We start from the raw sequence: 72,089 nt of genomic DNA on the forward strand, positions 1-72,089 counted from the left end.
CACTCCTCATACCCTACAAAAAAGACCTGTCTGTTGCATTCATCCCCTTGTCCATCTCTCACCTTAGGCTTTTAGCATCTCCAAGCTCTGACCTGCTGCCTGCCTACCACATGGTCTCTCCCTGATGTTCTATAGTAAACATTAAGTGATTATCATCTCATGATTTGAGACAACAAGGAAGTAAAGACCCTGACCCCATTACCCTTTTGATCTCTCATATTCTCACCAAATAGGCTTAGGAGACATGCCTCTCAGAAAGAAAGAATAGCAAGGCAGTTAGTTGTTGCTCAAAGCCTTGGAGGAGAAATGTGGTGCAGAATTCACTGCCTCTTCACCTGGGCCCCAAATGCACAGTGTGCCAAATGCCAAGAGATAAGAACAAAGGCATTAAACAACAAAAACTCAGTCTTACTGTCCTATCCAGTTCCCATTTTTAAAAGCAGGGAGCAGAAACATGGCTGGAGTTTTCTAGCTATTTGAAGAGCACAGGCTTTACCTGCCTCTAAATCATGTCTGGCTGTAACATATCTAGCATTCATGGTGCTGCTATGGACACAGCAAGAAGCACTATTGCCCATGTGGACACCCATCCCAGCTACAAGGGTTTAAGCAGACGCTCTAGAGCAGGGGTTGGTGAACTATGTCCCATGGGTCAAATCTGGCCCATGACCTGTTTTTTTATAGCTTACCAGTTAGGAATACCTTTTACCTTTTCAAAGAGGTATTATAAATATGTATACCACATATATCATAAACATAAGAATATATATCATATGCACAGTATATATTCACCCAGAGACCTTACATAACCTAAAATATTTACTATCAGGATTTTTATAGAAAAGTTTAAAGACAGACAGCCATGAATTTGAATACTATTCCTGCCTTTCAATAACTGTGAAGCCATAAAAAACTACTGAACTTCTTGTAGTCTCAGCTTTCACTTTTGTATACATCGGTGAAATAACTACATTTAGGATGTTGTTAATTAACAGAACAAATGTTTGCAATTTACTTAGTATACTTCTTGATACATAAGTACAATACGATTGTTACTTATAATTCTAATAGAGAAAATAATTATTACTTGAAACAATCACACTTGCCTTTTAAGAAGACATAATACATATGAAAGAGGATAGAAATCTCTATATGGCTCCATTCCCCTGGCTGAGATTAATGGGAGCGGATGAAGGAAGAAATGGAAATTTCAAAGCTTCTGCCAATTATTCCAGGCTGCCAAAGAGAGGAATTGAAATATGTAATCTACTATTTAGCAGAGCACATCAATGAGTCTTTGCATATATAAACAGGGGCTCAGAGCCGAGTGAGTGAAGTCAGGGGCGGGGGGTAAGTTGATCTACATGATGAAGAAAAGAGAACTGAGTTTGATAGAGGGAATCAGGCTTTCAGCCCATTCATGATGGCAGATTGAGCACATGATAAGATATTCCTCTTTCCTGAATTCATAGAAATACTAGAAAACGCAAAAAATAGTAGAAAATTAAACACATGCAAACTCATGTTTAAAGGAACAGAATGCTAAGTAGAAAATGAAAAGACACCCTAAAAGGAAGCAGAAAAGTTTAATCCATGCACCATGTAGGGAAATTAGGGTGGCCTTTCTAGTGTTCCTACCAATCAGCTATTAGAACATCATAACTATAGATACTAATGTGGATCAATGATCAGATCACAAAACCATGAGCCCAATCTCTCACTGTTCTGTCCAAATCCTGCACATCTTATTGGCTGAAAAAACCAAGTCTGAAGTAGGTGGCCATCCAGGATCTTTCACTGAGCAAAATACAACACAGAGAGAAGGACAGGGAGCTAAGAAGGGGCACAATCCCCTCTTGAAGGATCACTACACATTTTAGCAACACTAACTGCCTAGGGGTGGTAGTCTAGGTAGAAAGTCCACCGAACACCCCTCCTTCATGCTCAGGGTTGGATAGAAGCATCAGGGATATGTGGGGTACCAGGGTGTAAAATGCTAGATCCCTAATGGCATGGGAGTGGGGTGGGGGGTGCTTCCACCTTAATAAACAAACCAACAAACAAATGGGAAAGTGATATCAGTCTTAGAGTAAGAACAGAATTTTTTTGGTCTGACAAAAATAGTCCCGTAGAGTCAAAAGGGCCTTACACTTAGCTGATAGTCACATAAAAGAAACTCTCAAAGAGTTTACATTGCTTGCAGATATTACAAAAAAGAAAAGAAGAAAAGGAGGAGGAGGACGATGATTTGGCATAATAGAAAAAGGAAGGAGAAGGGAATTCCTAGCAATTATTACCATTGCCTATGTGTTCTAGAGAGACAAGGGTCAGGATTAAAGGTAAGACCACTTGAGCTATTACATCCATGTTAATGGCAAGAGGAGAGGAGACTTTGGTGAACAGCTTCATAATAGATGTAGTAGCTGATCACTGAGAACACCAGTGAATGAACCCATTATCCATAATCCAGATGTCATTTATCAGGAGATGGAGGAGGAGATAAGCAGGCAATCCTGTTAATGACCTCATAAGGGGCTGCCAGCCCATCTCACTAGAAAGAGGCACCAGAACCCTTCTAGTCAGGCCTTCAACTCATTGGATGAGCTTCACCCACATGGGAGAGGGCAAGCTGCTTCACTCAGTGTACCAACTTGAATGTTAGTATCATTCAGAAACAACCTCACAGAAACACCCAGACATATCTGGACACGGCTTAGCCCAGTCAAGTCAACACATAAAAATGACCATCATATTTAGGAAAAGCAGCATCAATTAGCCAACCACAGTAAAAAAGGAAGCTCCAAAAGCTACCATTCTTTTTAATTAGCCATACCAGGAATTGAAGGGTAAAAAAATGGTCAAGACTTCAAATGATTCTCCTCTGCAAAGACTCATTCCACTTCTCGTGCAAAAGAAGTCATGAAAAAGTAAAAATTTAATTTTATACATTTCCCAATCTAGTGGCCCTCAGTCCAAAGGAGGAGCCCTGTTAGCCAAGACCTAAGGAAATGCTATGCACTGACATGGGACAAACTGGAACAGCCATAGGATAGTTTGCTCAGTTATAAACAATCCTGGAAGCACTTAGCAAAGCAAGGCACAATTGCTGTGACTGGTCATCAAACATCTGTATCAGGAAACATTGCTTTTCTTGGCAAAGGTTACCAGCAGAAGCTCATAGACAAATCAGGCGTGAATTAACAGTGATCTTTCTGCCTGCCCTCCAAAAGGAGACATCACTGATTAGAAGCAAACATAACAACCATAAATGGAGCAAAACAGAGAAAAAAGCAGAACATCATAACCTAGGTGGCGAAAACCACCACCACAAGTGGTCAGAATTTATGAGGATGGGAGATTGGAAGATAAAGTTCTAGTGCTTGCCTGGATGTCAGAGGCACTGGGGGGCTTGAGATAAGGACTTCTAAGTGCTATGCAGTCATACTTCTCATGCCCAGGGAATGAATGCAGCTTCCAAAGAAACCAGCCACCAAGAGGAAGCCACGTGAGAGCTAAAGAACACTGTCCTCTGATAGCACTGCTAGACTAGGGCTCCTCCTGCATCCCCTAGGGTGGCTCTGTGAGGGCCTTACACACACTGTGCCTACTGAGCAACCCACTTCAGTGATGACCACGTGGTGACAATGATGATGGCTGATATGATTGCTTTTGTTGTTCTAATAGCTATCATTTATTATTTGGAAAATTCCAGAACTGAGAGCAAGAGATGGGGCCAGCCTCCCAAGCACACATCTTGGGGAAGTGAAAAGTTTTGGAAGTAGATACTACCTACTAGCTATAGGACTGTAATATAAGTTTACCATATTATTTGAGAATAGTCAGTTTTATTATAGAATCACAGAATAAAACTGAATGGATGAAACTCCTAAGAAGACCATATGAAATAACAATGCAGAAATGATAGCACATAACTTCCCAGGCTAGGTCTTAAAAGACGGTGCACTCTCTTGAAGTCCTTGATAGGAAGATAGCCGCTATGTCATGAGGACACTGGAGCAGCTGAAGAAACCCAGGGCTCCTGCCATCCACTGGCACCAACTTGCCAGCCATGTCAATAACACCTTGGAAATGGATCCTCCAGTCCCAGCAATGCTTTCAGATGACTGTAGCTCTCGGTGACATCATGACTATCACCTCATGAGGAACCCTGAGCCAGAATCACCCAGCCCAGCTGTTCCCAAATTCCCATAACCACAGAAACTGTGAGAGAGGGGGGAAAATTGTGAATTGTTATTTTAAGCTGCAAAGTTTTAGGGTAATTTGCTACACAGCGATGGATAACCAAAGCTAACGGAGACAGAACGCAAGTAGCTTATGAGCAAAACACATAAGATGTGTGAAATATAGATGATGAGTAAGCAAGTAGCTTGTGAGACACAGGAAGAATTTGCAAGAAATGCTAAGTATAGATAGTAAGCTGGTGACCTATAAGACATGCTAAAGAGATGTAGAACAAATGGAATGTAAGACGAAAGAAGCAAGTCTGTTAGTTACAGAGAGAAAGTTATGGAGTGAATGAGTCATGGGCATGATACCTCTGGGCTGGAAGATTTGTCACCCTTAAATCAGCTACCCATTGCTTGACACTCATATTGTCTCATTTTGGCCCTTAGTGCTTTCTATGTGAGAGATACAAGTAACAATCTTGGCTGGTAGGCAGGAAAATTGGCAAGCTATAGCCGTGGCCACCATGCTTGTTCTTGCCCCTGTGTTCCTGCTATTGGAGAGCAAATGTACCATGTTGGCCTGAGAGACCTTCTGAGTACTAGGCCTTTGTGCCCAAATCTCAAGTTCCTCATCAGCTGGGAGGAATGGATGGTGCTGCAGAGGGGAGGGGACACAGGAACCTAGTACAACCTGGGATTCAAGAGGATGATCCTTCCACCTGTGCACTCTTCTTACATGAGTTCACCCACTTTGTTTCTCTCCCATGGATTTAGCAAACTAAATTACAAGTACTTCAATTTGATCTGTGAGCCATTTTGTTCTGAAACCTTGGAAAGAACAATAGAATACTTATAGGCTGCCATCACACATGACAAAGACCTTTGGGAAGTCACTTCACTGCCGAGACTCAGCCTTCTCATTTAACATAAACTAGAGCTAAGGCTACACACTCACACTTGGCCATCATATAGAATAAACCCAAACCGTGAGGAGGGAGGGCAGTGTGTCAGGCACAAGGTGGTGCTTCCGCCAGAGTTGTTCCTTCTGCCTTCATGTGACTGGCCCTATCTCTGACCTCAGCCACACCGTCAGTTAAAGGGTCTTGTGATACTCACCTTCCAGAGTTCCTATGAGCATTACCTACAGTCACATTTCTGAATGCACCTAGCATAGGTTAATGCCAGACAATGATCAATTCATTTAAAGTTTGTCTTCTTTCCCCTACAAATAATAATTTAAAAAACATAGCAGCTACCTTGGTAGTCTAATTTTTAAAAATGTGGGAAATCCCTCCATCTACCCCACCTCCACCCTCAGGTCAGCTCCCACCCACTCCCCAGCCTCCCAACCCTTTGAAGGTTCAGTGCTTTGTTCTTTAAAGGAGAATTACAACTCATCCTAGAGGGAAAAAACCCTGATGACTTAAATTCACCCTAAGACACAAATGACTAACAATAGATCCTTGCTCAGAGAGAAAGATTTTATAGGGAGAGGGCGGAGAGAGTGAGAAGGCAAAGTTCAGAGCAAGGGCACTGGAGGTGAGAGAGGAGAAAGATGGCCAGGAGGAAGGCCTTTCCAAAGGCCATAACCCAGACCTGAGCCCTTTGGATCTGTCCAGAACAGCTGGAGGGCCCCTCCCTCAGAAATCCAGCCTCTTTGGAAGACATGCAGCCCTCCAGAATGCAGGGGCCAACCGGAGTAAATGGCGCACGCACCCTAGGAAAGGGAGCTCGATGAGGAGGAATCACCTCTGGAAGGAAGGGTCGTCCCCTCCTACTCCCTTAGGGCTTCTCCTTGGCTCTCAGGACTAGAGAAGAGGCTTGTGGGACCAAAAGTGGCCCTCCAGAGTGGGCTTCAAGGCAGTGGAGGGACGTGGCACAACACAGGAGGATGCATATCAGAGAGAGTCAAAGGTTTGGATTTCACACTTTGGCTTATTGGGCTGTCCCTGCACAAATCACGTAATGTCTCCATCAGTCACTGGGGCCACAACCTGCAAAGCAGATTTACCTAGAAACTGGCAAAGATCAAGCCTTCCTACCCCTCCACCCCATGGTCCTGAGTACTGGGAGACCCATTGAGGGTGCTCTGGGGGGAGACAGAAGCATCCCTGTACAAGCATTGCTAGTTAACTGCCTAAACAAGTCTCAGGAGAGAGAGACCTGGCTTCCCAAGGTTGCAGTCATTCTGTAAGTATGTGATTCATTTTGTATCATTCTCAGTATTTGCTTTCATATCTAAGATCATGTTTGTAATTTTGTTTCCATTTTATTACAGCCCTCTCTTCTCACTTGTACTAGCTTCAGACCCCATCAAGCTTGGATCCACCCTAAAGAACCTCAGAGGGTGGCTACATGGATTAAAAGAAGTAGCCACAAAAATTAAAATAAAATAAGCCATTCACTCCCAGGAATCTAGAAACACATGCTTATTACGTCTGATGGGTGTCCCTGCAGCACCTGCCTACCCACGTGAGGTGGGGCTGGAGGGGAAAGACAGACCAGGAAGCCTCCCCACCACCCAGACACAGACTGCAGAGCTGGCAGGCAGCCTTGTGCTCTCCAGCCAGGGCCCCCTGGTCAGACAGGGCCGGATGATGTAGTGACTTCATTCCATGGATAAACACCCAATTCAACTTGCCGGAGGCCCCCAGCCTCGGATTACTGTTGACACAAAGCAGATTCCCTTTCTCCAAACCACTGTTTATATTTTGGCCAAGTGTCCTACATAAATCTCAGATCCAACCACCAGACTCCCTGGCTGCTACAAAAATGACCAAGACCAACTAGAAAAATAGCCTAATAAGGAGTTTACAGCAAGAGTTGGGGTATCTCCATCTGAAAGGCCACCTTGAGGGCATAGCCCAGGACAACCCTATCCTGAGGCTCTCCAAAGCTGAAGGCCAGAACAGGGCTGGAAGCTGCTTCAGCTAGAATGAAGGTTGTTTTAAGGAACCACGTCTCAACCTGGAGACCAGAACTGTAACAAACAGATTCAATTTAAGCAAGGTCCAGAGAACATTCTCAATTCCCAGTTCAATAGTCCTAGGAAATATGAAGACTTGGTTCCAGTTCAGACTCGCTCTTTGATAGGGGTTTTTTCAAAAGAAAAATAGATGACAAACTTTGTAATAGCTATGTGGTTCCATAAATTAATATCAGGGTTTGGTTCCAAGCTCAGCGCAATTGTGTGGTAAATTGTGGTTTGGGGTTCATGGTCTGGCTGAGTTCCCTGGTTTGGAGGCCTCAGAGCCTGCAGAGCTGTGGCTTGACAGGGCCAAGAAGAAATCTCTTCCTTGCAGCAGGAGCTAACTTAACCCCTGAATCCATTCATCTTGACTATGCAAGGGGCTATGCAGACACACCCTAGCTATAGCTTTGATACATGGGCCTGTATTTCTTTTCTGCCATTGTCCTGCATAGCCTTGTCCAGAGTAGCTGTTCTTTTTTTTAAAAAAATAATAATAATTAAAAAGAGTGAGAGTGATTTGAGGGGAATGAAGGAGGGGAGAAAGCATCTTTATGTTTAGATATTCTGGACTTGATTATAAATCCTAGAGCTTGTCTGCTCTGCAGGGACTTGTTTCTCTAGGCTCCCCTTTCTGCAGGATTAACTGACTACTGCCATCTAGTGGATTTGGAGGCCTTTGATCATCTAACTCCAAAGATACTGGGCGTTGATCTCAGGAAAAGATATACTTAATCAGGACAGCAGATCTTTGGGTGGCCTGTAGGTAGGATTATAGATCAATCACCCTGGGATATCTCCCTGAGCAAGTTCTCTTCTTTGACATAGATTCAAAGCGAAGAGAGAAAAAAATTTCAGTGCCTATGGGTCATCGACTTTCTGGAGCTTATTTGGCAATTGACTCAAAACTGCCAGTCTTACAAAAACTAGTGAGAAAGCTGTGAAAGCATCTTCATGGCTCTATTTCAGCTGTTCATGCAGGCTGATGCAGCGGCCAGTCTGGACCTGGGGTGTGACTGGGGAGAATGAAAGAAGCCCTCAGCTCGAAGCAGTAATCCCTCTCCCCCCTTAGCCATCCTCAAACAGACCCTGCCATTCTGTCCAGGTAGCCCCCAGGGGTCAGCCCCAGGCAATGGGTACAAACAGTCCTTCCCTGGAAGAGGGATGGGGACTGGACCCCAGAAATTCTGCTCTGGGGGAGTTTCTGATTGCCTGGTAGTTGTTTTAAAGACAGACGCATAAATGTTTGGGGATAGAGCATGTCAGAGAATTACAGATCTATAGTTTTCCGGGAGCTTAAGAAACAAATGAGATTAACTCTAAAAGGAATTAGCAAGTGTGCCTAAGTTAGTTTTTAAGATGGATAGGAAACTTGGTATGATCCAAAATATTTAAGTTGACAACTTCAAAAGAACACACACCAATTACCCAAGTTATTTTCATGAAGTCTGAAAAAAAAAATCTCTTTTTCAGTTAGTTGTTAGAGTTTCATCTTCTCCCAGATCACAGCCCAAACCCTTCCCCTGCTCATGAGGCCATGAGGCTTTATCCAAAGCTAGGAATGGACCCAAATCATGGCTCTCCCTACCCACCACTGCCTGAGGCTTCAGTTTCCCTGGAAAATGAAGGTGTGGGGTTAATGACCCCTCAGAGCTCTTCCAGCTGAATTTGAATTTTTCAAGTTTATGAATTTTTATTTATGAGGTCTACTCAAGTTTTAGCTAAAGTGTGCTCCAAGTTGGGGGGCACCAAGCACAGAATCTTTAACCATCACCCAAAGGAGCATCTCATCCTGAAAGGGAGGCTGTTCCACTTGCATACCAACTCCAGCAACCACCAGGTGAGGCGTGTTACAGCGATTTTTGTAGAGTGGGCCTCATGTTAAGACAGCCTACCTAGGCCTCAGCCTGCCTGGGATTCATTTTGTGACCTTAGTGAGTCATCCATTCACTCAGACTGGCTTTCCATACCTAAAAAAAAAATCACAATAACACCCCTATCCTATCTCCCTCTTAAGGTAGTTGGGAGGGGAAAATAGTATAAACACAGGCAAGAAATACTTTCTTTAAAAGTTCGGTATGAATTTACCATACTGTTTTTGTGTTTAGGTTAGGTTAAATCTATTTAATATTATAAATCTCTTCCAGATGACACCCATCAAACAAACATCCAAACAGCCCTTGTCTGAAGGACTACAGACTTTGCTTTTGGAGGGAGGGGAGAAGCTTGGCCATGGCTGCGATAAATCAGTCCCTCTAAACAACAGGGAGTCCCTGGACCTTCTTTGGTCTGTTTCTCCCAGTCCTTGGAGGCTGGTTGGCTGCAACTGGAGCTGGGAGGTACAGGTGGAAGACGGCCGAGGAGCCAGGAGCACAGTTGCTTTCAGTGGGTGGTAATGAGAAAAGACGGACCTCACATTTTCTCCTGAAAGATCTGATACTGCTTCTCCTCCTTCACCATAAACCTCCCATGAAAGTGCAGAGGACAGAAAAGCCTGAGACGTGATTCATAATTGTCAATAACATTTGTGTCGTTTTGATGCTCTAACTCTATTACGTTAATTGCTTTCCTCTCTACACTTTATTTTAAGGTGAACATTAATTGATTCCCAACTGTAATCACAATTATGGTGAGTTATCCTGATTAATGGAAGATGTGATTAATAGGTAGAAGGTGCAACTGTTTCTTCTTACCCAGGAAAAGATGATATATGTTATTATGGCTTCACTGTAGGCTATATTTTCCTCAGGAATTCAGAGCTAATGCACAGCTATCGATCACCAAATTCCATGTTTTTTTCTCTCCAGTTGGCTGGATGCAACTCCCATTTGGCCTCGACTGTTTCTCCTTGTCCATTGATGTACAGGTTTGCTTAAGGAATTCCTGTTCCAGAACCCCAGGGTTCCAGAGAGAAAAAAAAAAAGAGTTGCTAGCCTCTTAGCTCTCAGTTCTGAACTCTGACTCCTGAATCCTAGTGCAGTTAAGATGTAAGGCACCAGACCCACTCACTTAGGGCTAGCCCCAGAAAGGGCATTGAAGTAGGCAAAGGAGGAAAATGTTAATCATTTGTGTACTGGAGTACCTGGCTTCATACCTGACACATGGTAGATATTCACCACACGTATCTGAAAGGGAGAGTGGGTAAATGAAGTTGATCTTCTTTTCCTGTTAGGAGCCTTAATAATCCCAGGGTTCTGGGTCCTAATTGCCCTATTGTATTCTGGATTCCCCTTTGGCCCCAGCCTGGTTTTGAAGAGGATTCCCTTCTCCAAATCTCTTTCCTTATATCTGAGCTCCCCTGTCCGTCATCTGGCTCTCTTAGTGCCTTGATGCGGGGGAGGGGAGCTCAGAGATGCACCCACTGGCATGACAGCTGATGCAGAGGAATGAACTCTCCCCAGGAACCTTGCAACTGGAACCTTGCCTTCTCCTTTTTATCACTCCAAAAGAAGGCACTCCAGTCAAAAAATTCTTCCCAGCCTCATCTCCAGCGTCACCTCCTGCCAGCCTCTATCCCTTTTCAACACCAGTCACAAACATCCTATAAACTATGAGGCCAGGGGCATCTTCTGTACAAGACAAGTTTCAGCTGTTGGAAGGGACTAGAAGACTTGCCTTGAAGCAGCAATGCATGCCTAACACAGAGGTTGTTCTAATAGTATTTATTTAGGGTGGCTGAGGGCCTCCCATGGAGAAGTTCTGTGGCATATTTCCAGTTTGTGGCACTATCAGCTATTGGTAGTGTCCTAACTCCATACTCATGTTTGTTTTCCATAGTTTCTGTCATCCTCCTGGGGAGAGTCTGTTCTTCCATCAGAATTCCATTTATTATCAGGTCTTTCCATCTTGGTGCCCTCCGTCCAGGAGGAATGTACTTCCCCACCCCAGGCCTGGGAGGACACCCAGCCACATCTCTATGTGACTCCACACTGCTCAGTAGCATCACAACTTTGTAGCCCTGACATTGGCTGTCCCCTGCAATGCCAGTCACACCCTAATGCACCTACCAAAGACAGCCAGCAGAGGAGAAGTGAGGGCTGAAGTCCAGTCCTACTCTGTATACCCAAGCCAATATTTCTGGCCTGGGATTAGATCCACCTGAAGGAAGGGAGCCTTTTTCTTCCCACAACAGCTCTTCCCTTAGCTGACCAAACCCGGCACTAGTTGAGTCAGACCAGAGGTGCATGGCTTCCTGTAGAACCCAAAGACACTGATGTGTGCTCAGAGCAACCTGTTATGATATGACAGGCATGGTTCTGTTGGTACAACCGTCTGGCCTGATCTTGGCTACCTTACATTTTTGTAAATAATCTGTCGCACTTAGAATTTTTGGAAAATTTGTTTGTAGACCTTAATGAAAATGTCATGGGGAAGAAGACAAAAAGTTTTGCATCTCACACACAGTCAGAAACAACCTCACTGATCTACATAGCCCACTGTATCCTCCCCAAGGTCTACTCCTGTGAGGGGCAACCAGGTCCTTGCCTCCTGGCCCAGCCCCTAGCAGCAGCACCTCCTGGCCCTTGTCCAATCTTCTTCTTCCTAGCCCCCCCCCCATAAAGACCCCTCCTCCCTATACCCATCTTTCAATCCAAGTCCACATCACCTCCTACCTCAAACTTGCCAACTCTTCCATCATGGCTTGGCAAACAAGCTTTGGCCACTGGGGTCTCCCCTGGTTCCCCACTTAACTATTTATCTCCCCATGTACCACCCCTGGACTAACAATTACAAGTCAAAAAAATACCCTTCTGTTAAAATTATGAGTTATTCTACCTACCAAAATGTGGATTGCATGAGGGCATGGGTTGTGCATCATTTAGCCTTTGTCTGCCTTGTCTGTCCCAGCTTCAAATGCCACATGTTGGCCATGTGACTTGGGTCACTTCACTTCTCAGAACATCAGTTTCTTCATCCATCAAATAGAGGCAATCATCATGTCCACTTCAAGAGTGATTGCAAGGACTGGATGAGATGATGCATGTAAGCATTAGATGTTAGGTTGTATTATTATTGGATTATTATAGGTGTTAGTATCATGACCATTAAATTGGACTGTACTCCCCCCACAGCTGGCAGTTGTCTTCACACATGGGGTGGTATTAAGTTCATCCCTATCTTCCAACCACAATTAACCCACCAAAAGTATTCAAATGCCTTCTTGTGGAAAAAAAAATCATGCCAGATATGCACATATACATTAGACACAGGAACTGCTTTATCCAAATCCAGATCCCATATCTTGCCCACATGTGTCAATTTAGTCCCAGGCTTGTACATTCTAAGGATCTATGGTTGCTGGGTCTTTCTTCAGCCTCAGGGCCTTGCTGCTCTTAATTGGTTCAGTTTCAAAATAGCTCAGGCCTTCCAGGCAGAGGAAGCTGGAGGCTAGGATCTGATGGACACCTAATAGATGTGTGTGGGCATGTGTGTATGTAAATATTTAACCACCTCAGAAAGAACTGAGACTCCGAGAGATGTACATGTGCTGGAAAGATTATGTTACAAGTCGGGGCCTTCAGCAACAGCCTTGCTCTGAAGCTGCCTCAGAGACAGGAGGCACATTTTCAATTTGGTTCAGTTCAACAGACTTTTATTCAGCCTCTACTAAGTGTCCAGCATGGTGGCCTACAGTTCAATGGATACAAAATGTGTAGCCTGTCTTGTTACAATAATGCTGCATAACAAACGCCCATAGCACCTGAGATTTCTTCCTCAGCTATCTGGAGTCAGCCGGGCCCTATGCTCTGGGTGTTTCTTATCCTCTGCAGACAGATCGATTCCTCCAGGAAGGTTCTTTATTTGGGTCATGGCAGAGAGGACAGCCCAAGCCTAGTCTCACAAGCCTCTGCTTCACCCTGTCTTCTGAGTTCCTCTGGCCAAACCAGGTACATGGTCAAGCCCCAAGTTAAAGGTCAAGAAGATCTACTCCACTGACCTGAAAGCTAGAACACAGTCAAGGTCAACAGCTAAGGGCAGGAGTTGGGGGGATGTATGTCACTGGTGAGGTGCTCATGGAGAGTGAATGTTTCTGCACAGTAATCCAATCTCCCAGGAGCTCTAATCATGATTCAGTGTAACTAGAACTTCAACTGAAACCTGAAAGTGAGATGAGGCTTTGCCTAAAAGAAGTGATTGAGCACAAATGTGATTGTCCTTGCTGTTGTGCGGGTTGCCTTTGGAGCAGGCAGGATGGGGAGGAAGCAGGAGGAGCACTCAGAGCTGGTGTTTTGATCCTTTTCAGGATCTCTAAGATGTGTCAACAGCAGACTCTGGTTACACCTCCAAGTTCTCAGGCAATGAGGTCGCTCTTTGAAGCTTTAGTTCTCATTGAAAGTGTTTGTCTTATCCTTTCCAATTGTAAAATAATTCTCTTTGATGGTCTTAATGGAGAATTTGTGGCCTGGGGTTCCTGAAAGTAAGTGGAAAGCGGAATAGAAGGTCTGTGGGGGTTTCATTAGGTTGTTAAAGGGCCAGTCACCAAAATGGGAAAGTTGTTCCAGCTTCCACCAAAAGGGCAAAGAGGAGTTCCAGAAACAAAAGCTCCATGTTGAATCTCAGAAAAAGGCCAGATGAGATCATTAACAAGATAGTTTCTGAATCCTTATAGAATAAAGTAGTGATGCCATTTGCTATGGCCATTTTCCACTTGAAATGTCTAAGCCAAATTATCCTATTTTCTTTTGGAAAGTCTGTAGATTTCAGCATGAAATGTGACAATGACTCCCTGAATACTCTTATAGCCAAGCTAAAAATATAGGTAATATAAAAATAGGGTCAGGTCTAATAATCAGTTATTTAGAAAATATCAGTTAACACCCCTCTGAAGGCCTGCCTCTGGTAATGTGTGTGTGTGTGTGTGTGTGTGTGTGTGTGTACGCTATCCTTGGCCCTCCCCACTCGATAGTTTTATCAGTTATTTGAATAAAAATAAAAATGAGAAAGCATACTAATCAAGTTTTGGGGTGATACTATACTGAGAGGATCATCTAAAATATCATGCATAAAACCCACACTCAGGGTTAAAAGTGATAGATGGAATTTAACAGAGTCACAAATCCCCCAAATTTAGGCCCTGAAATAGTGCAGTTTATGCAAGTCATCTGTCTTGACAACAGTTCAAGTGGAAAACACCTGGGGACCTCAGAAGGGCCTCAAGGTCAATATGACAGAAGGGTAATACAGCTGCCCAGGGAGCTGGCAAACCACAGAGGCTACATTCAGAGACTGTGGGCTGCAGGCCAGAGAGAGTCAAAGTCCCACTGGGCCTAGCATTGTTCCAGGCACTTCTGTCGACCCAGCAATGACTAGGGAGGACATGACTTTCTGCCCAGCTAGAAAGGCATCCTCCTCTTCTGACCTCTTTTCTGATTTTCCCTGATGAAAGTCTACCTTTATGCATAGAAGGCATAACTTTTGACTTAGCAAATAGACACTTTATGCATTCAATAAATATTTAGCTAGTACTTATATACCAGACATCCTGTTGAATGTTGGAGGTGGGTGGGAATCAAGATAAACTCCAGGAGAGCCTGGTAATACACACACACACACACACACACACACACACACACTACAGCGTGAAATTGCTGGAATAACGGTGTTTGCAAAGTGCTGCGTTAACACAGCTTATCCCAGGCAAGAAGTACATTTTTTGAGCCACCAACAGAAGTTTGAGGTTTTAGAGGGAATCCATACTGAGATCATAGTCTGTTCAGAGGAAAAGACCAAAAGGAAGAGAAGTTTAGGAGGCAAGAAAGGTTGAGGGGCTGAGGAGGTGAAAACAATTTAAGAGTTTTCTTCAGCCTTCCTTAGAACCCCAGAAGACTCTGTGGAAGCCTCAAAAGGAAATAGAATCTGAGGAGTTCCATTCCAGCTCTAGTATGGGAGAATAATCTGACAATTACAGCTGCCAAGAATAAAATGAGCCGCCTTATCAAGCAGAGAGAGTCTCCTTCCTCATCACTAGGACTTTTAAACCAAAGTCTGGAGGAACATCCGCCAGGAATGTACATGTAGCCACTTACTCATTCAATGGAATATTTATTGTGTACCTACTATATCCTCTCATCTGGTTCCAGAGAACTTTGGATTACAAAGGAAAAAAAGAAAAGACATGGCCCTGGATCTAAAGCGCTCAACAAAGCAAATGATTTTGTGCATGACTCTGTAAGCTGCTGTGGGAATTCGGAGGATTTTATGGAAGGAATTATACATTGGGGTGGGATACAGGACCAATGACCTCTATGGTCTCTTGTCTTCTATAATTTTTATGATTGTGTATAAACCATAATCTCTTTCTGAAAAAAAAAAGTTCATCTAGTCCAAGATTCTTTTGGAGTTGAACTTTGGAATCCAGGCCTCCCATGCTTTAAGGGTTAGACCCAACAAAAGCCATTATAATGATGCTTTATATTAATAAACACCTCTCTCTTCTAATCTGCTGGAGGAACTTCCCCATCTATCATATCATTTAAACTTCACATCTAACCTGTACACAAGACCATGTTTAAATAGATAAGGACGTGGAAAAGCAGAAACAACAGATGGGACTCGCCTAAATCCCAATCGTTTGCAGCAGAGCTGGGTAGAACTCAGGTCTCCCAAGTCTCATTTACTGTTCCTGCCAACAGACCATAATGCATTTAGCCTTCTCCTTTGGTGGATTTTGTCCCGGAAAGTTTCTCTTTCCCTCTGTTTCCTCCCCTCCCCCCTATTCTGTTATTGCAAGCCCAGAATCTGGCAGATGAATGACCTGGCTGGTCTCCCATGTTTCCCTCTGAAATGTAGAACCCGGCATCCTTTACATTTAGAATTCCAAACACAGTCACTGCTGTGTCAGAAAAATATTAACTGTTTGAGCAGTGGACCTTGCCACCAGCCCAGGAGAATGATAAGCACAGACAGAGAAAGAAAGCATTCCCTGCCTTAGCTCAGCTCTAAGGGAAGATGCATGACTGAGTTCAGGTGGCAATGCTGTTTTCAAAAAATAAATAAAGGAATTCAGAAGCCTGTGCTAAGAGCATTAGCTTTAAGGGGAAACAGCCTTCTCCAAGAGACCAATACATGTGTGCTCTGGCTTATTTATTTGGCTTTCGTTTGAGGTTGCAGTGGTAACCAGTGGGCAGGTCCTGAAGCCAGGGCTTCTGCAAATGCAGGGCCATTTGGGATGCCGGCAGTTCTGTTGTCATTTTATATCCTTTAGAGTGAATCACACTGACAGCCTGACAAGGCTGTTGGGAGATGGCACAAGGCACCTGTTCCGACAGTCATCCCATCAGACTGAGTAGCTTGCTCTCTCTTCACAAAGGGTTAGGCAGGGTAGGGAGGGGAGAGGACAGGGATGTGGGAAGGCGCACAGCTGCACCATCTGCTGAGGGTGTCCCATGGCCAAGCACCCTGTAGTACCTCCTAAGGTGTCCTGAGCTGCTCTCCAGGCTGGTTTGGAAGTCTCAGTCCTGATCAATTGTGTGATTCATGTGATTTACTTCCAGAAACACCAGAGAGATAACACAAGAAAATCTCCAGACTTTCATCCATGAAATTGGGATTTTAAGGAAATCTCATGAAAGGAATTTTCTATTTTGGACCATGGCAGGATCATTGGAAGATAATACATTCTTACACTCACTTCAACCTCACTTACATACACACACACACACACACACACAGAGATACACACACACACACACTCATGTGCGCAAGCACCTCCTAATCCCCTTATCTTGTTTTATTTTACTTAAAATTTTGGAGTCACTTATTCGCACATTATCTGTATCCCTGATAGGGAAAATTAGCTCCCTGAGGTCAAGGACTTTGTCTGTCGTCCATTGCTGCAGCCCGGGTCCATAAAACAATGACAGGCACATAGTTAGTTTTCATTAAATAACTGTTCCTTCACTTGTGACCTGAAGTCCTATTATTGGAGATTTATTAACTTAGTTTTCAAAGACTTCAAAGTTATTAAAATGCAAACATCCCTAGAATAGCACTTTAAGCCTTAATAATAGTTCTTAGCTAATAAATTTTGAGAACAGGAGACTGCCATGACATTATGAATCACAGATAGTTTCTAGAATTATGTTTGAGAGGAAAAGCATTATAAGGGAGGAGGACCTAAAACAAGAGGGTGAGAAACAGGAGCAGACAATGAATAAGGGCTGAGATGAGCCCTCTTGATTATTTGCCCCAGTCGGTCCTGCCTAGGATCATGATTGATTCCCCAGCCTTCCTAAATCCAGCATCATCAAATTCTATGTCAGCTGTGCCAGAGGGACCCTGTCCTCTCCACTCTCACTGCTGATTCCATTGTGGTACAAGACCCCATCACTTGCTTTCCCCATTTTACCCATGTTGCTTGTTCCTTCCAGTCAACTTTCTTAAGTATCACTTTGTTCTTACTACCATGAGATAGTCATAAGGACTGCTTATCAACATTTCTGTTTCCCTCTTTACAGGCATATGATAGCCATGTGTATGTCTAGTTCTGTCCAGTGAATTGTGAGCAGAAGTGAAAGGACATCATTTCTGGGATTGAACATTTTATTGCTGATTCAAGACCTTCTGGAGCTCTTTATGGTGCAGTGATTAGTCTGAGTCTCAGATTAGTCTGAGTCTCTGAGTGACCAAGATGAACAGACACCCCAGTGAACCCACAATGGATACAGAGTAAGATATTAGCCTTTGTTGTTCAAGGCCCTAATAATTGGGAGGTGTTTATTACTGCAGCATAACAGATTATCCTGACTAATGTATCTTGCATATACTAGACTCTACAATGTTTCTCATTACCCATTCTCATATGTTTTATAATACATGGGCTGTGGTTTAACAGGACTGGGTCTTAAGGCTTAGGGCAAGCTATGCAATTGCTTAAGTCTCCTTGTTTGTTAAATTGGAATAATACTTTGGTTGATGAAATGAAATAGCACAGGTATTGTGCCTGGCCTGTAGTAGCCATTCAAAAAATGTGTTCAATATTTGGGTTCCCTCACCTCTTCCTCTTTGTTATACTCACAAACATATATTCCTAACACTGCCCCTCACCTAGCCCACCTGACCCGCCTTCCACTACTCTCCCTCACAACTGATGTCCGATGGTATCAAAAGCAGAGATTCTCGCCAGGTACTGTGGTGCATGCCTGTAATCCCAGCAGCTCTGGAGGTTGAGGCAGGAGGATCGTGAGTTCAAAGCCAGCCTCAGCAACTTATTGAGATCCTAAGCAACTTAGCTAGACCCTGTTTACTGAATAAAATATAAAAAGGGGTGGGGATGTGACTCAGTGGTTAAGCACCCCTGGGTTAAATCCCTGGTACCGAAAAAAAAAAAAAAGCAGAGATTCCCCACCCTGGCTTTATATCTGGAACTCAGTACTTTATTAAGTGCATGTGCCACACCTTCATCTTAGAACAGTTAAATCACTCTGTAGGGCCCAGCTTTGGTTTTTTGAGAAAGCACCTCTGGTGATTTAAATCTGCAGCCAAGATGAAGAACTCTAATCTAGGAGCATAATGCAATGCTATGAGTGTAGATTCTGTAGCCAGTTGCTTCCTGCCCTTCTGAACTATATAGCTGTGAGCTGTTTTCTCTGCCTCCATTTCCCTGTTTGGACATGGGAAGGAGAATAATGAAGCACCTAGCCCACAAAGCCTTCTTGAAGCATAGCAGAAGAGTGGGTAGCATCTGCCATGTCTGGGTCATGGTCAATTCTCAATGCATGGGATTGCTCCTTTCCTCGGACTGTGCTCATCTCTGGCAGGCCCTCCTCCTCCTCGAGCCCTCTCCTTCTCACCACCAGCCCAGAGCTTTCCTCTATAACTCCTTCACAGGTTTCCTTTCTCCTGTTGTACAGGGAGCATGTACCATGATTTGTCCGGGAGGATACAAGGTGCTGCTCTTCAACCTTCTAACCCCATCTCCTGCGGAGGAAGTGGTGCTCTCCCTGTATGCCTTTTCCCCTCTATCCCTTACCGACAGCCCGAACAGGGCTGTGCACAAGCACCATTTGCTAATTGATTGGTGACTATTGGATTCAAAGCACATCAACACCTTTAACACCCAGTCGTGTTCTCAGAACTGGCTCCCTGTCAGGAAACTAGGCAGGGGTTAAATACAACACAGAGGAGAACAGAGGGTAACCCTCCTCTCCTCAAACCCCCCACCCAATCAGAGGAGAGAATCAAAGTTTAATTTGTTCATTCGGACTCATGGTACCGCTCCAAAGAAAGAGTGCTGCTGGGAGGATGTCATTTCTCCTTCTTCCTGATCTCTTGAGGTGAACTGAGGAACATGTCAACCAGTAGTGGACCCTCCTGGCTTTGGCCCAGGTGACCTGAGGTCCACTCTGGAAATCAGAGCCCTACTTGTTCCATCCTGAAGGCCCTTCACATAGGGAAGGAGAGACCATGGAAACATGTAACAATTTTTGAACAATTAGGTTGGGTCTCTGAGCCTACCAAACTAGTATCTGTTTTCACTGCCTCTTTTTCTTCCATAAGAGTGGGGGACAGTGACTAGTGGTTGGGCTATTGAGACCAAGAAAGAAATTTTTGGATTTCTATGATTCCTGCCAGTTACTTACACTCCATCCAGGGTCCTCAATAAATGAGAGGAAGAAGGAGAAAGGGAATTCATCCTCACACTTCCTGTGCCCCAGCTCCAGGCTCTGAGGGCTGTATATAGTTATTCACCTGAATGTATTTGTCACAGTTTTGTGGAGTGGCTAAAACTGTCCCATTCCACAGATGAGGAAGCAGTTCCAGACAGGTGAAATTTGAGTAGCTCAGAACCAAGTCGGGCATTCATGCATGTAGTGAGCTCCTCATCCTCTTGTAACATGTAAAGCTCGTCATGATGATGGCAGGGCTGGAGGGAGAAGGGTGGGACAGGAGAGATTTAGAGCTTACCCAGTGTGAAGGTATTAAAAATACACACAGGGTCTGTTTTAGTCAGGTAGGGTAAGACAGAAGACACGGAAGTGACTGTTGTGGAGAAAGAAGTTCTTTATTATTATTTTAATTGTACACATTTATAGGGCATGGTGTGATAATTCAACATGTGTATACAAGGTGTAATCATCAAATCAAGGTACTTGACATTTTCATCTCCTTAAACGTTTATTTTTTTTAATTTCTGATTAATATATAAAGAAGTTTATTCTCACGGATTGATATAAACAGGAGGCATGACACACCATGCAGTGTCCCTTGGGAAGGACCAGAGATGGTCAGTGGGCAGAAAAGGGAGAGGACAGAGCCCACAGCCGTTATTGAAGTTTTTACGAGAAGGAATGATAAAGGAAGCTGTGCTCACAGGGCGGTCATTTGCTACTTCTAGGGATTAGCTACTCTTAGAGGGTCAGTATCCCTAGGATCAATGTCCCATATTCCAGACCACGAAGAACACAGAAAATAAGATGAACACAGTATATGACAGTGAAATATGTAGGTGAAAACAATTGGAGAAATAAAATGTGATTAAATCCTATGACTCAAACTACAAAGGACGGAGACGTTTGCCTAAAAATCTAAAAACAGCAATAAGGGAGCCCAGAGAGCCAATGTATCCACCAGGGCTGGGCAGCAGAAAGCAAGCAGCATCCTCAGGGAGAAGCCATGCTTTGGTTAAAACCCAAGGACAGAGAGAGGAGTCCTGACATGCAGGAAGTTAGGACTTCGTGATGGCCCCAGAGTGAGCAAGGGAAAGGGTGGGAAAGACCCAGGGTCAGAAGGCAGCGCCCAGAGCCTGGAGAGGAGGCCTGAGGCAGTAGAGGGAGGGTTGCGGGGGCTGAGGAAACAAGGGGTGATGATCAGGGCCAGATGGACCGGCCCTGCACATGGACCCATCTGAGGTTCCAGGTGGTTCCAGAAGCTAGCATCCAGCTGTATCTGTAGTCCATGCTCCTGATTTTTTTCCACATTCTTTATTACAGTTGTGCATTATAGTTGTACATGATGGTGGGATTTGTTGTTACATATTCATACATGCCCACAATACATGCCCATGATGTGGATGCTATGTGGCTTTGAAGTTCTTGTACTTTTTAATGAGAACTCTGACTAAATTAGCTGTTGAATGGATTTTTTTAAAATTTTTTTTTGACTTGTCCCCAAAAGAATTACCAAAGCTCATGGTGCCTTAGAGATTCAAGGCTTTGTCAATATAAATAGAGAAGCCTGGAACCTTTGGGGGGAATTGCCTTTGACTCCTCCCCATATAGAGAAAGCTTGAGCTGACTCCCTGGTGCCTCCTAGTGGAGTCCCCATGCCTATATTTCTCTGGGTGTTTGTTTTCAAATCTGTCATTGTTTTCACAGTTGAGGTGAGCACTCAGGACATCAAGACACAGGAGGCTGAAGAAGTGGACATACAAGGTAATTGATCTGAGATCACTTAAGACATCTAGGTCCAAAACTCAAGGAGGTCTCAGATGGCCACAGCTTAGGAGGGGCTTCCCCCCCACATCTTCTTCTTAGCTGGAGGGACCCAGTCATTGCTCAGTTTTCTCAGTCCTGCCAAGTAAATAAGGATCCTGAAGCTTGGACTCTTCCCAGATTTGGAATCTTTCCTCTCTGAGCTTCTTTCTGTCCATGTTGCATGGCCTCCATGCTAGTGCTGACCTTGACCCTATTTCCCCTCCACACCCCATCCCACACTTCCCACCTCATACTTGCCCCACCTGGCTGCCCCAGAATGTTTTACTCACTCACCCTTAAATGTAGAACACTTCCTATGTACCAGCTGCTGTACTTCACACAGACAGCCCCTGATTTCCTACATGCCAGCCTTCAATCCACCCAGAATCAGGAAGGATCCCAACATGCAAACACAAGGACCAAAGTGGGTGCTGGATGTGTTGCAGGAGAGAAGAGTCCAATTTGATCCCTGGCTGGCCGGAGCTTGCAGGTTGTGGAGCAGATGAGCCTTCGCAAGTCGTCATTCTGCAAGATGAGCTGAGCACTGGAAGGGACACTGCTAGGAGGTGTGTTCAGAAGTGAGAAGAGCGGAGTTAAAAACCCAGACACTGCTGTGTAACACTCTGTCTGGTTTGGGGTAAGTTACTTATTCCTCAGGGAGCTCCAGCTCATCTGACATAAGATGAGAATAATAAACTACGCCTCAATTTTGATGTGGAACCCAAATGAACTATGTCTGTAGCAGTGCTTCATAAACTATAAAGAGGAATGAAAATTGTTAGTTACCAGCAAGTAATAATAACTATGTAATTATCTAGAGATTAAAAGCCAACTATGCCCAAAACCTCACTCCTGAAGGTTTGGCCGTGGTTCCTCATGTTCTCCAAATCTCTGAAACCAAATCTTGTAGCTGCTGAGAACTCTGTACACATGCCTCTGGAGGAGCTGCTCTTAACCACACCCTCTTCCAGTTTCTCCTACACTGGAGTAATTCTCAGACAGCAGGGAGGGCACAGCCACTGGTCTGCTCTCAACAGGGCCTCTCAACCCCACAGTGAGACTTTCAGCAGAGGGCCCCGTCCCAGCCCACAGAGCTGAGTGCCGGTTTGGATAATGACCTGCACAGCTGTGCAGCGGCAGATATTTCCCCAATTATGATGGCATTAGGGAAAGTTATTGGAAGGGACTTTTTTCCCACCATTGGGTAGTAAATGCTTTGCTAATTTGCCTGATGATCCATTTATGATGGTTGCTGGCTGATCCTCTTCCACAATCTACCTTGAATGGCCTGTCTGTTGGAAAGGCCAGTCTTCTCCAATGAACCAACTTTATTTTATTATGGCTTATTATTGTATTTTGCTGAGGGAGTGCCTGCAAATGAGAAAGTGGCCTGCAAAACTCTCTCATCATAGGCATAATCACTGCCAAAGCGCTTGGAAAGAAAGAAAAACAAATAGTAATCTTTGCTAATTGAAACAGTAAAATAGGTGCAGTACAGAATAATTCTATGTAGAATTTTAACACACACATTCACATATACAAAAACACACACATTCACAAAGTACACACACACAAATAGAGTATTGCTCTATGAATCATAAACATGGAGGACATCTCCCCTTTCCCGCTCACTCCTCCGTCTCCCACAGCTCCTTATTTTGTGTGTGTTTGAAGCTTAGTGCTTTGGTATTAATTATTTTTTCAGATTTTTTTTGGCAGGATTATTCTATAATTAAATACATTTCCCTTGGGGGGGAATTTTCTTTACTTGTTTACATTTCGTGTGCTCCCCTCACAGAATGAGATGTGAAAGGAAGGTTTTGTTTGCATTTGGCTCTGCAATTGCTCCCCTCCTTCTTTTTCTACCCACCACCCCTGCTCAGGTTCTCCCAGCCTCTGGCCATAGACATAAAACACAAACAACTCCACAATTCTCAGAATAATTTTGTTCCACATGGAATGAATTAGGGGGAAGAATTGCCGTACACAAGAGAAGCCAACTGGTGAGTAAATGAGCAAATCATTACGTATTTAATCTTTTTTCTCTTGTAAAGATAAACTAACTGCTGGCTTCTGTTGGTTCTACCTTCTTCACCTCATCAGCAATACCATGGGCAAAGATAAAGAAGGCAGATAAAGCTTTATGGAAAGCTTTCTGGCTGATTCAGTGCTCCTAAGAAGCAGAGGTAGTGTGATAAGTAGACAAACATAAACTTGGAGCCAGGCAATTTGGGTTCAAGTCCTATTTTTTTTAATTTTATATTTTTATTTATTTATTACAGACATGACAATAGTGGAATGCATTACATTCATAATTATCCATTCACAGCACAATTTTTCGTAACTCTGTATATAAAGTATGTTCACACTAAATTATGCCGTTATACACGAGCTCTCTTTTTTTTGCATTGTAATTCTTAGTATAACTTTATACCACAATTTATCATATCTCTGTATATATAAAGTATGTTGACGCCAAATTCACATCTTCATACATGTATTTTGTATAATGATGACCATCACTTCCCACCATCCTTGCTATTCCCTTTCGCCCTCCCTTTCCCTCCCACCCCTATTCCCTATCTAGAAGTAATCTTCCTCCCATGCTCTCCCTCCATACCCCAATTTTAGTCACCCTCTTTATATCAGAGAAAACATTTGGCATTTGTTTTGGGGGGATTGGCTAACTTCACTTAGCATAATCTTCTCTAATGCCATCCATTTCCCTGCAAGTGCCATGATCTCATTCCTTTTTAGTGCTGAGTAATATTCCATTGTGTATAAATGCCACATTTTTTAAAATCCATTTATCCATAGTAAGGATTTCCAAGGAAGACTAAGCCCATTCAAACCTCTCTCTCCAATTGATTGTAGCTAAAAGCTCTGGACAAAGCAAAAAAAAAAGAAAAAAGAAAAAAAAAGAAAAAGAACTGAAGGCCCTAAAAATTAACAAAAGCAAGCAGATTGTGAAGATGTGTTAATACCTGGAGCAGCAAGCCACATGGGGATGATTCCTGGGGCTCTCTCCCCATTTTTTTTCTGAAAGCATTGTCCCAAAGGGGGGCCCCACACCTGGACCATAACCATTGGTGGTGCTAAACTTGAATTGACACACCATTTTTTTGCCAGAGGAACTGGTAAAAACAAGTGCTGTAGGCTCTAGGGAGTTGGGGAAATATTGGAGAAGACAGAGTTGGAGAAGAAAATCTCCTAATTTTATGAACAAAACACACAAATCCAAAAGGTCCCCTGAGCTGCTCATGCCTGGAGCAGATCCAAAGCAGGATAGCAAAAGCTTTGAAAACTGAACTACGACATGGATCACTACTCAGAATAGGTAAGACAGAACTTTCAATCTGAATCTACCTGGTTCATACTAAAACAAACCGAAACAAAAATCAGGATTCTCTAGAGGACTCTAACAGAATCCTGTTAAATGGGCACCATAGCATTTGTACTACCCAAAATGCAATCCAAAATTACTTGACACACAAAGAAGGAGGAAAACTTGAGCAAATATCAATAGAAAAGACAATTATAAGATGGTGACTCAGAAATGATCCAGATGTTAGAACTATCAAAGACTTTAACAGCTAATTTTTTAAAAATTTCTTCAGTATATAATTTTTTTATTTTTTATTAGTTCATTAAAATTATACACAATAGTGAAGTTCATTGTTATGTATTTGTACATGAACACAATATCACAATATAATCTGGTCATTTTTATTCCCCACTGGCTCCCTTTTTGCTATCCCCCTCTTTCCCCAGGTCCCCTTCCTCTATTCGATTGGTCTTCTTTCTATTTTTGTGAGATTCCTCCACTTTTTTCCCTTTTTTTCTCTTTAGCTTCCACATATGAGAACACATATGACCCCTGACTTCATGAGTTTGGCTTATTTTGTATAACAATGCTCTCAAATTCCATTTTTCTACAAATGGCATAATTTCATTCCTTTTTATTATGGCTAAACAAAACTCCATTGTGTTATACATTTTAAAAAAAATATTTATTTTTTAGTTTTTTAGATGGACACAATATCTTTATTTTGTTTTTATGTGGTGCTGAGAATCGAACCCAGTGCCTCACGCATACTAGGCGAACGCGTTACCACTTGAGCCACATCCCCAGCCCCACATTTTTTTTTATCCATTCATCCATTGACAGACACCTAGGCTGCTTCCATAATTTTTTTTGTGTGTGTTGTGCTCCTACAAACATGGGTACGAATGTATCACTATAGTATGCTGATTTCAGTTCTTTGGGATAAATACCATGGTGTGGGATAGCTGGATCAAATGGTGGTTCCATTCCTAGTCTTTTGAGGATCCACCATACTGATTTCCATAGTGGTTGTACTAATTTACAGTCTCACCAACAGTATAAATGTGTTCCCTTTTCTCCACATCCTCTCCAGCATTTATTAATCTTTGTATTCTTGATGATTGCCATTGTGACTGGTTGGAGATAAAATTTCAGTGTAGTTTTGATCTGCATTTCCTAATTACTAAGGATGTTGATCATTTTTTCATATATTCATTGTATTCATTTGTATTTCTTTATTTGATAAATGTCTGTTTAGTTCATTTGCCCATTTATTAATGATTGAGTGGTTTTGTTTGTTTGTTTATAAGTTTTGAGTTCTTTATTATTCTGGATATAAATCCTCTGTCAGAAGAGTAGGTAGCAAATATTTTCTACCATTCTGTAGTTTCTCTTTTCAACCTCTTAATTGTTTCTTTTGCTATGCAGAAGCTTTTTAATTTGATGCCTTCTCATTTATTAACTCTTGGTATTAATTCCGAGTTTTAGGAGTCCTGTTGTTGAAGTCATTGCCTGTGCCTATATGCTGAAGCATTGACCCTACATTTTCATCTGTCAAAATTTCTCATTCCTAGGTCTTTGATCCATTTTGAGTTTTGAGTCTTTGATCCACTTTTGTGAATAAGACAAGGGTAAGACAAGGGGAGCTAGTTTCATTCTTCTACATATGGATATCCAGTTTCCAGCACCCTTTGTTATAAAGGCTATCTTTTCCCCAACATATGTTTTTGGCACCTTTGTCAAGGATCAGATGACTGTATCTTTGTGAGTTTGTCTCTTTGTCTTCTATTTGATCCCACTGGTCTATGTGTCTGTTTTTATGCCTGTGCCATGTAGTTTTTGTTACTATATTCTGTAGTACAATTTGAAGTATTTTGATCCTCCAGAATGGCTCCTTTTTGTTCAGATTGCTTTGGCTATTCTGGGTCTTTTATTTTTCCAAATGAGTTTTAGAGCTGTTTTTTTCCTAGTTCTTTGAATAATGTCATTGGTATCTTGATAGAGATTGTATTGAATATGTATATCATAAAGCAACTGTAGTAACTATCTTGTGTGAGGTAAAGGCAAAATAATGGTAAGAAAAAAGTTCTCAGCAGAGAAATAGAAATTATACAAAAATCAAATGGAAATTTTACATTGGAAATTTTAAAAATTACCAGGTAGCCCCAGTAAGGCTTAAAGATAGAGCATCAAAAATATTCTAATATAATGAACAAAAAGAATTTTTTAAACAAACAAAAAAGGATAGAGTATGAGAAGCTGTGAGACAATATGAAATAGACATTTGTGTCCCTTGAGGAAAGGAGAAGAATGTTTGAAGAAATTATGACTGAAAACTCAGTGGATAAACAAAAATGTATAGATTCACAAATCTTAACAAGTCTAAAATAGGATAAACTCAAGGAAAAGCATGCCCAGATACCTGATATTCAAACTATTGAAAACTAAAGATAAAGAAAAAACACTGAAATCAGGTAGAGAAACCACACATTAAATATAGAACAGTGATTTGGAATATTGTAGAATAGCAGCCACCACAGAGGCTAGAAGATAATACAGAAGTGCTTTTAAAACAATAAAAGAAAAGAAATGTCAACCCAGATTTCTATATCCAGCAAAAATATTTTATAAATGAAGGTGAAATCAAGAGATTCTCAGATAAAAGGAAAACAGATAATTTATAACCAGAAGACCTGCTCTAAAAGAAATGTTAAAGGAAGTCTGAAGTGAAAGTACACCAGAGAGAAACTCATATTTTCAGGAAATGGTAACATCTGCATAAATATAAGACTACATTTGTCCTCTTGAGACCTCTAAAACATGGTGCCTATTGAAAGCAAAACTTACAACATCATTTGGTGAAGTTTTCAATGTGTGTGAAGGTGAGATATTCAATGACTAAAGGGAGGATGCTGAGATCAGTGTGTTTCTGAGTTTCTCCATCTTGCTTAAAGTGATAAAATTTTAATTCTAACTAGAATGTAAAAAGTCAGGTGTATATATATATATATATATATATATATATATATATATATATATATAAACTCCTTAGAACAACCATGAAAAATAAACCAAAGAGAAATAGCTCAAAGAGCCATTAGACAAATTAAAACAAAATACAAAAAAAAATTTTTTTCAAATGATCCAAAAAAAGCAACAAAAGAGGTAACAAAAAATAGAAGGGACAAACAAGATAAATAATAAAATGATAGACTTAAATTCTATCATATCAATAATTATATTAATATAAGCAGTTTAAACATACCAATTGAAAGAGATTGTAATATTAGATTGTCTTTTAAAGTCTGCCTTTACTATGTACCTATAAGAAGTTGGAAACTTATTTAATTTTTCTGATCCATACTTTCTTCATCAGTTACAGGAGAATAATAATATCTACCATATGTGGCTGTTATACAGATAAAACTAGGTATTGTCAGTTAAATAACTAATGAATAAATAACAAGTGCTCAATAAATTTTATCAATTATCTATTAATGACTATTAACAGCTACTAAGTTCACTTGCATTAGTTCAGGACCACTATATTTTCAGATCTACATTCTTTTGTTTTGGAGAAAAATATTCATGGGAAGATATAATCACTAAAGAATAAGGCTGTATCTTCCCCAAAAGCTTGGTTTCTATTATGTCACTCAGAATGTGACACAGAATTACTATATATTTTATCTTATTCTATCTCTATTTGTCAGTAATATTTTTAGCATTATGAATTGGTAAATTATATACTTAAGACTTTATTTAATCTGTAGGTCACATTGTCCATCAACTCTAAACATTTATTTGAACCAGCCTCATTGATTCCTGCTTACTGTAATATAGCAATCTGTTTTGCTTCCCATAAACATATTTGAATTTCACAATATTGAATGTCAAAGCAAGGACTCAGACCCCTCAAGATCTGCCCTTGCTGATTTATATAATTAAGGAATCTACTAATGTGCACAGATCCGCCAGCAGAAGGTATAACACTGATTCACTCCCTTTGTGGAGAAGGTAGACTGCTGGGATTCTGGCCAGAGCAGAGACAGAGACATAGAGACTGGCTGTACATTTAAGAAGCAGAATCACCAAAGTGCCAGAGAGGGCATGGACCTTGAGATCCATCAGCCGTTGTCAACTTTCCTCAATGGATATTGTTCCAGGAGTAAAAACTACAGAGAAGTTCATCTTAACAAATATATATTGAGAATTAAGCATGTGCAGAGCACAGAGCGAGGGGCAGGCATAGGGAGGAGAATCAACAGGACCGCCGTCCTCAGATGCCTGAGAGTCCAATGGAAGAGACAGCTGGTCAACACACTTCAAGCTAATGTGGACATTGCTCTATTCATGCCCTCTGGAGACCTTGAAACCCAGGGACCAGATTCCCAAAAAACTCAGAGATCAGGTTTGGAGAATCCCCACTCTAAGAACCTACTCTGATTTTCTTCAGTCAACATCTTACACACAGGGAGGTCTGGGAGTTGATTTTTCCTGGTGTTGTTTGCAGTGTCGCTTACCATTTATGTCGCCTGTCATAGGAGCCATTATAATATTTGCTTAAGTATTTAAATCAAGCCCTTTACTTAAAGCCAGTGGTTGCTGAGCTTTAATTAAAGCATATTTGCATACATTAATATCACCCAGCTTCCCCACATTTTAACTGTATTTTTGCATTCAAAACATGACATTTCAATAACAATAGTTGTCAGTGCCTGGGCTCTTATTTATGCCACAATTACAGGTCCTGTTAATTACAGCCCAGGCTGGTTTTTCTAGTTCCTTCTGACAGAGCTTGTGCACAGCCACTGCTTATAGTCTTTCTGTGTGTGCATTTCAGTCTTTAAGGAGCAGCTCCACCATGCTACAAAGGATTTACAGATGCCCGGCTCCTTTATTTCCAGCCCGGCTGACATTCTGGACATCACAAGCCAATAGGAGCAAATATGGCTTTTATATCAGTCTATTGGGCCTGGCAGCTTCTGGGCTAAAATTCCGAAGCTGAAGGAGGATTTGGGTCGTATAAAGCTGGGGATCAACATGAACTCTGATTCAGGTTGGAATCTTCTCTGAATTGAAGTGATCAAAAGAAAGAAAGTAATTTTAGTAGACTCTGGATGCTGTGAGTTGCAGATGAAGGAATAGTAGGGAAGTTTCCATCTAAGTGTTGCCCAGCGTTACTGGGAGCTGCTGGTTAGTGGATGTCAATAGAGAATTGGAGGCTCAGCACCATGGAGGATTTGGTCACCAGAATTCCTGCTCCTGCTTCAGGTTTGGTCAAGGTCACCTACCCCTAGGCGAGCTGAGTTGCTTACTTTCTCTTCTCTTGTACAAGCTCTGTTAGGACATTAACCACTTGTTATTATTTTCCTCTCTCTCTCTCTCACTTTCAAACTAGATTGTGAATTCCTGAGGGAGAGGAGCATAATTTGTTTATCTCCCCATTGCCTAACACACATGGACCCTCAATAAACATTTCTGGGGAAAAAAATGAGAAACCATAATACACAACATGCAGGGTCTGAACTGGACGCAACAATCAAGCGAGGCCCTGGCTGTGGAGAGGCCAAGACTGAAAGCCATACCACACCTGGCAGAGAGATGCCTGTTCTCTCCAGTGGACTAACCAGGCAGCCAGTGCAGATGTTACAGAGCCCGCAGGGCACACATGACCCTACTCTGCCCCAGCAGCCTCGCCAATCAGACCCTGAACTTGCCCTCCCGGTGACTCCTGTGGAAATGTTCTGAAATCAGAAAAACAAGTGGCTTATGGTGTCCCAAAACTGCAGAGACAGCCAAGACGGGGTGGGGGTGGGGGGTGGTTCTTCCAAAACATCCCTCTGTGGCCACAGTGGATTTCTGAACCCCATGCTGAAGCCAGAGGAGTGAAAACTCTGCCTGAGCCTGACATTTCCAAACGCTGAGGCTGGAACAATAAACAGTGTGCTCAGCAGGCAGAGAAAGCCTGATTTGGGTTTCTCATGTTTCTATCCAAATACACTCTGCAAGCCTAGCCACAGACCTTCTCTAAGGCTGCTACAGAGTGCTGAAGCTGTCCCTGACCTCTGGGAGCCACAGCAAAGATCCCTGGGCCTGACAACAAGGTGACAGTAAATATTCCCTGTGGAACAGAGAACAACAAAAGACACTCTGAGCCAGAAAACCGCTTAGAACCAGATTGGAACGAGCCCCAAGGAGGAGGGATGAGTGGCCAGGTGCTGAGAGAAAGAATGTGGTATTTGAGCTCACAGTGCTGGGAAGGGAGGCTTGGACCAGCCCCATTTTAGCAGCCACTTTTAAGCCCTGTCTGTATACTGTCTTCTTTACAAGCTTTTTCTGTCTCTTTGAATATCAGATCACTTCACCAAAGATATGTTGAACACAGATTATGTGCCAAATACTATGCTGGATTCTGGAGATAGGAAGATGAATTAGACTCATGTTCTGATGTATGAGAGTTTGCCATCCTTCCAGAAGAAGCAAATAGCTAATATTGTCATGGAGTGGTGAGTGATAATTTTAGGCTGTATAAGGTTCTAAAGAAGCAGTGGGGAGGACCACTAGCCTAGCCTGGGCATGCAGGGAAGTCTTCTTGGAGGAGAAGGCATCTCAACAGAGTTTGGAAATAAATGATTCCTATCCAGATGAAGAGAGGTGGACAATGGATTTCAAGCAGCACAACCATCACAAGCAAAGGCCTGAGTGTGTAAGAGCTCTAGGTGTGTGTGAGAAGCTGGAAGTTCAAGGTAACTAGATGTGTTGTACAAGGCAGAATCAGTAGACGTGAGACTGGAGGAACTGGCAGAGGCCAGATTGGGAGGGTCTCATAGAGCCCTTTATGCTGAGAGGAGGAGCTTGGAATTTCTGCTATAGAAAATGAGAAGCTTTTGAACAGGTTTAAGTATGAAAACGCCCTGAGGAGATTGACTGCAGAAAGATCACTGGGTTGCAGCCCAGTAGAGAAGATATGATTAGAAGACACTTCCAGAGGAAAGAGACCAGCTAGGAGGCCATCACTGTGAGCCAGGAGAGAGCTCAACAGGCAGTGAGGGTCTGGAGAGCAGGGAGGACTGGGAGAGATGCTGAGAAGACAGCTTGACCAGACTGGGCTTGAAGGGGAGAAGGAGGAGCTAAGAGCAACCTGGAGATTGCTGATTTGGTGAACTATGGGAAGGGTAATGCACTGACTGAGATAATAATGATGTGTTATGAGCAATATTATATTACTATATGATAATTACCATCACATAATTATTCTATAATAATACCAGACACTATTGTGAGTGCTTTTCATGGGATATTTTATTTAACTTTTACGACAACCCTGTATGATGGGGACTATCGCTTCGTTTTATGAATGAGAAGAATAAGACACGAAGAATGCTAAGTAACTGGCCGAAGGTCACACAACTACTAGATGGTGACCCTGAGCCTCTGAATCCCAGGCAGTCAGGTTCTGGCTGTAACAGAGTGACTATAATCTTGACCACGACGTTGTGAGGCCTCCTAGGACATAGGTGTTGTTAAAGGTAGCCCACATGGTGTCTGGCACAGTCTTGGGAGTCTGTCTTGGTTTGAGTTCCTCCAGAAAATGGTTGATTTGAGAGGTGTTCCCCAAAACATCAGCAGAGGAGAAGAGGAGTGAGATAGGAGATTGAGGGAAATGGAAAAAGAGTGAGGTGATGTACAGGTCACAGCTGTGACAACCGAGACTTAATCCTCCCTGAGAGCTACAGGATCAGCATAGAACATGTGTCTCAGTGTTGTCCTGCCTGGGGGCTGAGGAAGCTGGGGTCCCCATCTGCTCATTCTCCCACATTTCCATCCAGTTGCAATGGCAAACTCAGTGCACTCTGGTGACCAGACAAAGACAACAGTAAAGGTGTCCCAGGAGCTGGCAGAAGCCTCTCTGGAATGCAAGTAAGTACCAGGGGACCTGGGTAGGGATTTAACCTCATCTGAAACAAAAACCCCAGTATCTCTGGAATGTACCTCTCTCTGCTCAGCAGAAAACACAGCTACTTTTATAGATCTAAGCAACAGAGAGCAGAGTGATCATTAAAAATAAAAGAAAAAATTAGCCTCTTGGAATGTCCAGAGCTGCCAACTCTAGATTAAGTTCCTTGTTGTGCTGGTGACCATGGGACATAGAAGAAGGAGAAGGAGAGGGACAAAAGGAAAAGAAGAAAAATGAGAAGAGGAAGGAAGAAGAGGAATAAAAAGGGGGAAAAATGCTTAGAGGATCTTTTCACCTTTCAGTGTTCCAAAAACATGCAGAAGGAAAGCTATCCAACCTGAGTTTTAGAGGGTTCTCTAAATAAGGGCACTGCTGGTGGCCTGTGACCCACTTGAACAAGGTCTACTCTGGGCATGTGGGGAGAGTGGTTGCCTTCTCTATGAATCCACAGCCCACAATTCCATCAGCAAGTTTTCCCACAAAGCCTCACCCTGCACACAACCATGTAGACGTCAGTCAGTATCCCAACTCCAATAACATCCCAATTTCAGTCTGAATTCCCATAAATATCTCTAAAGCCAAAATGCAAGCAGTATTGTAGTCCAAGGTCAAGAAAATGACCATGCTGCCTCCTTCCTGGAGATTGGTGCAGAAACAATGGAGAGACTGCAGTAGAGTCAAATGTTAATTACAGTCTAAAAGGTAATTAAGGCTTAGAGGGATTAGAGGAAGTGCTTTATTACAAGATCTTCCCATTGAAATATAATGTACAGTTCAAAATGTGGACTCTATGTTCAAAACCATACAAAATTATCTGCCAAAGAAATGTAAGGATATTCAAGGTGGACTGATCAGATGCAGAAGAATCAGAGATACCCCTTTAATAGAAGGGTAACTTGTAGATACAGAGGCAGGAGTTAAACTTCATCAAGGCCACTGCCATCACCACCAGGTCATCAGATGAGCTGTTTGCAGGGTTGCTCATTTCAGACACTGAAATTTGGCTGGTATCTCTACCCCAAATTTCCAATAGATTCTCTTATAAACACTAAAAGAAGGTTTATCTGAGAACAACCTAAGCAATACAACAGAATGTATCACACTAGGTTTCTTAAATAATTACTTTTAAGCGTGAATATTTGTATGAGTTCCAGTTAAGTAGTGAAGATGAAGTTTCAAGCCAGGTCTGTTGGACACCCAAGTTCATTGTTTTCACTATACCCTCCCCCTCCCTGAGTTGAGTGAAATGAAAGGACATCTGCTGTCTGAGGGATAACAGATACAAAGGAGATACAAAGAAGTGAGTTGGGGCACAGAGAAGGGAGTTCTAATGCTGCAAGGTGCTAGGGGGTGGGGAGTAAGGACCAGGGAGCCTGGGACAAAATGCCACTCCTTGCTGCCCTCTTCACCCCCACAGATGACTCATTTGGGAGTCTTAGGTTTGACACTACCTCTTATCTTGTGTTTTCCTCCTTGTATGGACTGAATTGTGTCCCTCCACTTTCACAAAGTCATTTGCGAAAGCCCTGATCCTCAATGTGACTATACTAGAGATGGAAGCTAAAGAGGCTAAAGTTAAATGAGGTTTGGATTAGGCCAGGGCTCTTAACCTTATAAGACAAGAGAGACACACCAGGGCTGCAGGTCACTGGACAAAGGCCATGTAAGGGTACAACAAGAGGGAAGCTGTCTGCAGTCCAAGGAGAGGTCTCACCAGAAGCCACACCTGCTGACACTTTGTAGACTTCCAGCCTCCAGAAATATGATAAATAAATTTCTTTGGTTTAAACCACTCAGTGTGTGGACTTTGTTATGGCAGCCTGAGCAAACTAATATGCACTGTCCATATTCCCCCTCGCTATATCCCCCAGTGATGAACTCAGCTGCATCCTATTCCCTCATGTCTAAAATGAAGGGCTGTAGACCCTGTCTAAGTCACTTCTGAGTCTGGCATTCCAGGAACCTGTCATAAATTCTTCCACTTGAGTGGGAGAGAATATCTGGGCACAAACTGAATGGAAAAGGCTGTAACTAGTGGATTCTTCCGAGTATTAAAGCACTGCTTATCATTTCCAGGACTTTATTTTTCATTCACTGCATATTTACTGAGCAGTTATTAAGTGCTGGGAATAGTATTAGGTTGCTAACCCTCTAGTACGATGCCTCCCTATTTTACTCCTAGGCCAAATCAAATGCTCATATAAACTTCTGTTCACATCCTTTGTCTCTTGATCTCTTTCTTACTTATGTTCTCTCGGTGGAACTTCAGAATCAGACACCTGGATCTGTGACCTAATTGTTTTGCTTAAAAGTCAACACATGATTCTTAGCCTATTGGCCTTTCCAAGCCTCAAATGAAAAAAAGGGATGTGGGAAAGATTGCTATGTGAATCCTATAGGCAGTCTCCCTTCCAGCCCAGGTGGGTTCTGACTTTCCTTGAACAAAATGTACAGAGCTGGAATACCTAGCCCCCTTGAAGCTAGATGTGATCATGCGAATTTCTGGCCAGCAAGATGGAAAAAAAAAAAAAAAAAAACATTTTGCACAACTTCCAAAGAGGCTGCTTCAAAAGAGCTAATTTGGGTGGGAAGTGAGCCTTTCGCCTTTCCCCCTTCTTCCCTCCTGCCCAGGACACAGGTGTCCATAACTGCAGCCATTTTGAACCATAAGGTGACCAAGAGGATAAAACAACTGCGCCGAGGACGACAGAGCAGGATGAAGGAGCTACTCTGAGTTCCTGATGCCTCCTAGGAGGCTCCGGGCCCACCTGGGCTGCCCTGCTGGGCTTCTTTCACATGAGAGAATGAACCTCATATGTTTTAGCCACAGTTTGGGGGGGCCTTATATTATAAATTTCACCTATCAGACGTAGAAGATAGTATTTCATGGAATTTTTGTCAGGATGAAATCAGATAATACAGGTAAAAATCTTGATCCATTCTGATTCATGAGAAGTACTCAAAAAGCCCATGGTTATTAATAGTCCAATGTTTCTCTGATTCACTGAAGAAGGAAGAGGGATGATTGATGGTCAGATCGATCCTTTTCCAGGAGCTTACCTCTCAGTCATACAGTGACTCCAGTGCCTCAGTATCTCGAGAGTTCTGCCCCAGGATAGTTCCCAGAGGCTTACCTTGGCCTGCTAATCCAGAATTTCTGCTCATCCCATGCCCCCCTGAACACCACTGGCATTTGTCCACATCACCTCCCCCGGCCTGCCTCCCAGTAGACAGTAATTTAGCAATCTCTGATTTGAGAGGTTTTTTTTGTTGTTGTTGTTTTTGTTTTTTTTTAAATGGAAGCTAGTTCCCAACACATAATAGACACCTGCTGCTTCTGTGAGGAAGGCGCAGGCGCAGGAGTGTGGCACCTTCAGGTCCGCATGGGTGCCCTGGCTCTCCAGGAAGGCTCTCTGCTCCTTTTCAACTCCTGATTTTCTCTGTGTGCTACATAGGGCACAGCTGGCTTTTCAGTATTTTCTTTTTTAAAGAAAATCCTTAAATCCTACCTGTTCTTTCATGCCTGGCCTCTAGAGGTCTTCCCAGACCCCAGAGTCTGCCCCTTCACGTTCCTTGTCCTGGCTCCAGGGATAGGCCCTTCTGCTCAGTTCCTCCTGTCCTTAGAGATGCCCTGGGGTGTTGTGCAGTGTAGGATTCTTCAGGCCCCTCGTCTGCTCTACTCACTTCTCATGGCAGCATTAAAATACATCCACAAATTCTCACCCCTTCAGAGAGTGGAGCCCATCTCTCTTGCCCTGGAGTGTGGGTTGTAATTAGTGATTTGCTTCTAATGAATAGAATGTGGTGGCACACACAGAGGGTGAATTCTGACACTAGACCTTAAAGGCAAGGTGGCATCTTTTCCTCCTCTGAGGCCTCTTGCCCACACACAGCAAGGAACCAGGTTTGCCAACAATGGCAGGGGTCACCTCCTAGAAAAGGAAAGAAATTTAAGAGCAGGGTTTTTCTGATGCTAAATCTTAAGCCTTTTTCCATCTGATCCTCCAGCCCAGGTCAAGTCCCCAGTTAACTGTAGCCCCAGCTGGCATCTTACCGGCAGCCCCATGAGAGACTGACTGTACCAGAACCACTCACTGAGCAGCTCTGGGATTCCTGACCCTCGAAAGCTGTGGGAGGCAATAAAATCTTTATTGTTTGGAGCCACTGAGGTTTAGGGTTGCACCTCGGATAACTCACAATCTCCTGGAGGACCATTTTGTGGCATCTTTCACAAAGACTTGCACAGGGTTGGTCTCCTGATAGGCATATGTTAAGTAATCATCAGCCAGTCGTCTTGACTGGGAAGGACTGCCAAGGACATGGGACAACTTAAGAAAGTCTGAAAACTGGACTTCTAGTGTGGCAAGGAGAATATAAAATGGTGAACTAAAAACACAACACAATGTAGTGCTTATATTTGTTTCTTATGGCTACTCTGGAAGCCAGAAGTTGAAAATCCATTTCACTGACATAAAGTCAAGATGTGAGCAGAGCTGGGACTCAGAGATGAGTTCATTTCCTTGCTTTTCAAGTTGCTAGAGCTGCATTTCTTATACTCCTTGGCTTGTGGATGCTTCCTCCATCTTCAAATCTCTGCTACTGTCTGTACATCCTCTCTTCTTATATAAAGACCTCTATGATTACATATTTTCCATACATTTTTTCCATCTGGATAATCATCTCGGGATCTATAACTTAATCACCTCTGCAAAGTCCCTTTTTCTATATATGGTAACACTGATGTGTCCTGGGAATTGAGATGTAGAGACATTTGAGGGGCCATCATTGAGCCTACTACAAGCAGAAAAGCCCCACTTCTAGGATCAGGCAGATTTAAATCCAAATGTTCTGATTAACTATTGTGTGATGCTGAACAAATAACATTAAACTAAACCCAGGGGTTTTTTTAAATCTCCATAACAAAGACAATAAAATGTATGAAACGAATCTATATATAAAAGCACCTGGCACTCAGTGGTTTCTAAATAAATGTTAATTTTTCTCTTTCTTCTTTTTATTAAGTAGCTAGAAAGAAACACACCCAGGCTGGGAAGGAAGACTTGTAACTTGTTTTATATGACACTCATGGTTCACAAGACAGTTTTATGTCTATTATCTAATTTGACTATTATCTCCATTTCACCAAATGAAGACATTAAGAAGTTAAATTATTTTTTTGTTTCAAAATCACTCTGCTATTTTGTGCCAGAACTGAGTTCCCGATGCTAAATCCTAAACATTTCCTTTGCTATTATCACGTGCATTCTGGTAGTTTCTGCCCAAATCAAAACAGCTACCAAACAAACCAAGTGCAATGAGAGAAAAGCAAAATTATATGTTGTCACAGGCAGGTGCAGGGCTGGTGCCCAAAAAAAGCTTTAAGAGGACACAGACGAGAAGCAATGGCAGGGGGAGAATGCTCCCTGGAGGAGGCCTGGAAGGCTCTTAGGGGGCAGGAAGAGGATGAGTCCTGCCTTCACCTTGGTATAGTCCATTCTGATTCTCTTTGCCTCACAAAGGTGCAGAAAAGCAATGCTGAATCTTTGGTAATGAGTAACTCTCAGATATGGCTGATCAGTTGGCTTGTCTGCTAAGACACCATCTTAGGAGTCGAAGGCCAACCCAGGGCAATTCAGGGAAGGAGTAGCATGGCATCACACAGTGGTACGGCCTAGAGTTTTTTCCTTGGTCATCTGTCAGGATGGAGCCAGACTCAGAAGGTGGGAAAGCTGCTGTGCTGGTGGCCAAGGTTCACACTAGATGGTCGAGGAGGAGAAGCCAGTCACTGCCTAGGGTGTGGAATAATCAAATCAAATCAATGATATCACATCACACATAGCTCTTTCAATTTGCAAAACACTTTAATCTTCATTTCCTCCCTTGACCTCACAAAATTATGCTCACTTTACAGAAGAAGGAACGGACACCATGAAAGAGCTATTATCGGTTGAACATTGAATATGTGCTAATGACTGGGCCAGGAGCTTTCTGAACTGTGTAAATGGAAGCCTCCAGCTCTCTCTGTGAGGTAGGTAGGTTTTCTCACCTCCAGATGGAGGAGCTTCAGCTCAGAGAGTTTAAGTGGCCTGCCATCAGGTGTCAGATCAGAACTCAAATGCAGCAAGGCAAGGTACTTACCAGCAAAGGGTTTTCAATGAGAACGCCGGCACCTGGCACTCAGCTACTCTGCCAGCAGCACTGTGGCCACCATTACTGTTCTTAGAAAGGCTCTGACCCAGCCCCATCCAAGAATCACTGCTCCGCAGGCTTGCCACTGGGGCCAACTCTTGGCTCTGGAGTTAGATGAAGTCATTGCTGGCTCTGAGCCCTTCCCCATTAAAGAGTACCCATGGGGGAAATGAACGGACCGAGTTCCTACCGGTCATCACAGCGCAGTGTAAACTCCTGTCAGAAGGATCATCCCACAGGAAGGTGGGGAGGGGCATTCCACCCAGCTGCCAGAGGACCTGTTGGCCTCCTCGTATGATGTATAGCGTCTGACTTTACCAAAGGAGCCTCATAGGGACTGGGGAGTGACTTCTACCCCCTGACGCCAACCCAGCAGAGAACATGATGGCTACCTCTCTATTGTGGCTAGAGCTGCCTTTGGAGCTTCCTCTGGGATCCTGGGAGTCCACGGATGAAACATAAGTAAAACCACCAGAGCTTACTTTCTGCCACAAACAGACTCAGAAGCAACAGAGATCAGGGACAGCAGGCAGAAGTGGCCCCAGTGAAGCCAATTCAACTCTGACCAGCAGGGATCACACCTGAGCAGCCAAAGGGTGAAGGTTGGCTAGCCAGATGGCAAATGTTTGCTGAAGGACAGGCCCCATGTGGCCAACACATGAGAGAGGACAAAGGAAGAAAGAATGGGCAGTCTGCTAAGAGGAGGTGAGGCCGATGGGGCCAGCACCCAAGGAGCATCCAAAGAGTAAAGGAGACAGGGAGCAAGCCTCCTGGATGGACAGAGGAGGACCACGGTGGTCTACACTACAAATTGTGCCTCTCCAGCCCTGGGAGCAATGTCACCCAGGGTCCTTCCTGGCTGGCAGGGGGAGGATATACCACTTCCCCAGGATTCCACCTGGATTTCAGTCAGTCTTATAGGAGTTGAATCAGCCCTGGGTCACCCCCTGGGACTTGGGCCCTTGCTAGACACCAAGCCAATTTCTGGCCTATCCCAGCCAAAGAACCTGAGAGGACCCCTTCCATGGCCATTTTTTATTCTTTCCCTCTGGTGGAATCAAAGGCCGCTCTTCAGCAATGGAGAGCAAGGGGTGAATGTCAAACAGGGGCCTTGGGTGTCTTTGTGGAATCTTAGCGTCTGACCACAATGCATATTTAAGAAAAAAATTCTTGGATAAAATATAGAAGATTAAGTCAAACTTCCAGAGGTTCTGTGATAGTTGGGGACTCTGTGACAACTGACTCCATTTTTTTCTTGGCATCTGGGTGTTCTCACAGCAGGAAGACAGACCTAAACCTCCCTTCAACAGGCGCCAAATGGGAACAGGATTCCAATAGTTTCCAGATGCCTCTTGGGACAATGTTTTCCCCTTCTGGCTAATTTCTATTTCAATGTAAGGAAATTGTTCCCTCTTGTCTGCTTTCCCATTAAGTTTAATTTTGAAAAGAACCCTTTAAAATATTGAGTTGAAATTGTTTTCTTGGCTTGGGAAAAGAGCCCTAACCATTGAGGGGCAGGGGAGAGGGGTGGCCTGTGCCACCCTGACCCCCGAGTTTCCTTGGAGGACAGTGGAAGCATATTCTATGCCCTGAGCCAAGGGGACAAGCCCTGGAGCAGAGCTCTATGTGGGGTGGAGGGACAAGGCAGGTCTGTCTGGAGACGGGTAGAGGGACCAACCTAAGGACTGAGACATGAGTTTCAAGGTATAGGAAAACCCAAAGATTTCTTCTTGTCCTGTGTCTCCAGAGAAGATGGGAATTCTCCGGCTGCTGTTTAGGGCCCCAGCTGTCCTACAATAGGGAATCCCAGTTCCTGAAGGATGATACTTGGTCCCTACCCAGACTCTGCCCCAGGGCAGAAATAATCAAATCTTGCCCTCCACCAACCACACTGACTGGGTGACCTTGGGCAAATTGCTTAATTTCTTTATGCCTCCCTTTCCTCCTCTGTAAAATGAGGCTAATGATGCCCACCCCAGAGGTTTGGGGAGGATAAGTAGAGTGTATGAGTGCCTGCAGAATGGCCAGAGAAGGGCTTGTCACATGGGACTTCCGTAGAGGTCCCTTCCTTACTTGCTTCATTAGTGCAACACCCAGAGAGAGGGACAAAGCCCAGCCTCAGAGCAGCTGCTGGGCCAGCCCTCATGCTACCTGAGCATCGCAGCAGAGGGGACATGATCCACAGGAAAGGATAGAGCCCCAAACCTTAAAACAAGGACAACCTGGACAGATGCTGAACATTTGCTGGGCTCTCACTGGGCACAGAGCCCCTGGGAGCAATGCAAGGAGGCACCGATAGGCATTCACACTGACTTAGCATAGTATAAATCTCAAGGCACCTTCAGCCATATCAGCAGCATTAGCCTAATCCCATTCTTTAGAATAGATAGAGGAGGTATGTGTTTTATCTTTCTCATTTTATAGAAAAAAAAAAACGCAAGGTTTCAGCACTTTATGCATCTCTGAGATCCCAGAAATAGTAAGATACAGTGTTGGGGTTCAATCTCACTTCTTACTGCCCCCAATCTAGTCACCGCCCACTGTGTCTTTAATGAGCATCTTTCTGCCAAGGCTGCACCTGAGGCAGAGGAGGAAGAGAAAAGAACCCATCCAAGGTTAACCACAGCCTCTGGGTTGGGTGCTGACCCCTCTGGAGGGACTTGTTAATTTCATGCTATTTTGACCCCTTCAATTAGCTGCTGGACAGAGCCAGGCCCAGGGGAGATGGACAGCAAGGTTTAATGGAAATGGGGATGCTGGTGACGATATGAACAATGTGAATTGTGGTCTCAATTTGCACAGAGCCTGATGGATTTGCAATAATTTCAAACCAGGTCAAGTGTCTGTGTCTCCTCTTTTGCTGATCTCACACAAAGTCTCTCCATTTGTCAGGCTCACACTATCTGAGTAGCTGCCACCCCCTTTTCCTCCCTGCATTAGGGATGTTCTCTGCATTTTCCTTCCTGCTGTGCTCTGTCCTGAGGGCACCTCTGCAGCTGGGCCCAGAGGGACTGATGCTGCTACTATATAGGATCTTGGGAATTCTAAAGCATCCACAGAATTAGTGCAGTGAGATGAAGACCAAGACAGCCACAGGTCCAAGGGCCTACTCCTGTGGTAGTTTCTAAGACAGGGAGGCAGCATGAATTTGCATCTTAATGTTTTGTCTATGTAGATGTAATATGGTATTAGTTAATGATTTGGGGGTATAGTTGGTTCCTCCTGGTAGTGGAAACTAGGACACACAGGCCTTGAGCATATACCAGAATTTTCTCCAAGCCAAGCCAGAAATAACTGACACAGTCTATAGTTTGCAAACATTCCCCCACACTTAAAAGAAATCATGATATCTTCTAATTTCCTAGACCCCAGCAACTGGAGCCTTTGATCATGAGAATGCCTGGAGGGTGGAGGAGTTGGGTAGAGACAGTGGCAGATTCTGATAGAAATGCAGCTGTCTATGATCTTGTATGTCTAGCCTGGTTAAAGTGATGGAGGGAACCACTTGGGTCATCTGGTCAACCCCTACTTGGTTTGCAATTCTGCTCCACAATTTCCAGAGCATGTGGCCATTTGACTTGGTTTGAATGCCTTCATGGCTAGAAAATGAGTACTTTATGGGGAAATGAGTGACTCTTGCCACCTTCAGGCAGCTTTAATTGTTCAAATGCTTTTCCTTCTATTAAGAGAAAAAGTAACTCTTCCTACAGCTTCCTCACTTTCTATTGCCTAACCAAAGGCAAATGATACCTAAGAAAGCATTTACTATTGATTTTATTTTGATGTGCTTGGCTCGAGAACCTTATGACAGGCTACTCTCTCCTTCCAAGAGGTCCTTCCAACAGTACACAGTAAGGGAAAAAACAGTTAAACTAGCATTTGGAAGATCTAGGTTCTGGTCCTACCTATACATGTGGCACCTTGGGGAGGTCTGTTTTGGTCTCTGTCCTTCACTCTTTATTTCTAGTATGAATTAATCTAGATAAATTGCTAGGTAACCCCCCAATTCTTGGATATAAACCCACTATGTCCTAGGCTCTAGAATATACCATGTGTAATAGAAGAGACTTTTAATAAAACTATTATTACTATCATTTTACTGAACACTTACTATATGCTAGGCACTGTCCTAAACACATTACATCCATTATCTCCTCCTTTCTCACCTTTCTACTATAAGTTATGATCTCCATCTTACAGATGAAAAAACAGAATCCAGAGAAATTAAATAGCTAAAGATGATGTAACTGGTAATTGGTAGAGAGGCACTTGAGTTCAAGTCTGTTTTGGCCCTAAAATAAACTTTTAAGAATTATGCAAAGATCCCATCCCAGGCTCCAGGACCCTAAAATCAAATTGGGAGGGAAAAAAAACCCTGAAACACTAGGATAATAATGCAAAACAGCAAAGGAGGTGCTAATTATGCTGTGCAGATGACAAAAGTTTGACCTTAAGAGAGGACAGAAAGTGGTGTGGGCCATGTGAATGTAGGATGGCATCTTGGAGTAAGCCTTGGAGGACAGGGAGACTGAGGCAGGAGAGAAGATGTATTTAGAGAGCAGTGAGCAGAGCAGAGAGACCAGAACAGGGATGTAGAATTGGAAGGGAAAAAGCCTAGAGACGACGCTTAGAGACATGTTGTGAAGGACCTTCCTCATGGTCCATGTGGAAGGAGGGCTTTCCAGCTGGGAAGAGCACAAGCAGGATTGCATTGTGGGGTACAGTGCACAGAGCCCCTGCCCAGCTGCAAGACCTTACCCCTGGACAGTCAGCACAGCCTGAGCAGGCGCTGCAGTTCAGTCTGTGCCCCAGAGTGTGGAGAATGAGTGAATGAAGAGATTGTTTTAGTCAGCTTTTCTGCTGCTGTGACTAAAGGACGCCCCCAGAACAACTGTAAAGGAGGAAAGGTTTATTTAGAGGCTCACGGTTTCAGAGGCCAGCTCCATTCCTCAGGGCTCAAGGTGAGGCAGAACATCGTGGCAGAAGGGTGTAGCATAGGGAAGCGGTTCACATGATATCAGGAAGCAGAGAGAGAGAGAGAGACTCCACTCTCCAGATACAAATGCATACCCCATAGCCACGTCCCCAGTGAACCACTTCCTCCAGCCACACCCCACCTGCCTCTAGTTACCACTCAGTTAATCCCATCAGGGATCAATCCGCTGATTAGGTTAAGTTTATGATCCAATCACTTCTTCTCTAAACCTTGCATTGTCTCACACATAAGCTCTTGGGGGACCCCACATCTAAACCATAACAGATATCCAGTAACACTCCCCATCTTCTGGGTGACAGCATGTTAGGTGAGAGAAATAGTAGAGGACAGTGGGGACAGAAAGTGGAAGGGCATGTCCCAGCCAAGCCCTGAGCCTTGGAGAGACCATGGCCATGAAGCGGTCTGGATGCCCACAGGTAAGGTCAAGAATGCACCTTGGGGCCAAACGTTCTCAGGCCGGGCAGCTAGGGACACTGCTTCGCAAAGCATCATGATCCAGCTGGGCCTTGGGCAGGCTCTGTAAGAGCTGGGAGCCCCACCCCCACCTCCCATGGGAGCTAACTTGTTATTAGCCAGGCCAACATGAGCTTCTGTCCAGCTACTGAAAGGGCAAGGCTGGAGGGAGGGGGAGCTGTTCCCTCCCGTTCTCCTCAGCAGGGGCTGAGGGCAGCAGGGGCGGGCTGAACCGCAGGTGTGGCCAGCTGCTCTGGTCAGCCTCGGTTGACCCAAACAGGAAATGTCATCCATTGGCTCCAGAACATGGCTCTGACCCAGAGGCTGGCAAACTCCACGTTCTCTCTGTCCAGCCCGCCCAACAGAACCGTGCATTATGGAACAAAAGCAGCTGACGTGTTCACTATGGGAACAGAACAAGGAGGACCTGGGAGGTGGGGAGGAGAGTCACAGGACCTAAGCCCCAGCCCAGCAACAAAGCACTGTGGAAAGGGAGCCTGAAAGTCATTCCTGGGAGGGAGTCTGAAAATCACTGTTAACTTTCTGACCAAAAGAGTCCAGTGAAACTTCTGGAAATGGTTTGTTCAACACTTTACAATTACAAACATCTTTTGCTAACATTATTTCATTTGGTTCCATCACAGCCCTTTGAAGTAGATTAAACAGAGTTTACTCTACATTTTTTTGCATGAGAAAAATGGAGGATCAGAAAGGGCTGTGTCTTCCTCAAGGTCACACAGCTCCAGAGTAATCATGTGGGGATTCAACCAAGGGCTTCTCTCTTCATGGCCCTTGTTCCCCTATTAAACTAAGTTAATACTCTATAGTGACTGTTGGATTTGGAGGAGGTAAGACAAATCCTAAAACTAAGAACTTCCCCTGGTTGCTTTGAGGGTATACTGTCCTTGTGTGAGCCAATCTCCAGTACCAAAAGAAAAAAAAAATTCAGAGTGGGTCAATGCCTTATATCCCAGAAAGAAAGAGACTCAGATCTAAAAGGGAACTGAGAGCCACTAAGTGAACTGAATGGGTGGGGTATGGTGTACATCTGTATTAACATTCATTATTTATTCTTCCACTCATTCTACAAATGTTTCTGAAAGTAAGACACTCTGCCCGCAGAGGGACATGATGGAAAACACAGATGACATGGCTCCTGCCCTCAGAGAATTTTAATTCAAGTAAAAAGTATAGAAAATAATTAAACAGCAACAAGTCCCCTGCATTCTGCTAAGTACAATGAAGCAAGGATATGAAGGACCAAGGTCAATACTTGGAGCAGGAGGGATGTTCTTTAAGAAGACCTCTATGAGGAGGTCTCGTGGGAAAGGTGGAAGAAACCCTAGAGCATCATTCCTAGGGGATCATCTTGTGCAGCTGGCCACACCCATAAGTGGAAGAATCTGTGGAGTATTAAACGAAACCAGATTCTCTGGAACAAGCAGGATGGGCTTGCGGTACCCAGCGAAGCGGAAGAGAGTAAAGGCAGATCCCAACAGAGCACCATGTCAGCCCAGGGAAGGAGTTGGATTTACTCTCAACACCGTGAAGCATTCATGCAGGTACAAGGCATGATCTAATATAGACATATTTAAAATGGCCATTTGTATTGCTCTTTGGGGAATGATGGGAGCAACATCAAAAGGGGAAGCCCTCAGTGGAAGGGTATTTCAATCATTCTATTGGAAGAAGTGACAATATGGATTAGGGAAAGTGGTGGAAGAGAGGAAAATTATGCAGAATCTATTTTGTGGGGTTCATTGACAGAGGTTGCTGTTGGATTGGAAAGGCTGGGGTTAGAGAAGGGAATCTGAACAGTATCTGGAATTCTCCTGTAGTAATGAGATGAGTGGCAGTGACATTTACTGAGAAGGAACAGACAAGGCCCAGGCAGTTTTGAATGAACAGGTGGAAGTGAAGGGCCCTCTCTTGGCCCTGTGAGCTCAGAGGTGCTCATGTAGAAAGAGATAGGAAGCAGGTATTTAGACATCTAGGTCTGAAGTTTGGATAGAAATGCCAGGCCTGAGATATAAACTTATCAATGGTTAGAACATCTCTGGTATTTTAAGGGAAATGACATTATCTAGGAAAAGAACGGGAGAGGGTGGTGGTGAGACTTTTGATCCAGCCTCCAAGAAATTCGGCCTTTAAAGGAGGAGAATCCAGGAAAGGAAACAAGAAGGAGTGGACAGTGGGGTAGGAAGGAAACAGAGGCCAAGAAATCACAGAATCCACAGAGTTTCACCTTTCAAGAAAGAAGTATAATCAATGGTGTCAAATTCTGCTGAGAAATCAACATGGGAAGCGTTTTGGCCACCAAAAATCCATCAGTGACCTTGAGAAGAGCAGCTTCAGTAGTGTGTGGAAGCAGCAGGCACAGAGGGATGAACTGACAAGAAAATATGAGGAGTGAGGCTTAAATAGCTCCCTTCGCATCACTTCTGCTCACAGGGGATAGACTGCATGGGGCTACAGCAAGGGTGATTGTTCTCGGTGTTGTTTTAAGAGCATGTCTGCATGTCGTGAATGCTTCTGTAGAGTGGGAGAAGTTAATAGTGCATACAGACAGGATATAACCACAGAAATATAATCTTTAGGCATGTAAGGGAAACAGAACCAGGACATCTGAGTAAGAATTGAACTTTAATAAGGAGATGCTTTCTCCAGCTCTGCAGGAACGGAGGAGGAAATCATTGCTAATGGTGAGGCATGTGTAAGTTCAGGAGGGAGTCAGCACCCAAGAGATTTTATTTCTTCAAAAACAATTGAGCTCACCAGCTGGGAATAAGCATGAAGGGAATGGAGTATTTGAAGACAGAGGAGAAGATACAAAAGGATTATCTTGGGAAATGGAGAGTAAGTGCACTAGAAAGACATAGAATCACGGGGTAGCAATGAGCAACCAACTGAAATGTATCCTCATGAGTTTATTTAAAAAATAGTTTCACCTGGCGCAGTAGCACATGCCTGTAATCCCAGCAGCTCCAGAGGCTGAGGCAGGAGGAGCTCATTTTCAAAGTCAGCCTCAGCAACTTAGCAAGGCTGTAAGCAACTCAGTGAGACCCTGTCTCAAAATAAAAAGGGCTGGGGATGTGGCTTAGTGGTTAAACACTCTTGGGTTCAATCCTGGGTAGCAAACAAAGTAAAAGCTTATTTTGTGGCTTTCTTTTTTTTTTTTTTTTTTTTTTAAGATTCTGCAGCTCAGGAGCACATACAGAGAAGGAAAGTAGCATTAAGAAGTTTAACAGCAGAACTTTGGAAGATTGATTCAATGGAGGGAAAGAAAAGTGAAGGAGCTGAAGGTATTACAATGACAGAACATAGAATTTAGGCTGAATTAGGCAAGAAGTTAAAGCTAAGCAGGTACAGATAGAAATTGGGAAATGACTGAGGCCAAAAAATGAAGGGTGAAGGGTATATTAGTCAGATTTCCATCACCATGACAAAATACTTGAGATGGGCTATTTTATAAAGAAAATAAGCCTATTTAGCTCAGTTTGGGAGGCTAAAAGTCCAAGCAACATGGCTAGGCTCTTATACCTCATAGCAGGAGCACACATGTATCTCTTTGTGTGAACCTTTCTCTCCTTATAAAGCCACCAGGATTCAACCATGGGGACTCCATTCACTTTAATAATCTTATCCGTCCACTTTCCAAAAGTCCCATCACTAAACACCATAGTGAGGCTAAATTTCTACCCACAAAATATCATTTCTGTGAGACTTTGGGAATTAAATTCCTATATGAGTTCAAAGGGACAATCATATTCAAACCATAGCAAAGGTCTCCATGAAGATAAGATTTTGTAATAGAGGAGATGTCTGTGCAAGAAACATAGAATGGTAAGTAGGATAAAAAAATGATACATTTGATATCCAGATTTGGGAAATGGTGTAGTTTGGGTTGATTGCAAGGTTCAGAGTATGGTCATCAGAATGAGGAGGGCCACAGAAGAACAGAAGGAAACATGACTGGATGTGAGACCACCAAGGAACAGCGAGGTCAGGGTGTTGGATGGTTCTTCCCTCTGCAGAAGTTTGCTTGTGCTTTGTTTAGAGATAAATGGAAGATGTGTACCAATACAACCTTTGACACAGACCCGCTATCTCTCCAAGAGGTAAACACCTCAATGGAGTTAAGAAGTCCAGAGATAATCTAGCCCAGTGTTATTCAACCTTGTCCTTTATGCTTACACAACTACCAGTTGCAGTGTTCTTTACGGCGCATCATGAAATATGGACATATTAAATGTTATATAGCTCAACATAAAATTTTTTGCAATATCAGACACCATCTAAAACTAGATTCTAGTTTAGATAAGTGCAATAGCTGGTGTCAACAGCTCAAGAGAATAAAATTTAAAGTGGAGAGAATTCTATCCATTAACGTAGTGCTTCCCTAATGCTAGGAAAAGATGCCCATCCCCCACTGCTGATTTTTGCTTGAGAATGATATATCCACGATGCTCTGCCCACGTGCATCTCCAGAGCTCAGAGGTGGGGGAACTCCAGGCCTAGAAGATGGGAGCAGTGAGGAGCCCCACCCCAAGGACTTGGTAATAAAGGAAAACAGAGTTCGTTCCTCTCGGTCCTCCAGCATGGGAGTATGAGGAGTGGGAAAACAATGGGGTAGCCCCATGTGCATTTCTGAATAGAGCACATGATCATGATCTTTGGGAAATTGCCCAAATCTTTATACCTGCCACTTGTTTGTCGATTTTATTACCCAGAATCTTTCTATTAACCAATAGTTTAAAAATCCCTTAAAGTAAAAAATGTGTACATGCTTCAAGCCAGGAAAAATAGAGAGGTAGAAAGGTGTCCTCCAAAGACAATCTTAGAGGGTGCTGTGAGTGGCATCGGTGGGCTAACTTCAATCATTTCCAGCCCATTTCTATTCTCCCTGGTCCACTGAAATAGCTTATCTGAGTGGAACACTCATAACGTGAAGCAATTAAAAAAGAAAGGAAACCTCTTCACTGCACTCATGTATGAACAAAAGGAAAAGATGGAAAAGGCATCAGTCTCCCTCCCTCCATTGTCTATTCTGGGCCCGGGGTAAGTAATGACGTTCCCAGATCTAGGCTTCCAACAGACCCAGTGCAAAAGGCCGAGGAGAGCCAGAGAAACATGGGATCCAGCCTCCTCATTCCACCAGGCCCACCCAACGCCAGGTAGAGTCCAGCGACCCAAGGACACACCCAGCACCTGGGACCTTTTTCCAAGTCCTTGCCTCAAATTCCAACTATTATTTTACTTATTTTACTTCTGGGATGTTCAAACCAAAACATTCTTCTGCTAGGTTATATATACCACAGAAAAATTGTTCTGAGCTCATGATACCTTTGGAGCCATTAATTTAACCTCTGCCAATAGAAAGGCCTTCCCTTCCTTTTTTTCCCAAAGGGGAAAAAAAAATACCTACAGGAAAGATCTCCATGTGCAAAACACTCAGTGAAATTTCTTGCCCTTGTTCCTCTTAACCCCCAAGGTAAGATAATCACAACAATAATTAGAATTCTACAAAATATTCTCTACTCAGAAAGAAAACCTCAAGAGGTAGAAGCTGCTGTGACAGCTATGAAAAGGGACAAAAAGCAAGCTGAATCCCAGGAGTCTAGGAGAAGAAAGGAGAGCCGGTCTGAGCAGAGCTTCCCTAGCAGGAGGCTTTTTGCTGCTCTTAGAATAATGATGATGATCATTCGTGGAATGTCTACATCTGAGACTTGGGAAAGTAACAGGTAGCAACTCTGAAAAGAAAGGCCTTTATCAAACCCCATTTAAAGAAGATATTAGCATTTGATGATTTACATTGTCTAAGTGCTCCTCGGGGGAGTCAAGGGAATTGAAAGTGTAAAACTTTAATAGAAAGGATAGAAATCTAGAAAAGGCTTAGGAGGTGAAGGGAGTTGGGATAGACCAGGAAGCAATCTTTGTCCCCCTCAGTCAATCAGAACTCCACCGGGAGAGACAAAGGGGTCTTTGTCACAACTTTACTTCTGGGTTCCTGCAGCTTGGCCCAAACTTTATCTTAGATCTTCTTTCTTACAGTTTCTGGTGTCAGAGAACAACATGGAAATTTAACCATAAGTTTAACCAAAATAACTTTATGGTCATTTTCAGTTACATGAGTCTGACTGTACCTGCCTCATTTTCTGCTCAGGCCACCAATGATTTAGATTTTAAATGGACATTAGGACTCAAACACATTGTGGGAGTATAAACAGGTGTTTTAGAGGGTACCTTGGCAGAATGTATTCAAAATCCTTAGGCAAGCTCAGTGGTCCATACCTCTGATCCCAGAGACTTGAGAGGCTGAGGCAGGAGGTCACAAGTTTGAAGCCAGCCTCATCCATCTATCAAGGCACTGAGCAACTTAGTGAGACCCTACCTCAAAATAAAAAATTAAAAGGATTTGAGGATATAGCTCAGTGGCAAAAGCACCCCTGGGTGACTTTTTTTAAATCTTAATTCGTAAGATAAAATGTTAGGCATCAACCAAAAATAATGTTGTAGGGAAATATTCAATAACTTAGAAATTGATTCACAATGTGTATTAAGTGGAAAAACAAGACCACCAAAGATTATTCAAAAAAATCCTATATTTATGAAGTCTACCTATGAATAGAACAAGATAAACGCAAAGATATTAAAGGATGGTACAATTATGAATGTTTATAGTTTCTGTTTCCTGCTTTATATATATTTCCAAATTTTCCTATAGTAAATAAATTATTGCTTTTATAATAAGGAAAAATGATTTCCTTAAAATTAAAAAAAAATAGATTTCTAAGGTAAGTCTTTGTCTTTTCCTCCCCTTGATCCCATCTCCCTTCCTCAGGAACAACATCGAGTATTAGTTTCAGTGACACTCTATGCCTGTATAAGCCTAAGTAAAAAAGTGCTTTTTATTTTTCAAAACTCCTTTAAGTTAAACTTTAACCTAAGAAGTCAGGAGGGACTGGCTGCCAAGGAAGAAAATATATCTCAGATTACTTTTCAACTTCCTCAGACAAGCAGGGCTGCTACCAGGGTGAAATGAATAAGGCATTTGCCTCAGGCACAAAATTTAAGTGGGTGCCAAATACTCAGTAATCAAGAGAAAAATATGTTAAAATATGCAATTTTTAAAAGTCAAAATTAGTGCAAGTAATTCATGAAGAAAAAAATAAAGACAAGACCAGTATAACTGTTTTTTTTTTTTTCTTTTTCCTTTTGCCTCAGGCTCTAACATGACTCCATATGGCACTGTTACTGTCAGTGATAAGAAAACAAGAGATGGGAGGAGAGGATGTCTAGGAGTGGAGGGAGAGAAAAGGAAAGGGACCTGGTCCATGAAGGCTACTCATCCCGTGTCAGGCACCACCTCTGGCACTTTCCATACAGAGTAGTCAGGAGATGGAACCCATCTATCCCACCCACAGTGGTTCCCTCCAGAAGGAGGAAGCTTCCACAGTAACCCTCTGACCTTCTCTTTGCCCCATCCCTTGGTCTTCTTCCTGGAGATGAGGTAAATCACATAGTTGGTAGGTTTAGGAGGGAATTATGCATGCCTCTCTTATTCCTCCCTCTTCCTCCTAGCTATTTCTCCCAACCACAAGTGTTCAGGACTGGCCATGAGTCAACAATTACTTGAGTAGTTCCCTAAGTACTGCTGATAATTACGGAAGTAGTACTCAGAGAACTAGTTCCCTCTGTCTGGAGGAAAGGTTCCAGGGAGCCATGTTATCACTGTATACCTTCTGGCCATAGCGGATTAGACCATGGTGGACACCTGGCCAAGCAGGGACAATTAGGTCTCTCTTTTGGACTTTGGAATTATAATCCAAAGAAACCTCATTTGGTCTGGACAAAAAAAAAGAGCCAGTGGGCTTGTTAACAGTGAATCTAGGAGTTGGGAGATGGCACCTCTCACTCATTATCAGATAAAGGTCATCTGTGATAAAAGAGACATGAAGAGAGGTACACAGACAAGAAACAGTGATAGGGTCCTTTTGATTCTCAGGTCCTGATTCTAGACCTTCAAAGCTATGTTTCTGCCCTTGGCCTCCATAAGATGCTCCTCTGTGCTTACAGTTCCTTTTCAAAGAGTCCTGAAGAGTCCTAATATAATCACCAGTGTTAATATTATCATCATTATTCACATCCACTGTCATGTCATGGCCAAGAATTATAAATCTGCCATGTCACTTTCCTGTACTCTGCCATGACACTTCCACAGAGCTTTCCATTCTCTGGATGACTTATTCCCTGAACCCCCTACCTTTTTATTTCTTTTCCCTTGAAGTAGCAACCCTTGTGAATAAGAAGCACTGTTTTGTGTTGTTTACTTCCAAGATGCATTAGTTAGTATAAGCAATACTGGCTGCTGTAACAATTAACTCAAAGCTCAATGTCTTAACACAATAACAGTTTATTTCTCTCACACAAAATTCATAATGGATGTTCCTATTCAAGAACCTGTCCTAGTTGGCTCTTCTCTACTGACTCAGAGAGCTGGGTTTCTTCTGAGCTAAGAGTCCTCTTCTAGTATATGAGTCCTCCTCTAGAGCCCCATTGCCCTTCACTTCCTGCCACGTGGTTAGGGATGGAGGTAGAAACCATAAATGATCACACTGAATGTTTTATGTATAGGCAAGTCTAGAAGGAAAACACATCACTTAAACTCATATTCTATTTGCTGGAGTTCAGTCATGTTGTTCACCAAGATACAATGGGAGCTTGGGAATGTAGGCTAGTTCAGTGTCTCCAAAGAAGAGGAGAGCAGGTTCTATACCACAGGGGAAGGAATAACATCTACCTCCAGGACAAAGTACACTTCCAGTTCCGTGACCCTGGGAAAGTCATAACCTCCCATTTTTCTTGCAAAATTAGGACATCTATATTCATTGTTCAAATATATTCTTTGGAACCCTAAGTTTCAAAAGAGGTGGTGCAGCAGTAGTGGGGTGCTCAAGAAGCCAGTACTAGATCCTAAAAGGTAATTGCAAAATTTTCAGAAATTTTGCTCTTCTGTTGTTAATCGCAACCATTAGTAAAAATGAAAGGACAGGCATGTAAACTTATAATTCACTAAATTGTATTAAAAAGAGGTAATAAATACTCAAAATTTATTAGTCATCTTGCCATATTGTGTTCTTACCTCGGTTCTTGAGGTTGTTCATATCAACTATAGGATCATGAGCAATATTCCCTCAGTGACGTCACCTCAGCAGCTTGAAATCAGTAGAAGCATTTTTTATCATGGAAATCTGAAAATACTACAAATTAAGTCTTCCCAACCCCAGAGCCAGTTTTTACATATTTAGAGGGTGTGACGTATTTGGAGGATAGTCCCTCTCCCAAGGAGGAGAGGCTCAGAGCTAGAAACACCCCAGGGCCAAGCCCTCCATGTGCTAGGTCAGAACTGAGGTGGTTTTGTTAGTTTTATATCCTGGTTTCCATGTAAGCTGTTGTTTGATAAGAGTATTCTACTGCTTGAAGCAAATATTTTCAATCTCCTGGACTACAAGATTTATACGGTCCCTTCTTGCCCATTCATTCTTTCCTTCGCATTCCACTGAACATTTGCTAATGCTTACATTGCACAGTGGAGACAGGGGAACGGCTTATGTGAAGTCAATTATGATGTTAGTGCTCAACAACCCTCTTGCCAGGGGAGGGGTAATAAAGTGGAGGACCACAGACCAAGTGCCTGTAGACTGACTTTCTCAGGTTGTACACATCACACCCACAGGAGGAAAATCAAAGGGCAGACCTGCCGAGACTCACCCAGGGAGCAAGCACAGAGATTCCTCCTCCGCCTCCTGCTCTCTTCACCACAGCTTGAATGTTCACTCAGAAAACATTTATTGAGCACTTACTGAGTGCTGGACACTGTTCCAGGTGCCTCATATATTTTATGACCTTCTAAAGAGGAACTGATCAACTAACTTGATTAGGATTAAACTAAGGAAGCATCTTTCTCTTAGCTCTTTCTCAGCCTCAGCAGACCTAAGAGACATATCTCAAGTTAATTTGATCCTCTCTTTGGTTCCTTGAGAACCATGCACCATTGACCTTCACACTGAGAGCAGAAGAGAGCAGGGTGGAAGAAGAAAACTGAGATGGAGGCACAAGCTTGTCAAAAGTGAGTTGCAATCAAGAATAAAGTACTGCCAGCGTTTTGCTCATGTCTTCTAAAACCTAGCCTTCCCAAAGTCATCTCTTTCTCTCCTTCAAACTGTAGTGATGGGCAAACGGCCTCATCATAAACCCCCTTCCTCCAATGGCTCTCATTTGTTGTGTGACCAGGGCCTAGGGAGGCCTGGTGCCAGCTGAGACGGGCTGGCTAATACTAACACTTGGAATTTGCTAAAATCAGATGAAGATTCTTTCTTTTTCTTTCTCCTTTCACCCCCACCCCACGTCCTTCCTTGCTTGCTTTTTTATTTATTTATTTATTTATTTATTTATTTTTTAATTGCACTGGGTTCCTTTGGTCCACCAGGAGGAGGAAAGTAAAATTCAAGGGAGTTCCATGAATTTTGCTCCCATGCCCCAAGTAGCTGGAGCTGGGTGGCAGTTGCCAGTGTCTGCTGGGCACAGTGCTGTGCCAGCCTCAGCAGAGGAGGAGACAGAATAGATCCATCCCTGTGTTAGAGCAAGGGCTGGTCAGGAGCCCTCTGTGAAGCTCCTTCTCCCATGGCTTCCCAGAGAGGTTGGGACAGTAGCAGGATCAGGCGGATCCAGGGGCTCCTGTGTGTCCTGCTCCTCCCAGCCGGGAAAGGCCTAAGCACTCTGCTCTACAGTCCCTTGGAGCCTCAGGACGGCTCTCAAAGCTCCCTGAGTCTCTGTAGCTTTTGTCCTTTGTCCTCGTCCCCACCCCAGCAGATCTGATGGTTCCTGAGAGTCAATAGTTTGGCTCTGCCCTCGGGCATTCCGAGTTCCCTGAGTGACCAGTTTTACATCTTCAGAAGCACGGAGTTTTGTTATGAATTCACACTCACTCCCTACCCATCCTACCTGCTTCCTTTCTCCCAGGTTCCTGAGTCTGAACCAAAACTTAATTCCTAGGACAGGTGGTGTGGCAGGAAGACACGCCATGTGAGCGCCTTGGAAGAAGGTGATGGTGAGGGGAAGGTGTGTTGGTTGGCATTCTCCAGAGAAACAGAACCAATGGGAGAGGAAGGAAAAGTCAGATTTATTTTCAGGAATTGGCTCACACAATTGTAGGGACTGAGAAATTCAAACTTTGTAGGGCTGCTCAGCAGCCTGGAGATTTGGGGAAAAGCTGATGCTGCAGCTCACTCCAGTCCGACTGAGGGGCAGTAGCAGGTGGAAGTCCAGGCAGGGTTCCTGTGCAGCAGGCTCCAGACCCAGTTATTTCTGGAAACCTCAGTCTTTGCCTCTAGGGCCTTCAGCTGATGAGAGGAGGCCCACCACCAAGTCCACTGATGTAAATGTATCACATTTGCAAGCCGCCTTCGCAGCACCTCCAGACTGGTATCTGACTGAACATCTGAGCACCGCTGCCTACTCCAGCTGACACACAATTAGCCATCACAGAGGGCCACCCTCAGAGCCCCTCAGTCCTTTGGCCCTCATGGTGGAGTATAGACTTCACCCAAGATCTGGAAGGAGGCATTTAGGAACAAGACTCTTAGTTATCATTAAATATGGAGCAGCTGTGCCATGTAGCCCAGAACAGGAGGAGGAAACTTTTTCACAAGAAATAGAGAAGAGCGCTATATCAGTGAGGGCACCAACAGAAAATGCACAGCACGTCCCACTAGATTATTTGAGGAGGGTTTAATGTAAACTTCTACAAAAGCATGGGCAGGGCATAAGGAGATGAGAGAATGCAGTGACCCAGACAAATAAAGGGGCCATGACGAGGCTCAGAAAAAAACAAGCCAGAAGAGAGGCCTGCCTGGAGAGAGGCCATGGTCAAGGAATGCGGGAGGGCACAGCCCAGGGGACTCTGCATGAGACAGACAGGGGGCCACACCCCTGCCCTTCCTTCCCATCCACCTCCAGCACTCACCCTTGGTCAAACTCAACATAAAGCTGCAGTGCAAGGAGCCCACTGAGGTGGCCTTCAGGTCAGCCCAGGCAGTGGAACCAGAGTAGCAAAGACTGGAGAGCAAATCCACCCCCATCGCCCACATCCAGGAGAGAACTAGCACAGGACTACAGATAACTGGCCCACACTCTTTTCTGCCTTTCCTTGATCTCAAATTCCCCTACACACGCAGGTAAATGCATGACACACACATGTACACACACATATACACACAGGGATGAACATGTGTATACATATAAACATGCACACATATATACATACGTACGTGTACATACATGCACAGGAACACCTACCTGCACATGCCCATGTGCCTGTGTGCGCATACACACAGGCATGTACATTGATACATGCATATATTAACACACCTATGCACACACACAAACACATGGACTTGAACACACACGTGCACACTCATGTATACACAGCACACTCAATCATAGCCTCCAGAGGCTCCTCCTGCTCAGTCCGAAATTACAGGAGATAAACCCAGTGGAATTTAAATGAAGATGAGAAAAAGAAAGGCTGGGAATGATGGACAGACTTCTCTAATTGTTACTATTTTTAGAACCCAGACAGAAAGTGGCAAAAAGAAAATCAGGCCTCCTTGCAAGCCGGGAGCTGACCAAAGAACCCATTGTTTCCTTAGTTGTTTGGAAGCAAAAGGGACACTGAAGAGAGAGGCTAGGAAGTCAGGAGCAGGGAGGCTGGGCTGCCCCTCAGGAGGGCAAATGCAGCCCTCCCTGCCCTCCACATCCTGGGCCTCCCTCCCCCAACCCAGGAAAACACTGGAAGAGAAGGAGGGACTTCAGATCTGAAGGTGGAAGTTGACCTGGCTCTCCACCCTGGCCAAGTGGCGTCTGAATGAGTGACCTCAAATGTGCTCCCAAGGGCCAGCTCTAGACAACAAGGAGTCTTTGTGAAAAGAAGAGAAGACCGTCCTTTGGGCAGATAAATAAGAGAACTAGGTCTGATTGGATGTAGTATTTCAGGGTTCCCCTGGCAGAGGGTACTTGGTGGGGTTTCCACCTCCCCCCAGGTGCATGTGTACAGTAGGCAGAGGCCACTTTGTATCTGCATGCCCCGTGTCCTTCCACAGATGAGGATAACATCTGCAAAATGGGGGAGACCAATGCAGGAGACAATAATCAAGGTGAGAACCAAGGATTTCAGGAACACCTCCACTCAGCCTGGGATTTGGCTGTCCTTGACCAGGCAGCGAAGGCCAGTTTTTACTTGATATCTCGACATAGGAAGTCAGAGTGTAGTGGCACCCCCTTTCTCCACAGAAAAGTCTTAACTGGGCTTCTCCAGAAATCTTCACCATGGCTGATTTTAGGACTGTCAGCAAAAGAGTCTCTGCAAAAGAGTTCAATGTAGATAAACTTCCTATTTTCGTGTTGCCTCGTTTTACTTGACCACTGGCTGGGAAGTTACCAGCACTCCAGGTGCTGGACACCCCCCCAATAGTTTTTCACAAATGTATCTAGTACAGTAGTTTGTAGAATGTGCGAACAAGACCTCTGGCCTTGAGCTAGGCTTCACAGAGATGTCTATATTTCTAAGATAAGTTACCAATTGGGCTCCATGGTAACAGCTGGCAGGGGGAGGAAAGAAAGGGGAGAAGAAGCTCTCCCCTTCTCAGGTGTTGTCCTTGAAGGATTAACTTACCCAAAACAGTGAAAGAAAAAGCTGCTTTTATGTGAACTTCTGCAGACTGTGAACTTCTGAGACCCTCCCCTTACATGCTGGGTATAAAACTTTGAAACTACCTGAACTCAGGGTTCAGGGGATTGATTGATTATAGCAAAAGCTGAGCCCTCTGAACCTGGCTGCAGCCAAATAAAACTGTTTCCTGCTATCTTTGGTGCCCTGCCTTTTCTGTCCCTACAAGAGGATTTAGGGGTATCTAGTAACTGAATTCTAGGCTTCTTCTCCTCCTCCTCCTCCTTCATCTTGATGTAGGAGCTCCCAGCACTTCCTAATCAATGCAGAGCGCAGGCCCAGGGCTCTGGGTCCCAGCCCTACCAGTCTAATTGACGTGAGTGGAATATATTCCCTAGATTCCTCATCTATGGAATTAGGTAAGTGGAGCTCCTTTTTTTTTCCCCCAGAGGAATCATAAGGCTAAGGTGAAATAACACATAGAAAAATGTTTTGGGATCCACATGGCATCATATGGCTTCTTCTGATCAATGGTTGACAAAATGCTATTTTTGATGACTACTGGGCTTTCTTCTAATCCCTACCAGGGTCTCTTGCCCAGTTCATTGGGAGTGTCACTATCAGCTCAGGAGGTAGATATCCATTGTCTTCCCAGAAGACGGTTCAGGAAAAATAAAGCTGTGTTCCAGCAGAAAAGCTTTAGGTTAAACTTAAGGAAGAACTTCCTGATATTAGAGCAGGCAAGTAAATAAGAAATTGGACATTTTTCCTGGGGGGAGGGCAAGGGTCTTTGGAAACAGGAGTGAGACCCTTATCTGTTAAGGAGAAGAATGGTTTAGAAGTATGTTTGGATATACTCCCGGGACACTCTGAGCTGTAGAGATAAGAGCTGTACTTACAAGCCCCTTCTAGGCTCCTCTGCAGGCCCCAGAGGTTAATGTTTCCATTTAAATGGAAATTGAGTGCAAAATTATTAGCAACTGTTCAAAAAGAACCAAATTACAAGGGGCTATTCTTTGCACAGTACAAACAGAGCGGCCACCAATGTTCTGCACCTTAAATATTAAGGTGAGTCCTGTTGAAGGTCACTCCTCCACCCTCAAAGGAGCTGAACCCCTGGAAATGTTTCATTTGGAACACAAACTGTGGAGCCAGAAAACCCCTCTGGCCTTAGATGCTGGTAGGCCCCGCGGAGGGTCAGATGCAGGCCTCCCAAGAAAATCTGCAGAATATGAGCCACATTGGTTCTCACTCCCTCAGGCACAGCCTGGCACATAAAATTGATCCTCATTACTTGCCAATTCCATGTTTGCAAATTCCCTACTCACTAAGATTTACTTGGAACTCCAAAACCCAGGCTTGAGGAACTTCTGCAATCACCCCAGGCATGCGCAGAGCGGTGTAAATTTTAAGCGAACTTGATGTTGGTGTTTCCAGCTAAGATCAAAGAAGGTGACGCTCTGCTTTCTGTTTCAGTTCTCTAGCTGTAAACAACTGTTCTTTTCATGGTCTATTTAGTGCCACATTATTTTATATTTCTGTGGGTTTTTTTGTTATTGTTGTTGATTTTACCGTTTAAACTGGCCCCTGAGTGTAATGCTGAATGAATTCCTTTTACTCCCATGTGTAAGAAGGCCGTGATGTGCCCTGCAGAGAATATAGGTGCATTAGATCAGCTTCGCTCAGGAATGAATTGTAGTGCCAATGGCCATGAGTTTAATGTGAGTGAATCAACATTATATACTAAAGTCAGGTGGTGCTATGGTTTGGATCCTAAATGTCCCCCAAAGGGGAACAAAGGTTGGTTGCCAGCCTGTGGCAGTCCTAGGAGGTAGAGCCTAGTAGAAGGAAGTGAGGTTATTGGGAGTGTGCCCTAAAAGAGGATATGGAAACCCAGCCCTTCTTCTCTTTCACATCCCTGCTGTTATGAGGTGGTCAAGTTTCCCACCACCATGGGCTCCCACCATGTTGAACTGAGCTGCCACAGGGTCAAAGCAATAAGACCAAATGACCATGGACTGAGGCCTCTGAAACTCTGAGCCAAAGTAAATCTCCCCTCCTGATAAATTGTTTTTCTTGGATATTTTGTCAGAGACAACAGAAATGTGACTGACACAGGTGGCTTTACACAGAAACACACAACATGAGATTATGGATTGATGAGTATAGATTGGTCAGTTAACAAAAAATCATGACAACAGGCTCACAAGAACCTAACCTGTATTTTCCCTGGGGGCAAATTCATTATTTGCTCCTTCAGCATCCATGCACACATTATAGAACACGACTCCCACGAATATCAGAAACTGAAGGTTGTAGGTATGTGATTAAAGGTAACTCTGACTTCACAGAGCTAGCTCCAGGCTCAAATGTGCAGGTGCTGTCCTTAATGAAAGGTGAACCCTTGCCAGCAGGATGAAAGGATCTCCCCACCCACAAATTTTTATGTTCAGGTCTGCATATCTCAGTATAAGGCCCAACAGGCCCCAAATGCATGTTTCATAGCCAAGGCAGAGAGTCCTCTCATCTGAAACAATGAGTGCACAGAGCCTAAAACTGCAACAATCCAAAGTTCAAAGATCCAGGAAGGGCAATGCCAAAATCAAAAGGACCAGAGCTGGCAAATTCCAGTTCTCAGTGAACCAGGAACACAGTCTGGGAGAAAAAGGTGAATTGCAGGTTCCTGAGCCAAGACCAGCAGGGGGCAGGCAAGAGGGCGAAGAACTGGCCAGTGTGTGGGGCTTGCCTTTAGGAGCCCTGCACTGAGGCAGGGGGAGAGGGGAAGCTTCCTGAAGGGGACTGGAACAGAAGTGGGCCTTTTCTGTAGAAGAAATGTTCTCTACAGGCCAAGCAAGAAGGACTGCCATGAGCAGGCCAGCCGGAGGCCATAAAGGAGCACCTACGCTGGAGGCAGGGAGAGTCAAAGAAGGAGAAAAACTGCCGCCGGCTCTCAGCCTCCCTGAGCAATGTGCTCCAGCCCCAAACACACGCGTCCCTTGTTAAAACAAGAGCCTCCTGGTTAGGGGGACCCAGCTGCCTGAAAAGGCAAGTTTACTACCATTTGTTGTTGATGATGTTTCCTCCTTGTGGGTCTCACCCTATACCCCCAAGTGATTTATCAAAGCATTTTTGCTGAGTCCATAGAACACTTGCTCTGAGAGAAGTTTTCTCTTTTTTTCTTTTTTTTTTTTCTTTTTCCATCTCACCACATTTGTTAGAGACAAGTTCCCAAGAAACCACCCAGCTGGTCTAGCTCTTTCAGGGTCTGGCAGCAGGACCCATAGAGCTGGGAGCAGAATGTGCATTGGTTACTTGAACATCCCAGGCCACATCAATGTTTAGATCCACCCATATGTAATGTGTTGTCAGTGGGGTGTCAACTGCTAACCCCAAGGAGGGCATACTGGGCATGTTTGTGCACACCACATACACACACACACACACACACACACCATTCAAGATTTAAGGCCTGAGAAGTTGCAGTGTGCATATCTTAGCAAATGAATCTTTCCCCATCCAGGATAATCACCCAGATGATCCCTCAGTGGCTTTCCAACTCATCAGAGCCACAGAAACTGGAGCCCACAATTTGGCTCCTGGAAGCAACTGGATGGCTGGTGGTGTGTAGTCCAAACACGCTCATGATTGGTCTGGCCTCACCTGCTCCACACATCCCTAAGGTCATTCTAGCCCTGGCTCTCTGCAGGGCCACTCCAGACTAGTGTGTCCTTGGGAAGTCTCTCTCAATGTGTGCTTCCTGTCTATCAGCTGAGGATTAGAACTGGCTTCTGGGATCATGATTTTTCCACACAGCATTCCAGGAACAAGAAAGTTAATTGGAAGCGTAAATCTGCTTGGATTTTTTTTAAAGGAAAAAGAATATTCTACAACCATTCCTAAGGGGAAAAAATCAGGAATTAGGAAACCCTTGGAGAAAGTCCAGCAACTTCTGTTTGCTCTAGGCCTGTGGGTAGAGTGGAGGGTGTCACGGTATCTCTCTTTCCTAGTCTCTTTTCTGTTCCTGCTTCCTTCTTCCCTCTCCTCCTTCCCTTCTCCTTTCCCTCTCTCCCCCTTTGTCTGGAGGAAATGACATGTATAACCATGGGAATCTCAGCTGCAGACCAGGAGGCTGAAGCTGCCTGACAATGGGCTGCCCTCCCTGAGGAATTTCAGGGAAATTCTTCTGACTCCACCTTCTATCTTCTACCTTGAAACTGAGGGTTGAACCCAGGGAACTTTTCAACTAAGCTACATCCCCAACCTTTTTTTTTTTTTAAATCTTTCATTTTGATTCAGGGTCTTAGTAAATTACCAAGGTTGCTCTCCAACTTTTTATCCTCCTGTCTCAGTCTCCCGAGTACCTGGGATTACAGGTGTGCCCCACTGTGCCCTGCAAAACTTTTTGGTTTTATATAATTTCCCATTTTCTTCCTAACTACCAAATACCTGTATTATCTACCTCTCCCCAGTTCCATTGGTTTGATGGCTGTACTGAGTGATCTTGGCTCAGATTTTTGGTTCTTTCAAGTCGGGTCTTCTTGAACCACCTGTCCTCATTTCTACCTTGCCTGGATCTAGGACTCCAGATCAAATGCTACAATCAAGATGTGTGATGGCCTCAGAGGCAAAGATGCCCCAAGTACTGACCATTTAAGACTAGCTGGACCTGCAGAGACCAGGAATTGCATTGGGGCAATGAAGCCTTATCGGGCTTATGCCTTAAGCTCTGAGCTACAGTTGTCTTGAGTCAACTCCAAGCACTGATTTTCCCTGCACCCATGGGCTAGGGGAGGGGCCAATAAGAGGGGCAGGGAAGGAATCAAGTGAGTTGAGTTGTAGAAGCCCTTTTGGAATTGGGAGCCATTGGGGAGTGAGACAATTAGGGAGGAGAAAAGGAGATCTCTGAGAAGTGTTCCTGTGGATTGTGAAATGGATGTCTCTTCACATTAAGAGATTTGGGTAAAGATCTAAGTTGTCATTTTGTGGTTGGATTGGGCTTCTCCAGATGCAATTCCAGACAGAAACTAAGCCACATGGGGCCAGAGCTGTCCTCAGACCCTGGCTACTCCGGTGCTGGCCCTGCTCACCTCTCCAGACTTTTCTCTCACTACCACCTCCTTCAGAGTTGGCACCCAGTCGGATGGAACTTATTTCACATCCTTTAATAGGACAGATTTTTTTTTCTGTCTTTATCTGAAACTATCTTCCTACACCCTTGCTTCCTGCCTTAGTTTGGGCTGTTATAACAAAACCTGGGTGACTTATAAACCAAAGAAATTTGCTTCTCAGAGTTCTGGAGGCGGAAAGTCCAAGGCCAAGGTGCCATCAGATTCAGTGTCCGGTGAGGACCCACTTCCTGATTCACATATGGCACCTTCGTCCTGTGTCCTCATGGTAGAGGGCTAGTTAACTCCCTGGCGTCTCTTTTAAGGGGACACTAATCCCATTTAAAAGGGCTCCACACTCATTTCTTAACCACCTCCGAAAGGCCTCACTTCCAAATATCATCACGTTGGGAATGAGATTTCAACATATGGATTTGGGGAGACACAGACCTTCAGTCCATGACACTTTCTTTATCCTGGACAATTTCTAATCAATATTTGAGTTGCCAGGCGCAGTGGCGCACTCCTGTAATCCCAGCAGTGTGAAAGGCTGAGGCAGGAGGATGGTGAGTTCAAAGCCAGCCTCAGCAAAAGCAAGGCGCTAAGCAACTCAGTGAGATCCTGTCTCTAAATAAAATACAAAATAGGGCTGGGATATGGCTCAGTGGTCCAGTGCCCCTGAGTTCAATACCCGATACCAAAAAAAAAAAAAAAAAAGATTTGAGCTTACATGTCTCTTCTCAATTCCCTAACTCTGGGTTCCATGACTTCCTCTGTCTCCATAGGACCCAGTACCACCCCAATACGGTCTTTTCAGAATGCATTAGAAATAGGGAGTCATGGTCTCCTCCATTCAGTTATAATCACCACAAGGGCCAGATCTCCTGGCTCACTCACTACTCAGTCCTCTGTCTTTGACACCGAGTGTGGTGTATCCTAAACGCACAATAAATATCTACTCTAATGACTCTAGTATTCAACCTTCCTCCCAGACACCATGCTGACTCCTGGCATTCCACCAGTTCTCACCCGTTGCCTTTTGTCTCCTTCCCTGGCAGCTTTCAGCCTAGAGTTTGTCTCCCTCCTTCAACTGGGAGCAAGGATGGAGAGATCCCAGCCTCCTGCTCCCAGCAGGCAGGTGCTAGGGACGGAATCCACTGGCGGCAGCGGCCCCAGTGAAATGAGAGGGGGCGGTGCAGTGGCAGCATCCTCACAGGCACCTCCACCTGTCAGGTGCTCGAGTCTCCAGGACGGCCTCTGCCCAGACTGAACACAGAACCCAACCTCCAAGAGGACATTTTTTTTGGGTTTTCTTTCCCAGACTGGGTCTCTCTCCGGTTCTACCAAATCCTTGTTGTCCCTAGGATAGAATTTATTTGTTCATCTCAGTAAATGAGCACTTGCTCCCTGCAGGACACTATAATTAGTCTTTCTTGTTGAGCATTATGCTGTCCGGTAGAGGAGGCAGCTACTGGGGGACATCATCAGAAAACACATGGAAGGTAGGCTTCATAGGAAAAGCCTCCTAGGGCCCGAGGGCATTCCTCCAACCCTGAGGTGTGTCTGAGTGATCCTCATTTTAATCTTTCTCAGGTAAGGCCATTCTATTTATCTTCTTTTCAGTGATTCCTGCTTTTTCTTTTGTCCTAGACACCTTGATTCTCCTTTCTTGGGCAGTTTCCTGGAAATCCTCTAGATAGTGAGATCTTCACACACCTGGAAAGTGTTGCCTCCGGTCTCAGCCCTTCAACACCCTGGTCACCCTTTGCTCTAATGTGACTTAGTCAAGCTCTGGATTGCAGCATCTGCGGGTGGATAGGCTGTGCCACCTGGCAAGGGCTGAGTTTATGTTTATGTGCAGATCTAGCATAGATGTCTCTACGCAGTGGAGATTTCTAGCTTTGGCTTAGACTGAACTCCAGAAGGGCAAAGGAGAGTCCATGCCTCATGGGGTGGGGAGTGGGGTGGGGGGCAAGCATCTTTTTAGGACCAGATACTAAGGTTGCTTAGCAACACGGGCTCTGAGGTCAGCCTACTAAGATTCAAATCTTACTTGCCAGGACTGGCTAACAATGAGTGGAGTTCTTTATCCTCTTTGAACCTGAGTTTCCTCAACTGTAAAATAGGGGTAATATTAGCTCCTACTTCATGGCATTTCCATAAGGATTAGCAGCTAATTTATGTAAAGCCTCCATACAGCACCTGACACAGGGTATTCAATAAGTGTCAGCTTTATATTTGGAAACTTGTATTAGGTACTGAGTAGCTTAGTCCCCAAGCAAGACTCTGTAGCCACATCTTGCTGGGAACAGCAGGAAGGAAGTATTTTTAAAAGAGATGACATTGATGGATTAAGTCCCACTTTGGGGCTTCATTAGTTGACTTCCTCCTAGGTGAATCTTAGATGGGTACCCACCATTTTTCTTCAAGCAACTCTGGAAAAGTCTGCTGGTCTGGCCTGGAAGCCCAGGGCTAGAGGGCCCAAGACTAACAGAAGTGACCCATGGTGAATCCTGTCATCTGTCCCTGGAGATGCCAGCAGGAAGCCCCTGGGCATCGTCACCGCAGGCTCCTTACAGGCTCCTGCCCTCCATTGCTCCATCAGGAGCTTGCCTTTCTCACCTGAGTCTTGCCCTTAAGGTCTCAGCTCCTTTGCCACTCCCCTCTGAGGACACAGTCGCTGCACCAACCCTTTCAGGCAGCACCCTTGAGTGAAATGGAAACTTCCTCCTCACCAAGATGCTGGTGTAGTGGGCAGTTATCAAGTCTTCCACCTTCCCAGGACTTTTTGAACACTCTCCTTACACTGGAGGAGTTTCCTACCCTCAGTTCCATGCCTCCTAAGGGTGGAAACAAGATCACTCACTTCCCTGGCCTTCCTTGTAGCTAAGACACAGCAGGTGGCAGAGGGGCTGCAAGGGTGACAAGGTGACATTCCTGGGACAGATGTGGCATGGACCCTGAAGGCAGCAGTGGCAGTGATGGTCAGGTTCCTGGCAGTGATACAAATTGTAGGATCCAGCTGGCGGCAGCAGCAGCCACAGCAGCTTTCTCATTAGGCCAGTTCTTATGTATAATGGAACATTATTCTGGAAGTGTAGCCTCCAGCCTGCTTCTCCAGGCCCCACTGACGCTGTGCGACAGCCAGCTTCCTCTTACTAAAACTTTCCTGCTAAATTAGCCAGAATTGGCTTCTATTGCTTAGAACTAGATACCCTGACCCTTACAGGTAGGAATCACAGGGACACAGAGTGACAATTTAGAAGTCAAGACTTACTAAAGATCTCTTGTGCCTAATAAATCTGTCCTGACCTTTTTAATACTTTGTGACCCACCCCGATCCCGTTCCAAAGGAAAAGCTCAGCCTCAAATGGATTTTAGTTAAGCAGACCAGTCACGGATTCACAATACCCAAGAAGGAAGGAAAAGCATCTGAGCGAGCATTTGTCAAAATGGCTTCTGCCAGAATGGGCCTGAGAAACTAATGTAACTCCATTTTTGAGAAACCAGCTTCTACCTCAAGGCATGTCCAGAGGGAGGGGGCATGACCCTTGTCCCTGGAAAAACCCACAGAGCATTCCTAGGCACACAGCCACCCTGCTGAGTTGTTTGTCTGTAAAAAACAGGAGAGATCTGCTGTGCCAGGTGTCCCTGATGTCCCGGACGACTCAGTTACACTAGGTGAAGACCCATAGCAACCCCCTAGCAACCACCAATCAGCGTGAGACAGGGAAAATACCTGAAATGCCAGGTGATCTTTCCAGTAGATTGATAACATGTTAGTTTAGCATGTACACCCCTCTCCAATCAGTTCAAATGTGTCCACCTCTTGAACTCACCAATCACCCTTACCTCTCTTGTTCCCGCCAGTGAATGTGCTAATCAACAAGAGTTGTTGTTTGATTTTCCCGTGGTGTGAAATGATTTGCTGTGTGATGTTGTGACACAAGAGTATCTCCCAAAACCTATAAAATCTCACTGAACAAAGGACCGGACTCACTCCTTGGGACCGCTGCGTAGGAAACGGTTGCGAGTCCAGGCTTGAGCTTGGACTTTTGTGTGATTGCATCAGATTCGGCTCTTGGAGTTCTATTGGGTTCCCAGGAATCTGACATTATAGGCCCAGGCTGTCAGGATGATTCCCGAGGTGGTTTCAGGCTGAGACTAAAGGCCTTCCTCAGAAAGCTGATGCATACCCAACAAAGGCACCTGAGTCCAGAGGTTGAGGAGTCTGGGGGTCAGGTCAAGTGGAGGCAGAGAGTGTGATGGGAAGGACTGAGATGCTCAGGTCAGGTTAGAGAGACTTGCTGGGAATTTCTCAGCTGCAATTCCTGTTCAGAGCTCAGGAACCACCACTACTTTAAGCCCTCAAAGGGCTCTGACCCTACGTTGGAAATGCTGGCAAAGTACCTGACTGAGCATACATAAATTGACTTTCCCAGACTCCTGGGTAGCTGAAGTAAGAAGGCATGTCAGGCCCTGAGACCAGGCTGGGTCTTGTTTGCAAGCTCTCTGCTGAGGACCTTCCTGTTTCCAAAGACCCTTTGATCAGGGCACTGGTGTAGGAGACAGCTGGGGTCTGGCTAAAGTACAGAGGAAAGATGAAGATACAGGGTGGTATGTGAGTTTAGAACTCTCTGAAGCATCTCTTCCAGGTGACAGCTAGTTGGAAGCAGCATCTGCCACTTGCAATCAAGAGGCCAGACCATCTCAAGTTCCTAAGACAGTCTTACGCATGTTCATATTCTCTCTATATTCCTGTCACTGTTAGTGGGAACTGAGTCATCATTTCATGGAAAGTGAGCCATGCTTCCACTCCTGGCTGAGAAGTATCCCCTTTTCATGTGTTATTTAGGGGCATCTCCCAACAGAGCCAGTATCATCCAAATACCCACAAGAACATCAGCCTAAAGTCACTCTCTGAGTCGTAGCCTCTTAGAGAAATGTCATGAAATCCTCAGGAGACTTTAGTCTTTAATTGCACATAGATTTCATCAGAGAAAAGATGCAGGCCTCTTCTTCCTCTCTGGCCCTTTGACCCTGAGAACCTCAGATTGCCAGGCTCGTATTATAGAGCCTGGCTTCTTGTCCCTACCAAACCTTAAACTGTAGGAGTCAAACAGAATAGAGCCTCTTACATTTTCCTGCTCCCCTCCCACCGGGGGCTGCCTAAATATGGGGCTCAGCTTCAGGCTGGAGCCACACTCCTTGCAGCCTGTCCTTAGGATGCTGGCACAGACCCCGGGGCCTTCCTCCAACAACAATCACTGCTTTGTCTCCCTGGGGCACAGAAAGTTCTCCACCCGCTTCCTTCATTTGACTCTTAATTAGACACAGCCCACCACAGCATTGGGTCCTGGGCAGAGATCTCTGACTCCCCAGTGAGTCCTGGGATTAGCAGGGAAGACTTCCAGCCCTGACTCCCACCCAGGATGCCCCCCTACAGTCCCCCCACCCCCACAGCCCCTGCCTAACCCACAGTCCCTTCCTGGAAGGGAGTCATGTCCCAGAGACAGCTGTTCCATCCCTGGCTTTTCAGTTCTTAGGAAGCTGTTTCCCATATTTGAGCAAAAAGTGCCCCCCACCGACTCCTTGTCTAATCAGTTATAGTTCACTCTGCTGTCCACAGGAAAAGCCCTGAATGTATATGAAAACATTTTGTCCTTACAAAAAAAAAAAAAAAAAGAACCTCTTAACCCAAACAACTGATGTCCTCTCCTATTCTGTTGGTTTTGGACCCACCGCCATTCTCTCCGCTCCTGCCTGGATTCTTTCCCATTTATAAACAAACATCAGACTTAGATTGAAGCATCAGATCCAAAATCTACTCCAGGTGAAGTATTAAAAGAAAGGAAAACAAAGCGCTCATGAGTTAATTATAATTCAATCCCTCCACTTCAGCTTCCCAACAGAACTATAGGACTTGAATAGCTGGCCAGGAAAAAATGGCTAGTTACCTCCAGTGTCCACTTCCCTTGTTTTTTTCACTCAGGCAAAATAGTTCCATTCTAACTATCCATTTGCAGCTGTGTCACTGTGAATAATCCATAACCAAGGAGATTTAAGCAGAAATGAGGGGGAAACTTTCTACAAGCCTCCTTAAGAGGGAGAGGGTGGATTCTTCTTTCCCCCTTTTTCCATCCTGCTTCTGGAACTAAGATGTGATGCCTGGAATGCTAGCACTCATATTAAACCCTGAGGATGAGGATCACATGCCATAGCAATCAGATAAGGAACCTAGTCCCTGGCAACTCTGTGAGAATGCCATACCAGTGCAGGTGGCCTGACTCTAGATTCCTTTTATACAAAAGAAAAAAAAAAGTTTGAACTTCTCTTTGAGTTAAGCAATAATTTTATTTTAATTATTCATTCAGACTTAACCCTAAATTAACTACCCTGAAGGACTGCATATTTATTCCCAAAAAATCTCTCAACTAGATAAATCTGAAAATGGGAAAATCTAGCTATCATCAATAATTTTTTCTTCCTTTTTTTTCTTTAATTTTTTTTTTTTTTTTTTTTGTAGCAGGGATTGAACCCAGGGGTGCTTTACCACTAAGCTATAGCCCTTTTTATTTTTTTATTTTGAGATAAGATCTCACTAAGTTTTTTAGGCCTCACTAAGTTGCTGAGGCTGGCCTTGAACTAGTGCTCCTTCTGCCTCAACCTCCCTGCTGGGATTGCAGGCATGCACCACCATGCCCAGCGTCAACTTCTTTAAAAGCCTAACAAAACTTTGTTGAAGCTCAGGAATGATGTGAACAGATTATAACAAAGAAAACTTATATTTTATGTGTAGTTTTCTGCAGCTGCTCTAACAAATTCCCACAAACTTCAAAAGAAATTTATTCTTTTAAAGTTCTGGCATCTAAGAGCCCCAAATCTGTATCACTGGGCTGAAATCAAGGTGTTAACAGAGGTATTTCCCTTCCTCACCCCTCTAGCTTCTGGTGGCTGCCAGCACTCCTTGGCTTGTAGTCCCATCACTCCAACATCTGCCTCTGGGTCTCATTGCCTTCTCCTCATCTTCAGTGACAAATCTCCTTTTGTCTCCCTCTTATAAGGCTACACATTCTTGCATTTAATGTTCACCCAAATAATAGAAGATAATTCCTAATCACATATGCAAGTTCCCTTTTACCATTTGAAGTCACATGCACACAGTCCAGAGACTAGGGCATGGATGTCTTTAGAGGACTATTATTTTGGCCTACCATGACTGGACAGTAAATATGACTCTTCTCAGAGTTTAAGCTGCAAACTTTGCAGTGGTGTCACCCCCTAGTTCCTGGCCTGCACATGCCCTCCAGGGATCACTTACTGTCCTGCACAAAGTGCCCTGGTACACACCACCCATAGCCAGGGTGTTTAGGTTTCAGACTTTTCAGATTGGCTGCACCAATTTGCATTCCCACCAGCAATGTATGAGTGTGCCTTTTCCCCACATCCTTGCCAACACTTATTGTGGTTTGTATTCTTGACAGCTGCCATTCTGACTGGAGTGGGATGAAATCTTAGAGTAGTTTGATATGCATTTCTCTAATTGCTAGAGATGTTGAACATTTTTTCATATGTTTGTTGATTGATTGTATATTGTCTTCTAAGATGTGTCTGTTCAGTTCCTTGGTCCATTTATTGATTTTTTTTTTGGTGTTAAGATTTTTGAGTGTTTTATAGAGATCCGTGCTCTATCTAATATGCTTGTGGTAAAGATTTGCTCTCTATTCACCTCACTGATTATTTCTTTTGCTGATAAGAAGCTTTTTAGTTTGAATCCATCCCATTTATTGATTCTTGGTTTTAATTCTTGTGCTACAGGAGTCTTATTAAGAAAGTTGGGGCCTAATCCAACATGATGGAGATTTGGGCCTACTTTTTCTTCCATTAGGTACAAGGTCTCTGGTTTAATTCCTAGGTCCTTGATTCACTTTGAGTTGAGTTTTGTGCATGGTGATAAAGGTTTAATTTCGTTTTGTTACATGTTGATTTCCAGTTTTCCCAGAATCATTTGTTGAAGAGGCTATCTTTTCTCCAAAGTACGTTTTTGGCACCTTTGTCTAATATAAGATAACTGAAGTTATGTGGATTAGACTCTGCGTCCTCTATTCTGTACCATAGGTCTACAGATCTATTTCAGTGCCAATACCAAGCTGTTTTTACTACTATTGCTCTGTAGTATAGTTTTAGGTCTGGAATAGTAATCAATAGAGGACTCCATCAGAAGCCTACCAATCAATAGTAATCAATAGAGGATGCTATCAGAAGCCTACCAACCAAGAAAGGCCCAGGACCAGATGGATACACAACTGAGTTCTACAAAACCTTTAAAGAAGAACTAACACCAATACTTCTCAAACTATTTCATGAAATAGGAAAAGAGGGAACACTTTCAAACATATTTTATGAGGCCAATATCACCCTGATTCCAAAACCAGTCAAAGACCCATCAAAAAAAGAAAACTTAAGACCAATATCTCTAATGAATATAGATGCAAAAATTCTCAATAAAATTCTGGCAAATTGAATACAAAAACATATCAAAAAGATAGTGCATCACGATCAAGTAGGGTTCATCCCAGGAATGCAAGGTTGGTTCCACATATGGAAATCAATAAATGTAATTCATCACATCAATAGACTCAAAGATAAAAATCATATGATCATCTCAATAGATGCTGAGAAAGCATTTGATAAAATACATCATCCCTTCATGTTCAAAACACTAGAAAAACTAGGGATAACAGGGACATACCTCAACATTATAAA

Source organism: Marmota monax, unplaced genomic scaffold, assembly GCF_021218885.2.
Source record: "Marmota monax isolate L192 unplaced genomic scaffold, Marmota_monax_Labrador192_F-V1.1 WCK01_AAM20220418_F8-fsc00045, whole genome shotgun sequence".
Lineage (NCBI taxonomy): Eukaryota > Metazoa > Chordata > Mammalia > Rodentia > Sciuridae > Marmota > Marmota monax.